Source organism: Papaver somniferum, unplaced genomic scaffold (assembly GCF_003573695.1).
Source record: "Papaver somniferum cultivar HN1 unplaced genomic scaffold, ASM357369v1 unplaced-scaffold_125, whole genome shotgun sequence".
Taxonomy (NCBI): domain Eukaryota; kingdom Viridiplantae; phylum Streptophyta; class Magnoliopsida; order Ranunculales; family Papaveraceae; genus Papaver; species Papaver somniferum.
Genome location: NW_020621603.1, coordinates 5674034 through 5746122, shown reverse-complemented (window position 1 = coordinate 5746122; position 72089 = coordinate 5674034). Strand labels below are relative to the sequence as shown.

Sequence of the window (72089 nt, the reverse complement as noted above, 5' to 3'; positions counted from 1 at the left end):
CTAATCATAATAATCATGTTCTCAAAATATATATTTGATGCTCAAAGTATGATTAAAAGAGTCAAAAGTTATAAAACAGTGGTTCTGAGACTCACAAAACACGTCCAAAAAGAAACGATACCACCAAACTACAGCTAAACTGCGACACTTATCCACTGCGCTAGAACTGTTGAAGAACGACGCTTCTCTGCTGCTGACGCTGCTGAAAATAAGACTGTCCTGGAGAGTATGTTCTTCGTGTTCTTGAAGCTCTTTAATGGCAGCAGCAACAGCAGGTGAACCGTGAACATTGCTGCTACTCCTTCTTCTTCGCTCCCCCTGGCTCTGGCTCGACCCCAAACTCTTGATAAAACCTCTATGACTCCTAAAGATGCTTATTTATACGTAATAGCTCACCAAATCTTCACGGAATATTCTCTTTAATCTTCACTGCATGGTTTCGATATTATTCCCTCATAACTGCTTATCCCTTCAAATATCTTCGTACGCGTCTAATTTTGTTACCAAAAGTTCCCAAGATATACTGGAATCAAATAACAGAATATATCTTCCCTTAATCTTCAAATATTCTCCATACATTCCTCCACAGCATACCCGTGAAAACAACTCCCCTGTTTGGACTTTGATCTTCTCTCCCGGTCATTCCAGCCCAACTTGATCGCTAAAATCACTTGCATTCGGCCTGTTATCCTTTATCCAACGCGAGTGAATCAAAATCGTTTCGAGTTAATCAATTCGAGTGAATCAAAATCGTTTTTGTTTAGATCTCATAGAGGTTATTCACACACTATTCTTTATCCAAGCAATTTTCAAGATATTGAAATAACCAACATGACTTTCGTCACTTGTAAAGATGAACTTGGCCAACGCGAAAGCTTACCAACACATATTTCGAGAAATAGATAAGCGAGATAAACTCGGCTCTAAATAGAAAATGTGTATAATCGAAGTCTATATAGCAATACGACTTTTGTCTTAAGATAGGAGATAGAGTAGATAGAATTTTGAGTGATAGATAAGTTCAAGTCTCCACATACCTTTTAGTCGATGAAGATCCCACTTCAACATGACTCAATGATTAAAAGGTTAACCAGAGCATAAAAGTGAGATGTATAGCAACACATAGTCAAAAGACTCTACTTTCTCATTAAAATAAATGAAGACATCTTAGTCAAACACAATAAAAATGGAAAACTACAGTATACTTGAGTATCTCCCAACAGTCATTCTTGCACCCCTCAAGTTAGATACAAGAATAACAAAATTATGTCTATGATTAGACAGTCAACTGAGATTTAATCTCACTATGGTTATTAAGAGATGAGTTTTAGATTCTATCTGAAGGTTTGAACCTGGAATTTTTTACCTGCCTTCGGTTATTTTTTATTCCATAAGGATTTAACATAACCTTGTCAGGTGATCCATCAGAAATATTTTTCTGAGGATTAAGTCTAGGACCTCTAGAGATTGGTTCCATAGAATTTGAAGAGACATGTCCCCACCATATAGACTTAGATTACCAGACTTATTCTTTTAACTGCTTGGAATGTGTATTTTTACACCATTATGAGGAACACGATTCCTGTGGGGATTTCAAGATGAGTGAGCATTGAAATCCATCTTATGAGAATCCTGTTTTTCTGCAGAGATGGCATCTATTGTCATGGTCATTAGAGAGTTTACTCTGTCTACAATCACAAGAAGTAGATTTTGAAGATCAGAAATATGTTTCTTTCTAGCAAAACAATGATGAACATAGTGATTCTTTTTCTCACAAAAGAAACATGTTCGTGGAGGAGAAAAATTTACATGAGCCTGTTTTGACATCATAGACCTATTAGAAGATTGCAAGTTATGTAAACACTTCTTAGCAGAAACTTCCTTTGGAAAACATCTCTTCATGTACTATAATTCTGTTTGAGAATTGATCATTGGTACAGAAGAATTTTTCGTTGAAACAGAGTTTTCCTTTTTCAAGGATTTGCACTGTTCTCGGGCTAGAGTAAAGGAAGCACTTAGTTTCTATTTTTCAACACGAAGTTTGTTTAGATCATATGAATGTGTCTCGATCAAACGTTTTTCTCTAATTGAGTCTTCTTTAACAATACCCTCAAGAAAACTAATTCTTTCACGTTGTAAAGCATTTTCTTGAAGTAGTTTTTCGATATTGTTGGAGAAGGACTCAATGATGCCATAGAGTTCCCGTTCTCGACATAGAGACATTTCAAATTCATCTAAAAGTTAAGCATGATTTTAAAAATCAATTAGCTCAGCCGGATTATTTTGAGTTCTGGTGACATTCCATTTAGCTTCTGTCACAATGTCAGTTGTCTCATTTTTACCTCTGGATTCAGAAGAATCAACTAAGGAGTTATCCTTTGAGAAAGGCCCAAGACATTTGACATAGTTAAAAGCATTGGAAGACATATTGTTAATGCATAACACAGAGATAAACTTTTGTCTACAAAATCATATTGCTATAAACACAGACTTATGAGGTCTTGAACGTGTTTGCCTACTCTGATACCAATTGAAAAAGCGGGGGTCTAACAACCTCACCCAATATTTAGCTTAGCAATATGTATGGACTAAGTCCAATATAATTTTAATAGAATCAACTAGACAGTCAGAGTCAATCTTAATAAAAAGTATATCAAAGAGTTATACCTCAATTTCTTGATTCAATACTTACTCAAGCAAATAGAAATCTGCGAGTCTAATTGAATACAAGAGAAATTAACTTGAACGGTACCAAAGACAATGTTCAAGTATCAATCAATTTCAATCAACAACCAAAGGTTGGATTTACCAATTGATCGATTCAACGCACAACCTGTGATATTTCAATTATATAACAAAATATAATGCGGAAAAGAAATAACACAAACACCAGAAGTTTTGTTAACGAGGAAACCGCAAATGCAGAAAAACCTTGGGACCTAGTCCAGATTGAACACACATTATATTAAGCTGCTACAGACACTAGCCTACTACAAACTGACTTTGGTCTGGACTGTAGTTGAACGCCAATCAATCTCACACTGATCCAAGGTACAATTGCACTCCTTACGTCTCTGATCCCAGTAGGATACTACGCACTTGATTCCCTGAGCTGATCTCATCTACAACTAAGAGTTGCTACAACCCAAACTCGAAGACTTTAATAAACAAATCTGTATCACACAGAAAAGTCTACAGGAATAGATAAATCTGTCTCCCACAGAAATACCTACGAGTTTTGTTCCGTCTTTTGATAAATCAAGGTGAACAGGAACCAATTGATATACCAGACTTATATTCGCGAAGAACAACCTAGAAATATCAATCACCTCACAATAATCTTAATCGAATAGCGAAATAAGATATTGTGGAATCACAAACGATGAGACGGAGATGTTTGTGACTACTTTTCTATCTTGCATATCGGAGATATTAATCTCGAGCCAATTTTACAATTGTACTCAATACGATAGAAACAACAAGATCTATAACTTATACAACTTGTATCACACAGAAGGTGTGGGGATTAGGTTTCCCAGTTGCTAGAGTTCTCCTTTAATTATACATTCTCCAAATCAGGGTTTGCAATCTAGGTTACCTTGGTAACAAAGAATTCAATATTCACCGTTTGATGAAGACCTGATTATATTCAAGCTAATATCTTTCAACCGTTAGATCGAACTTAGCTTGTTATACACAAATGAAATGCACAACCATTTAGGTTTGTGTAACTGTACCTAAACTTGTACACCTAGTTGGTTCCACAGTAGTTAACCAAATGGTTATCCTTATTAGCACTTTCATATCAACCTTATTCATCTTCAACATAACTAGTTCAAATGACTCAAAAAAACTAGTTAGAGAGTTGTTCAATTGCTTAGATCTCATAGAAGTATATAATACACAATCGAAACAAAAATAATTTTGATTCACTCGAATCGATTCATGAATTTTATACCCACGGTTTGTAAATATGCATTCCTTAGTTTATATAAGTTTAAGTTCACAAATAAACCGTTTTTAGAAAATAACCCACTCAAGTATGCATACCGGTACGCATACTTAGGTACCCGGTTTAAGTTTGTTTACAGTTCAAAAACTCCAGCATAAATTCACGGTTCGTGAACTTCCGGAAGTACGCATACGGGTGCGTGGACTTTACTTCCGGTTATCCTGAGCAGCAAAGTACACATACCTTGGTTCAAGGATTTTGGACTTACACACGTATGAGTTCACATACAATGTTTATATCCATTAAAGGTTATATATTCTAAACTCTCATTTCAATCATTCAAACATTCTTAGAGGATGTTAAATAGAGGTTATTCACACACTATTCTTTATCAAAGCAATTTTTCAAGATATTGAAATAACCAACATGACTTTCGTCACTTGTAAAGATGAATTGGCCAACGCGAAAGCTTACCAACACATATTTCGAGAAATAGATAAGCGAGATAAACTCGGATCTAAATAGAAAATGTGTATAATCGAAGTCTATATAGCAATACGACTTTTGTCTTAAGATAGGAGATAGAGTAGATAGAATTTTGAGTGATAGATAAGTTCAAGTCTCCACATACCTTTTAGTCGATGAAGATCCCACTTCAACATGACTCAATGATTAAAAGGTTAACCAGAGCATAAAAGTGAGATGTATAGCAACACATAGTCAAAAGACTCTACTTTCTCATTAAAAGAAATGAAGACATCTTAGTCAAACACAATATTATTCCCTCATAACTGCTTATCCCTTCAAATCTCTTCGTACGCGTCTAATTTTGTTACCAAAAGTTCCCAAGATATACTGGAATCAAATAACATAAGATATCTTCCCTTAATCCTCAAATATTCTCCATACATTCCTCCACAGCATACCCGTGAAAACAACTCCCCTGTTTGGACTTTGATCTTCTCTCCCGGTCATTCCAGCCCAACTTGATCGCTAAAATCACTTGCATTCGGCCTGTTATCCTTTATCCAACGCGAGTGAATCAAAATCGTTTCGAGTTAATCAATTCGAGTGAATCGATTCGAGTGAATCGATTCGAGTGAATCAAAATCGTTTTTGTTTAGATCTCATAGAGGTTATTCACACACTATTCTTTATCCAAGCAATTTTCAAGATATTGAAATAACCAACATGACTTTCGTCACTTGTAAAGATGAACTTGGCCAACGCGAAAGCTTACCAACACATATTTCGAGAAATAGATAAGCGAGATAAACTCGGCTCGAAATAGAAAATGTGTATAATCGAAGTCTACATAGCAATACGACTTTTATCTCAAGATAGAAGATAGAGTAGATAGACTTTTGAGTGATAGATAAGTTCAAGTCTCCACATATCTTTTAGTCGAAGAAGATCCACCAGTTCCTTGAGTAGTTCTTCGTTTTTGCATGAAGAACGTCGTGGAGCCTAGAGCTCAACTACACTTTCTATCCTAGTCCGAGAATTAGCTATAAGTAGACTAGAAATCAAGACTTATAGTTTTGGAAACTAAACTTGACAAACAAGCTTGAGATAGCAACGCTTGCGAGCTCGACCGACAACTGCTCTAAAAATCGTAAAGGAAATCACATATAAGCTCAATTCGTGGGAGACAGATTGGTTTAAAGTCTTCAATTAAGATGAAGCAACTCTTAGTTGGAATGACGTCAGCTAAGGGAATCAATTTCGCGGAGTCCTACTGGGATTCAAGTGGCGTAAAGAACGTGACTGTAACTAAATTGATGGAGGGTTTAATTCGGTCTCAACTACATTTCGGTCTGAAGTTAATTGGTAGTAGGCTAGTGTCTGTAAAAACTTAATACATTTTGGTGTTCAATCTAGACTAGGTCCCGAGGTTTTTCTGCATTTGCGGTTTCCTTATTAACAAAACTTCTGCTGTCTGTGTTATTTCTTTTCGCATTATATTATTTATCCTTATAATTGAAATATCACAGTTTTTGTGTTAATCTAGAATAAAAACCAAAGCTTGGCTAAGTTAGGCTATATAAAGAGCGGCCGATATTTTTCTAGGAGGGATAAATCTACGACCGTGGTTTTTCGACTAACCATTATAAATACTTTATTAATTAGTGTCCTATTAATTTCTCATGATGAATGATTAATCAATTTTTCATGATAAATGTTCATTTAATGAATCTAATAAATACATATTTTTATTAATAAATAAGTTTATTAAAAACTATATATATATTGATAAGAATTTGGTGCTACCGAGTTTCGAACTCAGGTAATTGGGATCATCACCCAATGACTTGACTATTGTACTACAACGACGCTAGTTAAATATTATATTAATAATTTTTAATGGTGGTAGTGAAAGAAGCAGTGAGTAGTGGAAACAGTGGCAGGTATTTGTGAGTGGTGGAGGTGATAACATGGTGGTGGAAAAAATAGTGGGCGTGGCTGGTTTTTATATACGGTGCTGGATGTTAGTGAATAGTAGTGGACAATAATAGTTTTATATCTTTACAAAATGGGCAACATTTTATTGTGATAGATGTAGTTGCCTGTTTTTAGCACAACTGGTAAGGACAAAACACAAATATTTTTAGGAGAATACTAAATCATATAAGACAATATGATCATGACCGCTGGATCACCCAAATGGGATCCCAGTTATTTATAGTACCCGATCGAATAAATCATGGTTTTTATTATTAATATATATATAATTGATTACATTTCTAGAATGCAAAACAAAGTCCGGACAAGTTAAGTTAGATAAAGAACGATCAAATTTATACTTGCACTTAAATCTATCGTTATAAATAATCACGTTTAATTAAATTAAATAATAAATGTTCAATTGATATTTCATAATAAATGTTTCTTTAATTAATCAAATGAATATATTTTTGTTGATATATAATAAATTTATTTGATACTAACCATATCAGTAAGCATTAATGGTGGTTGTGATGGTGGGCAGTGGCAGGGATAATGGTGGTGGGTATTGGTGAGACTGGTGGAGTGGTGACGATAATGTGGTGGTGTAAGAAGTAGTGGTAGTAGGGTGAGAAAGATAGGTAAATTAAGCACTAATAGTGGTTGTGATGGTGGGTGGTGGTGGTGGTGGTGGTGGTGGTGGATTGGCAGTGGGGATAATGGTGGTAGGTATTGGTGAGACTGGTCTAGTGGTGACGATAATGTGGTGGTGGAAGAAGTAGTGGTAGTAGGGTTAGAAAAAGTGTCCTAAGATAGGTAACTTATTTAGTCACCCTTGGTTACTTTTTCTTTATTTTGTTTTAGTTTGATTTTAGTTTTCAAATAACTTTTTTTTTTCAAAACTAAAACAATTTTTAAAGGCCGGATTTTTCCCAAAAATAAGATGTTGTGGTTTTAAGATTTGCCGGGTAGGGGGCAGGATGAAAGATGAAACCTATAAAAAAAATTGACATAAAATTGACCAAACACAAGGCTACACGCGAATTAATTGTAATCGGTTCAGTTTCTCACATCTCTCTTTATTTCCTTTTTTTTGTCATGGTTTCTGTTTTTGTCATTATTTCTCACATACTTCATCGGATTATGCAAGACTACACGTAAATTAATTATAATCGATTCAGTTTCTCACATCTCTCTTTATTCCCCCTTTTTGTCATGATTTCTGTTTTTGTCATTTCTCCCCAACTTCGTGTAATTATGCATGCTTGAGAAATACTTCATGATAGTAGGTAAAGAAAAAAGAAAAGAAATGGATCAAGAATTAAATATTATTATAAAAAATTTAGGAAAATGAATAAACACAAATCTATGTGAATTGGGAACCCAACAATTTATATCAAAGAGAAAAATTAAATTCTAATGTTAACAAATTTTGCAAGATTAATCTAATTGATTTTAAAGTAATTTTAGGTGTTTTTAGTTTTGTTACAAGTCTGGTGAATGACCTTAGATGATATTTTTTTAAAGTAGTGAACGAAGTAATGTCCCAAAGGGTTGTATGACTTAAATACACAATATTAAAAGATTCGAGGATAATGACATGTTTATTAACCAACACCTCAAAACATTTAGACCTGGATCGATCGGTTCGATTCTTCTCAGACAATTATGACATGTATGAATCGATGGATACATTTAAAACACATATCCTTACCCGTGCCGTTACGGCACGGGTTGAGATCTAGTAAATCATTATGGATACATCCAACCTTGTTTGTTGGATACGATTTGTTTGATTACTCGGGAAATTAATCTTTGGAATCACCCAAGTACTCTCACCCGAAAATCATGTTCACGAACTTGTATCTGTAAACGTTCTGATTTGAGAGTTAGAGATATAACTCTAGATACTCTCTCTCGATTGAGATTCATTAAGTTGAACTCTCAGAATTGAATATTGAGTTTGTCCATAAATATTGCCTAAGAAAAATTTGGTGGTGTATTTTGGTACCCCCGCGTTTTGATGCACGCACTTATCCTGTCGAATATTTTTAGATGCATTAGAGTTATTTCTATGAGATAATCGACATTTGAACAACTCTCTATAGAAACACATCTAGACATATTTGATCACATTATAACTTATGGTTGTGACTCAAGATTAAAGTCTTAAAGTGTTATATGAAAATGATTAAGCTTATAGTTCGTCTCGCTAGTTTCAGCTAACCTTACATGAACAAGTCATTGTACACGGGTTGGTTATGGTCCATCCTAACGAGAGTGTATATTTTTTTGTATTAATTTATAATCAAAGATTCATCTAACGGTGGATATTGATTGCTTGATTCCAAAGCTACGTTAGCTTAAATCTAAAGTAACCTTTGTTTTGAAAGTCTATATAAGGAGAACTTCAAACAACTGGGATCTTTGAATCCCTGACACTTTTCTTGTGCGTCCTAATTGTAAACTAGAGTCGTCCTCTCCTTTAAAGTTTTTTAGGTTTAGCGTCTAAAAAGACTTCACTTACGGATTCGTGAAGCCAGGTCTTACTATCTTTATATTGATAGTTTGTGTATCCTGATCTTGCTACTGATTGTTGAGTCTCACTCATATCATGCAAGATAAATATAAATCGCAAAGTTTCTTCATCTCAGACTTTGTGATTCCATAGGTATATTCATCTATAACGATTCTTAATCAAAATCGGAGTATGAATTACTTATGAGGTGAATAATTATCCAGGATACTCTTTGGTAGATGTAAGTACCGGATTTTGAGGTTTGCTAGACTTTATCTATTGCAAATTTCCTATCTCACCTTGATCTTTGATCAAAATGGAAATCACATATAGGCTTATCTGTGGGAGGCATATTGGTTTAAAGCCTTCAATTGAGTTGAAGCGACTCTTAGGATGTAAAGGACGCCAAGGGAATCAATTGCGTAGAGTCTTGTGAGATTCAAGAGGCGTAAGGAGCGCGACTGTAACTGAGTCGCTGTGACGGTAGATTGAGTCTCAACTACATTTCAGTCCGAAGTTTTGATAGTAGGTTAGAGTCTGTAGCTTGATCACTGTCGTATACGACAAAAATAAATTACTTTCTCACTACTCAAAATATAAAATTTAGCAAGGGCGAGAAAGGATCGTTCCCACAGAGAGGACTAAGGTTGTCAAGATGTTTCGGTTTCCTATATAAAACTACGGGGGGTTGTTTTGTTTTTATGAAACTAAAAATAAAAGAAAAGCAAACAAAGAAATAAACAAGCAATTCAATAAGATGAGAATATTGATTAAGGATTTTGTTTTATTCACTAACATGTTCTTGTCTTAATAACTAGAATTGATATTTAATCTCTCATTATCAAAAGCCCTAAGATATCTAGTCGAAAGAATATTCCGCAATTTCCTGATTTCATCACACATACATGTAAAACGATGCAAGTATGAATTCTAACAGAAGAATAACCTAATGCCTTGCGCTAATCAACTTCAATTCCCATGGAGCATTAAGATTCATGAAATTAGGCTAATCAATGCAATTGAAATACATTGCGCAAACAATTCAAACAAAGGTCATGGTTCTCATATGATTACAAGGATATATCACTATAACCTACAATCATATTTATGCTACTTGTGTTCAAGGATTATCGCTCGATGTTAATCCTAAACTAGCTATAGATATGGATATGAGTTCTACCAATTTGCAACTTGACAAAACAAATACTCAAATCATGTTGCAATACATCAATCATGCAACTATATTTTCAGAGAATCATGAACGATAAATATGAGACGAAACTAATTCATTAAATCCAAAATCATGTTATGTGAAATCAACTTAATCCATAAACCAATAATAAAATTAACTATTCATGTTCAAGGAGTTCATAACAAGAAGAAAAAAAAAAGCTTTCATCTTTCTAAACCTTAGAACAAAAGTATAAGAAAAGATATCTAGGTGAAAGACTTTTCTATTTATATGCTTCTCCCAATCCAAAATGATACTCTTTCCAAATTTAGGTCTTCTCAAAACCCATATTCAAGTGGTCCACCAAGCCCATGTGTGAAAGTAGCCCATGTGAAAATCTCTCCCAGAATTGGTCGCCTGAAAAGTTCTCGGGATCACCGGAATTGGCCGGAAAAGGCACCCCGGCTACCTGAGTTCTGTCGTTGTTGGCAGAATATTCCGTCAGATTCCGTTACAGTTAACCGCTGACCTAACGGTCTTCTGTTAGTCAACCGGGTCAAGGCATATGGTGAGTTAGCTTCTAGTCCGCTTCTGATTCAGGCTGATTCGGCTTACTCATTGAGTCATTCAGCATGATCGGTCATCGGACTCGTCTGGAACAGTTATCGCCGGCACCGAGTCGACTCGCCTGAGCAGAAAAAACGACAGAGTCTCCTCTGTTTTTACGAGGATTCTCAGGCCGATTTCAGGCCATTTTTAGCTCCATTCCCTGCACAGTTTACATTCACACGTACATCATTCATTCATGCTTCGTTTATAACACGTCATCTTGTACTTCCACCACTGCCATCTCCAACTGCATCACTTCAGTTCACAAGCCAATGCCATTATCTTCTTTATCCTGCATTCAAACCAACACAAGGCTTCAACTGGTTCACTTCATTGCAGCTGCATCTTCATCAGATTTGTCATTTACTGTATTGCAACTGCTCAACTAAGGCAACCACAAACAACAGCAACCATGTAGCTCCTTCTGACATTCTCTGCATCACTAATTATTGAGCATACTCATATTCCTGCCATTAAGACTTGCAACTCCATCTTGAGTCATTCTGTCACAACCCATTCAGAGACTCAACCCAAATTCTTTTGTTTCACATCTACTTCCTCATCTCATCTTCAACAACAGTACCAATCTCATCTGTAATCTCAACATCAAATCGAACCACAACTCATTATTTCATCTGAACTTCAAGACATAGCTCAATTTCATCTCTAATTCATTCTTCTCAACAAACCCTAACTCTGATTTCGAGTGCACTACCATCAGCTTCTTCTTTAGTTCTTCATCTTTTTTATCTTCATCAGCAGAAAACCCACATTCGAATTGAGTTTCACCCATCTTCTATTTCATCACCACCTCCCAAATCAACAGCCGCAACCCCAAATTTCCATCTCAATTAGCAGCAACCATCAAACTCACATCGTCTCTGCAAATCTCGATCTCCTTCATTATCAAAATCAGACCCACAATTGTTGTAGCTTCAGTCACCAGCAGCTCAAATCTTTCATCACCAAAAAATTCAGTGAAAACCCATCGACAATCTTCGCTGCATCAACTAATCCTTCGACTCCATTCTTCAATTTCAACCCTAAGTTTCTCTTCTTGTTCTTCATTTGCAGATTCCAATCCCTAATTTCATCCTTTGTGCATCAATCAATGTTTCTCTCCTTTATCTCGAATTTACAGCAGCCTCAGTTCCTTCTCGTTCTAAGATTCGAATGGAAACTACTCTCTCAAATTCTCTCAATTTCTAATCGATTCCAGCATAAACAGCATCCGCTGCTTTGTTTTCATTTCAGGTAAAAGAGGTGGTGAATGAGAGAAAAAAAACATCTCTCGATTTTAGGGATTTAATAATGAGATAGCTATTTCCACCCATTGTGCTTGGATACGACCACCCAATGGCATCCCCTTAACTTCAGCTGTGCTTGTCTTTAGTGCTCCTCTAGGACTGGTCGACCCTTAACCTTGGCTCGGCTCTCAATAGTGTTTGTCTGTGAAATGACAGTTTTAACTTTGTTGCTCAATTTTGAATGATTGCTTCTTCTTTTCTTCGGCATGACTCCAAAGTAGCTATAAGACTCAAAACACGCGTAAAATACATAATTTACAAGAAAAAATAGCAAAGAAAGCATAAACTATAGATAGTAAATATGGTGTATTCTACACCTATCATAGCTGCTTAATGTAGTTTGGTGTTCAAATATGGGCAAGGTCCAAGGGTTTTTCTGCAATTGCGGTTTCCTCGTTAACAAAATTTATGGTGTCTGTGTTATTTCTTTTTTCGCATTATATTGTTTATCTTTATAATTGAAATATCACAAGTTGCACGTAAATCAATCAAATTAGATACGTCCATCATAATTGTTGGATACAACTTGATTGATCTTGGATATTGATCTTTGGAATCGTCCAAGTACTCTCACAGTATAATCAGGTTCACGGTCTTGTCTTCGTTTACATACTGATTGTGAGAGAAAGAGATATAAACTCTTCTAATAATTCCTGATTGAGATTCATTAAGTTGTAACTCTAGGAATTATAATTGAGTTTAGTCCATACAGGTTACCTAAGAAAAAGTTGGTGGTGTATTTTGGTACCCCGCAATTTTACATCCCTAACAGCTACTGTAAGCGTCTGACTTGAGATGGAAACTACAGAAAATATAACTACTAATTGATTCCAAAATAGCTGAATATTACCTTTATGATTAGAAGAATAATTATGAATTTCCATGGATTGCATACCCGCCAATTTCAGTTTATTGCAAAAAGAATGAGTGCACTTTATTTTTGGTTCAGCTATCCAAACCAAAGTTGGACTAAATTGATTGACTAAATTTCTTCACTTCTGTTGGGACCTAGCTCTTCTAAGGCCCCCATATGGTCCAAAAATAATATCTTCAGATTGGAGGTTCTTTAAACCTCCTTTTGTCTACATTCTTCCTGAAATTGTATTTCACTGCCGTTGTATTATCTTTATTCTTTTCTGCAGACTTAATCTTATCCTCTGAATCTTGTCTGGGTGTATTACTAATTGTTTTCTTAACTGTTGGAGAAACTACAACTTTAGTCAAATAAGTATATTTCACAGGTGTACATGGGGAAAAACGATTTGCTGGTTTTTAAGGAATTGAGGAGACGACCGTACAGAGGAGACTCCTCGAACCGAGCGAAATGTTAAACCTCACACAGATGCACCGCTGCAAATGGGGTACTTTAGATTTGAGAGATCAATATGTAGTACTCCGGCCTAAATCAAGACAATGACCGTTCCAGAGTAAATTCGGTCACAAGAGAGGATGGGTTGATCTGTAGGAGGGAAGCGGAGAAATATGTGGAATCGATGGTAATAAAAGATTTTGGGTGTGTGTATTCTGAATATGATAAGCTCTGAGTGATTGAAATTGCTCAATTGAGAGTAGTTGCTCAATTGATGAGTTGATGATCTCGTGTTGTCGATGAGACGTGAGATTGATGATACCGTTGATGATGATTCAATCATGATTCAGAGACTTATTTATATTGCTGGAATTGTAGACACCATGATTCCATGAAGTGTGACAGTTGATGGAATCAAGGAGTGGGAAGTGGAGATCGCGTTTGAAACCAGTTGCTCAACGTGTGGAGACTTGGTCGATTTTTCACCCACTACCTCGTGAATTCCTTCAACTGATTGCACGACTTGCTCACATTCCATCGTGTGTTTGAACACACGTGCCGTAGACCGCCAGACCAAAACCCTAAGTGATATCCCCCCAAGTGACACGATTGACATCTCGTGGTTTGTTAGTCAATTGATGACTTCGTGGTTTGATGGGACGATGAGTCCATGTAGTCGTTGAGTTGAACATGATGTTTTGAAACTCGTGAATTGAACATGTCATGAGACAGAGGTATAGTTCTTACGATGAAGTGAGCAAGTATTGCTCATTCGGTGGATCGTTGAATATTAATTGTTGAACCAATACTCCTTGGTTTGAATAAATATTTATCATCTGAGCAAGTATTGCTCATGTAATGAATTGTTGAATATTTGATCGTCTGAGCATGTGTTGCTCGTCTGATGGATTATTGGCAGCGTACTAAAAATATTAATTAGAATACTGGTCAATGAATCGAGCATAATTAATAAAATTAATGACCATGATGTCGTCATAAAATTATTAAGGTAAGAATCTGGAATGATGATCCTTGGATTCAGAAACCCTAATTTGATCAATTGATGATCAATTCATGGTTCGTCAGAATTTCAACCATGGGACGAAGGAGGGAGCGATTACATGGGACCGTGTATCAACCATGTAGTGTCCATGTGCTCACGTGAGCAAATACGAAGAACTCCTGAAGAGTTGACGATTTGTTGGTGGAAGAATGATTAAATGCTGGCTTAATCATTTATTCAAAAATGCTCGTCTGAGCCTTAGGTGAGAAAACCTAATTAATTATGACGAGGCGAGGGACCGACCATGGAGTCATGAAACCGGCCCTGGGTTATCTTGTGAACGCCTGACGATCACTTCATGAAAATCCAAAGTGTTTGGGAGAGTTTTGGACCTAATACGAGCAATTGTGCAAATTAGGTCAAAACTTGTGAAAATTGATGGGACCGGCTTCCGTGAGCCAAAGAGACAATCTTGGTCGGTCAAGATAGCGTGCTCGTGTCCCCAAGGCGTCCGCGTCTCAGTCCTGAGAATTTTGATATTTGCTGGCGTGCAATTGAGCATTCATTCAAGAAAATATGCCAAAATTATTGTTTCGACGAAACTGAGGAAAACACCATAAGATGATGAAAAATAATTATAAAATAAGAAATGAGGAGGCGTGGGACCGCCGTGGTCAAGGCATGGTCGGCCGGTCATGACCACGGTCCCGTGGTGCATTTTTCTTAATTTTATAATATTTTGATGATTTTATGAAAAATTCATGAATTTTGAGAAATTTGATGAATTTTGGGAGTTTCCATGAATTGAAGGAGTTTTCATGAGTTCAAGGAAACAAAAAATATTAAAATAATAAAACAAGGGCGTGTGGGACCGTGGAAGGCATGGCCGGCCGGCTAGGTCCCGATCCCACGAGTTTCCCTAATTTTATAATGATTTTATGAAAAATTCATGAATTTTGAGAAATTTGATGAATTTTGGGAGTTTCCATGAATTGAAGGAGTTTTCATGAGTTCAAGGAAGCAAAAAATATTAAAATAAAAAAACAAGGGTGTGTGGGACTGTGGAAGGCATGGTCGGCCGGCTAGGGCCCGGTCCCACGAGTTTTCATATATTTTTTTAATATTTTTAAGTATTTTGATGATTTGAGGGAATTTTTCCGAATTTGAGAGAAATACCATGAAATCAAGGAATTTGATGAATTCAAGGAAAACTAATAATAATACAATAATAAAACAAAGGGGAGTGTCGGACCAGCTAGGGCATTGCCGGCCGGCCAAGGCCTGGTCCCACAAGTTTTCATAATTTATTTTATTTTATTATTATTTGATGATTTGTGCAAAAATACCATGAAATCAAGGAGTTTTTTCATGAAATTAGAGAAATAATAATAATAATAATAAAAAAATAATAAGAAACCGTGGGTGTGGGGCCGGTATGGACCAAGGCATGGCCGGTTGGCCAATGGTCACGCCCCACACTCCTTTCCTTAATTTTATATTATTTTTTATGGATTTATGGAAGTACCATGAAACGAGGAGTTTCCTCAAGACGAAAGAGATTTGATAAAATGAGAGAATTTTCATCAAATCATGAAAAATAATATAAATGCATTAAAAATATAAAACTGGCGTGGGATTGACCAAGACACGGTCGGTCGGTCGTGTGTCCGTGCTCCCAGCACCCTGGTCAATATTTTTAATTATTTATTATTTTCTTCTCTATTTTGCATAGGTTCATCGTTTCGTTGTATTTTTGAAATATTCGTTCGTGCGGTGACTGTTAGTGTATCATCGTTGAATACACCTTCACCATTTGAATCGGGGCTTACTTAGAGGTAGCTCAGACGCCCGGTTGTTGATTATTTATTACTAATTGTGGAATCCAGTGGAGAATAATTCACAAAACTGAGTAATAAAATGTTTATTATTAATTCATAGGATCAGCTGAGGATTCGACTACGAATTCAGAATAATAAAGTGAGCATTACCATTCCATGGGATCGTAGGTTCGACCAAAGAATCGGAGTAATTAAGATTTATCTATTACCATTTATGAGACCAGTTGTGGATTCGATCATGAAATCAGAGTAATGAGATAATATAGTTATTGCTATTCTATGAGATCAAGCTGCGGATTCGATCATAGAATCAGAACAATTGTTATTGTCATGCCATGGGACCAGTCGTGGATTCGACCATGGAATAGGAGCGATTTTAATTAGGAATAATTAACTTTGTGGCTCTATACTAGCAGAGCAAGTTGTCTAGGAGCATTAATCATCCCGATATGAGCTTGTCGGTAAGTCATATCCTTTATATAGTCAGGGTAAAATCGTTGTTTGTTCCTGAAGACGTTATCGCTCTATACTAGCAGAGCAAGCTTTCTAGGATCCTTCCATCATGTGATGCTATATAGAAATAATCACTGAAAGTATTCAGTATTCCTGAGATATGCCGTTGTACGGTCGTGAGACTACATACCACATGTACTCTGAGAGAAAGTACTCTCCGTTGAGAATTTGATGAGAGAGCCGTGTCTCAACACTCACGTCTGATTGCTGAATCAGAGCTTCGTATAGTTATGAGTTTACAATTTTAGACTTTGTCGAAAATCCACCATCTACATTAAGTACCCTGCTTACTGAGGAAAGCTGTGTTCCTCAGTCAACATTAAATGGTGATTTTCCAGCCATAAATAATAATACCAGTGATTGAACTTAGTCATAAGTTGAGACGTTACCGGATTTAAAGAGCATGAGCAAACTACGACTTGATAAAGGCTTCAATGTTATGATTGGAGCATCGTTTGATGAGCATAAATTGGTGTTGAACCGCTGGTTTGGACCACGAGTCTGTGGTCAGTTAAGATTCGCCGGTCGGGCCCAAAAAGGAAATCCTTAGAAAATTAGGTTTTGAAAATAAAATTGAAATAAAAGGGATTAATCCTTTTTTTTTATTTTTTCCCACGTCTAGTTCTCCACCGCCTCAGCACCTTCATGCCAGCAGCAGGAGAAGACCGTCGGGATCAGCGCCGCCGCCGTCCGTCTCCCGACCGGCGCTCCTAGGTACGTTTTTTTTTTCGTTTGCTGATGTTTATGATCTTCATGAGTTGTTCATGCTTTGATCGTGATGAAGTTATATACATGTGTGTATATTAGTGTGAGTATTATGAAAAACCCTCGTTTTTGAAAACGTATGTTCGTTCGATCGTTAGTTTTGAAAACTAACTATAATCCCTGATTTAGGAGAGATTTCTTTTTTTTTAATATGAACCTAGGTCCAGTGATAAAACTTAGTGTATGAGCTTTCATGTGTGTCACGGTTTTATCATAAAAGAAGTGAATTTTCATGAAATCGGAATAATCCTTCGTTTTAAAGACAAATAACGATGACACGAAGGAAAATATGTATGATGAACTTGTGTCCAGTGATAAAATTTTGCTTATGAGCTTTCATGTAAATACAAAACTTTATTATATGTATGATATGTGAGCTTTCACAATACTTTTTGAAATAAACCTTCGTTTCAAAGACAAATAACGACGATACGAAGGAAAAATAATTTTTTTTTTTATATATATGTAGCCGTGACATATATTGTGTAAAATATGATGGTATATTTTACACAATATATGTCACGACTACATATATATATATAAAAAAATAATTATTTTTCCATTTTATATATATTTTACACAAAATGGTATATATTTTATTTGCATGAATTTGTTTTCATTAGATAAAATTCTTGGAGAATTTATATATGCAAGTTGCACTAATTGTTGTTTTTTTTCGAAAAATCAGAAACGTGGGTTTTGAGGAACCTTCGAAGATAGACAATATATTTATGGTGAAATATTTTATTGTTGTAAACTTCATAGGTCATTTGTGTGAATGTTCACATTATGGAAATTGTGTCCGTGATTTTATGAAAAATCAGTTTCGGAAATTAAAAAAGTTTCGTCCGTTTTTTGCAGTTTTCGAAGAGACGAACGATTTTGGGGTGTTAACTCTAGTATTACTATCACTATTGTTAATGGAAGTATAAAAGGTAAGAGTTAAGAGTTACCATTTTTGCTGATGTTGGTTTGTTTACATAGTAGTAATCTTTGATCTTCCGGTTCAAGAAAATGTCGACCAACAGTAACAGCAATTATGATTACTGGTATTCCTCTTCTTCCTATGGCCCTTCTGATGAGGATTCCGACGCTCCTGTAGCGAAATCGAAGGCTAGGGTTACCCAGGAAGGGCCGAAGACTAATGTTCCTTTGGGTAAGCGAAGAGTCTCTTTTGCTGAACTCGAAAAGAAAAGAGCTGAAGACAAAATGGAGGATGCCCGTCAACGTGAAAAAGATCGCATCCGGCGTAAGAGACAGAGGTTTGAGGAGAAGCGTCGATTCTTGGATGGGGTGCCTTCTGATTCTGATGCTGATGCTTCGGAAGGAGAGATCACATGGGAACCATCCGAGCGTTACATTAAGCATGATCGATATGAAAGAGAACATCGGAGGACGATGAAGAAAATTGAAGCTGAAGCTGCGGCAGAAGATAATTCGGATTCAGATGATGATGTTATCTTACGTCCACCGGACTTCACCAATGATCCTGACAGTGACTCTGAAGAAGATGATTCCGAGAAGGAAGTGACGATGAAGCTGACAATTCGGATGAGTCCGACGAGTAGTTTTACTTCCATCTTCTTTAGATGGTAGAGCATTCCCTTTTTAGTCTTCATAGTGGATATTTCTTTTGACTGTTTAAAGACTTTACTTCAATTAGACTTTTCTTCTGAATGATGAACATTTTGTTAACGTCGATTTCTTCTAATCCATGACATGGACCAATGTCCATATATCCAAATTCATCATGACTTGTCGATTTTCATGAGAAGTAACATAACACGGCTGAGAATTCATGACGTGTACAAGGCGCGTGGCCTATCCTTTGACCCGTGATGTTCAGTCCCCAGTGTGTTATTTTCCTCCGCGTCTTGGTATCGATCTTTGAAGCCTAGGGTTTCAGTGAAACTCGTAACTGAGTTGACTGTATGACTATCGCCTATATATATATCTTCAAGACTCCAAATCTATGATCCACGCAAATATTTCTTCCATTCCTGAGTCAGTTTCATCGTGCAGAGAAGTTTTGATCCTACCCTCTTGCCGTCATGTCGAGCAATAGCATTTCTTCTCAAGATGATCTTCAGTCGAAGCGTGAAATAGCAACGTCTATCTCAGTAAGTTGTACACTTCTTCTTCTTCTCCTTTCTTGTCTCTGTTCAATCGAGATTGTTGATCACAAGAGAATGATTTGTCGTAGGACTGTAAGAAGAATGCTACTCCTCATAATGCAAGGCCTAAGCGGACTGTTAGAGCTCCTGCCCGGTATGGATCGGCTCGTGCTGAAGCTGGATCGTCTGTAAGTAAACCTATGACTCTTGAGATTGTACTGAGTCCCGGGATTAACACTCCTTCGTTTCATCGTAGGCGGATGTCCGTGTCGTCGTCGATGCTAGACGAAGAAAGAGTGGAAAGTCCGTGACCGTGGTTGAGGTTGAGGAAAGCAGTAACCAGGCATGTGAAGATTCTGTAGGATCCGTGGAGACGGAGACGGTGTCCATGCTCGTGAATACCCAACCGCTGGACTTTTATTCGAAGCCCCATTGATTAATACCTTCCCAGACAATGAAATGGTCGGCGGATTCGTGTTCCCAAATGTCATGTCTCTGTACACCAAGATCTGGAAGAAGTATGGTCACATTGCACCACAGAAGTGTGGAAAGGTTTTCTTCCAACCCTTTTAACCACGGTAGCGGGGCTATTGCCGATCATCGAGGAAATGAATCAGATGCACTTGCGAGACGTCAAAAACCATGAACTGCACCAATGGGATGAAATGATCTCGAATTGTGAGATATTGCGATTCAATGTAAGCTGGCTCCGTCGTCGTCTTGAGATAATCAAGGTTCATAAGGCGGCAGAGGCTGCTGATGCAATTTCCATGAATGCAGCTTTACTGGATGAGGAGAGGATACTGGCTCTGGAGTCAGCAAGGGTTGAGAAAGCGGTCGAAGACTTGAAGGCAAAGACCAAGATTTTTCAGAAGAAGCTTGACGAGGCTTCTTACAGGGATTATCCGTTGCTGGATGGTTTGCTCTGAGTGAGCATTTGTGGTTGTTGTTTTTTGAGTAAATCTGAGTTTCTAGTTAGGTGAAACAGTTGATCATGGTATGAACGAATTTTGCTCATTTATGAAATGTTTAATGAACAAAGGAGCATTCGCATGCTCTTTGGAGGAATGAAATTACATTTTTGAAAATGCTTGAAATGATGAAGAGGTAGTTTGTTTCATGGATCAGGCATAATAAGCTTTGAGCCATTTCCATTGATGATGTTTCCTTCCTTTCCTCCATTGATTGCTAAAATTTTGTAGTATCCGCTAGACACTGCTTTGATAACAACATATGGCCCTTCCCATTTAGGAGAGAACTTAGGAGCGGACATGTCTTGTTGAATGTGCTTTGCCGTCTTTAATACCAAATCTCCTACTTGAAATGTTCGAGGTCTTACCATTTTGTTGTAGGCTCTGGAGATCCTCTGTTTGTAAGCTTCCACATATTTTTCCACCTTGGTTCTCCTTGATTCCAGCATATCTAGCTCAGCGATTCTTGATCTGGAGATTTCGGCCTCATCCCATTGTACACCACTGGATGCTGCAATCCTGGCTGAGGGAACTTTGATTTCTGCTGGAAGTACCATAGACAAGGAATATGGCGAAGTACCGATCGAGCTCCTTGGTGCAGTTCTGTAAGCCCATAGAGCCATGGGTAATTGCTCATGCCATGATCGAGGATTGTCATGAATCGTCCGACTGATAATCCTGACCAAAGTCTTGTTGGTACTTTCTGCTTGACCATTTCCTTGTGGATAGTAAGGCGTGGAGAAGATTTGTTTGATCCCATATTTATTGAGCAGCTTCTCAACATCTTGATTGGCAAAAGGAGTTCCGTTATCTGTGATGATATGCTTAGGAACTCCGAATCTGCATATTATGTGCTCTTTGATGAAGGCGGCAATCGTAACTCCAGTGGTGCTTCGAAGAGGAATAGCTTCGACCCACTTGGTGAAGTACTCTGTCGCAGTGATGATGTATTCATGTTGTTTTGAAGATGCTGGATTGATCTTCCCAATGATATCTAGTCCCCAGCTGTAGAAAGGCCAGACTATTCACAGAATTCAACGGGAGACAAGGAGTGTGGATGAGATTACCATGGGTTTGGCATTGGTGACACCTCTGAACGTGTGCGGCTGCATCATCTTCCATGGTTGGCCAATAATATTTCTCATGAATTTGAAGAAATAGTTTCCTCTTTCCTTGATGTTCTCCATCATGTACTTCCTTCAGGATTGTAGGGATTTCATGTTCGGCTAAGCACCTCAGTAAATTTCCACCAAAGCTTTTGCGGTATAAGATCCCATCGAGATAGACGAATCTCTTAGCTTTCTGAATGAGTTTGACTGCTTTTCTTTTCCAGTGGTAGTTCGTTGTCCCGGAGGTATTTGATGTAAGGCTCCCTCCAGTCCCCAGTGTGGTGGACCGTCAAAACCTCCAAGTGATGAGGAGGTGTTTGGCAATCAGGACAAGATCCTTGTAAAGCTCTTGACTGAGTCTCCATGGATGGCCAGTAGTACCCCATTCTTTGAAGCTTTCTGTAAAGTGTTACCACTAACGTTTGCCCACAGACTTCCTCATGTATGCGCTTGAGTTCTTCCGCTTCGTCGCTCCCAAGACATCGTGATAGAGATCCATCAGGGTTTCGATAGTATAGCCCTCCATGAAGCAAGAAGTAGTTTTCAATTCCTTGAGGCTGACTTGGCCTTCTGAAATAGAGCTGCTCAATTCATGAATGATGGGTGCTCGCCAATCGTTCGCTGGAATGTCTTCGATCTGAGTGAGCCAAGTTGAGATACGTACGCCTCTGTACAGTGATCGTTTTCTGTGCTCCTTCGAATTGCAGCTTGGAGGCGAGAGTTGCTAGGCAATCAGCATGCCTATTGTTAGTCCGTCCAGTATGGACGATCGTTGCGTCAGCAAAATAGGTCAACAGTCGCTGAGCTTCGGTTCTGAATGGAGCAAGTGTGATTTCTTTGAGAGAATACGTTCCATTCATCTGGTTGACCAATAATTTTGAATCTCCCCTTATCTCGAGGTGTGTTGCTCCTGCTTGCTTGGCCAAGGATAATCCTAATAGGAAGGCTTCATATTCCGCTGAGTTGTTGGTGCAGTGGAAATCCAACTTGAACGAATGTGAGAAAACTTCACCAGATGGAGACACCACACTATGCCCGCTCCTCCGGTGTCACTACTAGGGGTGGCAGATCCATCAAAGTATAGAAGCCATGTTTCTTCCTTGATGACCAAGATGTCTGGGAATTCGCCGGGCACTTCTTCATGTAGTGTTGTTGTGTCTTCCCCTGGAAAAGCGGCGAGCAAGTCTGCGACCGCTTGACCTTTGATGGCTTTAGGTGGCGTGCAAGCTATGTCAAATTCTGACATCTGGAGTAGCCACTTCGCTGGTCTCCTATCAAGGCTGGCTTTGATAGCAAGAACTTTATGGGATCAGCTTTGGAGATGAGTACGACCCTGTTAGATAGTAAGTAATGTCTGAACTTCTGGATTGCATGTACCAATGCCAGGCATGCCCTTTCGGCCTTTGGATATCGGAGTTGAGCATCTCTCATTGTGCGGCTGAAGTAGTAAATCGGTCGTTCGACGCCTTCGTCGTCTTCCTGAGCGAGGAGTGCGCCGATGGCGACGTCACTGGAGGCTGTGTAAAGAATCAGAGTCGTCCCTGCACTGGAGACCTCATGACGGCCGGTGACAATATTTGTTGTATTTTATGGAAAGCTTCTTGTTGAACAGCTGTCCAGGTGAAGCTTGCTCCTTTCTTCAGCAGAGGTGTGAACGAAGCAATGAGTTGAGCTAATCCAGGAATGAAGCGTCGAATATAATTTACCTTGCCCATAAAGCTCTGTAGTTCCTTCACGGTACGTGGAGGAGGCATGGTGGTAATAGCTTTTGCCTTGTCGGGGTCGACTTGATCCCTTCAGCCGTGACCAGGAATCCTAAGAATTTCCGGAAGAAACTGAATGCGCACTTTAAGGATTCATTTTTTAATTGTATTCTCTGCACCTTTCGAACACCTCCTTAGCACTTCGAGATGAGATGCTCGAGTCTTCGATTTTACCACCACATCATCAACATAGTATTCTACTTGTTACTTGTTGTGCATTATGTCGTGGATATGGCAGTCATGGCTCGCTAATGGTGGCACCAGCATTCTTTAATCCAAAGGGCATCACTGTGTAGTGAAAATTCCCAATGGGAGTCGGAACGCAGTCTTGTTGGCGTCATGTTCATACATCTTGATCTGGTTGTACCACTATATCATCCATGAATGAGAACATACCGGGACCGCGGTTGCATCGACGAGCATGTCAATGTTGGGTAGAGGAAAATCATCCTTCGGACAACTTTATTCAAGTTCCTGAAGTCGACACAACATCTGATTTGACCATTTTTCTTCTTAAATGTACCATATTTGCTAGCCACGTTGGATGAAGAATAGGTTTGATGAACCCTGCTGCCAACAGTTTGGATTTCGACCTTGATTTGCTCCTCGACTTCGTGTTTAAATTGTCTGGGCGGTTGTTTGACAACTTTGGAACCAGGGACGATGTGCAGGTGATGGGTGACGATTTGTCATCCAGACCAGGCATTTCTTCGTACGTTCAGGCGAAGACATCTGATATTTTTAATATTTCACCAGCTGGTCCGCTCTCTGGTGATAGCGCTGAACTGATCAGGATTGCCTTAGATCGTCTTCAGCCCCAATGTTGATTGTTTCAAGATCGTCAGTGGTAGAGTCAGTGTCGTCCTGTAGTTTTCGTGGGTCATCTTGGACTTCTTCAAGTGATTGCTCACTCTGACACGATTCTTCATGGTGGGGAGGCTTTTCATCGTTCTCCCCGATTAATTGCTAATCTTTCCGTCGACGATAAATGACTCTCCCTTCTACGTCTCGATCGGTCGTGAAGTTTGTCCATGGAGTTGAGACTTGATCATTATGGCGTTTAGTCGGTGTAGTAGGTGACTTGATCACTTTAGCAGCTGAGGATGACGGATCGTTATCAGCCTTCTCGATAGTCTTCCAGCTTGGAAGCGGAGTATTGTGAATCCTGCTTGGAGGTTCCGGGATGCCTTTTTGAGATTCAAGGAACTCAGTATCATAGACGAGAGCATAAGGAGATGGTGAAGACGGAATGCGAACGATCTTGTTGTCGAGCAGGGCCTTCATGCATTGATGGTATGTGAGGGAACCACCTTATTATCATGGAGCCATGAGCGTCCCAGTATTATATGGTATTCAGGTTCTTTCTCGATCACATGAAACTTCTCTTTCGACCGAATCGGCCCCATCCTCAAATCTATGTATGCATATCCATATGTATGGCTTTGATTTCCTTCAAATCCTGTCATTAAGATGGGATAGCGAACGATTTTACCTTGTGGGAACCTGGCCATCCTAAGAGTCTTCATGGTAACAATGTTGGTAGAAGCACCGGTGTCAACAAGAGCTCTTCTAAATTCGGTGCCTTTGATGAAACCGGTGACATACAATGCTCGATTGTGTCCTTCATCCGTCATGCGATCTTCTTCTCCAAAAGATATGTTGTCGATCGAATGCTCAGGCACTAGGGAGACTTCTTCAAATGATGGTGTTGGTGGCGTTATTTGCATGCTGGATGATATCTGGTTGAGTGCTTAAAATGTGTATGTGCGTTGATCCCTGGAGAAGTGCAGGAGTTCACATAAATTTTCGATCAAATGTGTGACCTATTGTTCCACCGGCTTCTCGTATGTGGTGAAGCTGTTGATTCGAGGGTCAGATGACGTTTCAGTCCCCGGTGTTGAGACTTCTGGAGCGGAGGTACCGCCTAACTCGGATGTTAATTTGATGAGAAAGTCGAGGATGTGGTTTATCGTCTCTTTGATCAGGTCCATGTTCCCGGTATGGACCTCTAGGATTTGAGCCAACTCTGCAAAAGTCGGGATCCTTCTGCCTTCCCTGCCGCCAGGTGTAACATGAGGAACGTTGCCGTTTGAAATATTCTGATCTGAATTAGTTGAATTAGTCCTAAGACCAACCATCTTGTGAGATTGTGAGATTGTAACCGAGAGAATGACCTCCCACTGTGGTCGCAAATCTGTAGATGGGGAAAAACGATTTGCTGGTTTTTAAGGAATTGAGGAGACGACCGTACGGAGGAGACTCCTCGAACCGAGCGAAATGTTAAACCTCACACATATGCACCGCTGCAAAGGGGGTGCTTTAGATTCGAGAGATCAATCTATAGTACCCGGCCTAAATCAAGACAATGACCATTCCAGAGTAAATTCGGTCACAAGAGAGGATGGGTTGATCTGTAGGAGAGAAGCTAAGAAATGTGTGGAATCGATGGTAATCAAAGATTGTGGGTGTGTGTATTCTGAATATGATAAGCTCTGAGTGATTGAAATTGCTCAATTGAGAGTAGTTGCTCAATTGATGAGTTGATGATCTCGTGTTGTCGATGAGACGTGAGATTGATGATACCGTTGATGATGATTCAATCATGATTCAGAGACTTATTTATATTGCTGGAATTGTAGACACCATGATTCCATGAAGTGTGACAGTTGATGGAATCAAGGAGTGGGGAAGTGGAGATCGCGTTTGAAACCCGTTGCTCAACGTGTGGAGACTTGGTCGATTTTCCACCCACTACCTCGTGAATTCCTTTAACTGATTGCACGACTTGCTCACATTCCATCGTGTGTTTGAACAAACGTGCCGTAGACCGCCAGACCAAAACCATAAGTGATATCCCCCCAAGTGACATGATTGACGTCTCGTGGTTTGTTAGTCAATTGATGACTTCGTGGTTTGATGGGACGATGATTCCATGTTGTCGTTGAGTTGAACATGATGTTCTGAAACTCGTGAATTGAACATGTCATGAGACAGAGGTATAGTTCTTACGATGAAGTGAGCAAGTATTGCTCATTCGGTGGATCGTTGAATATTGATTGTAGAACCAATACTCCTTGGTTTGAACAAATATTTATCATCTGAGCAAGTATTGCTCATGTGATGAATTGTTGAATATTTGATCGTCTGAGCATGTGTTGCTCGTCTGATGGATTATTGGCAGCGTACCAAAAATATTAATTAGAATACTGGTCGTTGATATGAGCATAATTAATAAAATTAATGACCATGAGGTCGTCATAAAATTATTAAGGTTAGAATCTGGAATGATGATCCTTGGATTCAGAAACCCTAATTTGATCAATTGATGATCAATTCATGGTTCGTCAGAATTTCAACCATGGGACGAAGGAGGGAGCGATTATATGGGACCGCGGATCAACCATGTAGTGTCCATATGCTCACGTTAGCAAATACGAAGAACTTCTGAAGAGTTGACGATTTGTTGGTGGAAGAATGATTAAATGCTGGCTTAATCATTTATTCAAAAATGCTCGTCTGAGCCTTAGGTGAGAAAACCTAATTAATTATGACGAGGCGAGGGACCGACCATGGAGTCATGAAGCCGGCCCTGGGTTGTCCCGTGACCGCCTGACGATCACTTCATGAAAATCCAAAGTGTTTGGGAGAGTTTTGGACCTAATACGAGCAATTGTGCAAATTAGGTCAAAACTTGTGAAAATTGATGGGACCGGCTTCCGTGAGCCAAAGAGTCAATCTTGGTCGGTCAAGATAGCGTGCTCATGTCCCCAAGGCGTCCGCGTCTCAGTCCTGAGAATTTTGATATTGTCTGGCGTGCAATTGAGCATCCATTCAAGAAAATATGCTAAAATTAGGGTTTCGACGAAACTGAGGAAAACACCATGAGATGATGAAAAATAATTATAAAATGAGGAATGAGGAGGCGTGGGACCGCCGTGGTCAAGGCATGGTCGGCCGGTCATGACCACGGTCCCGTGGTGCATTTTCCTTAATTTTATAATATTTTTGATGATTTTATGAAAAATTCATGAATTTTGAGAAATTTGATGAATTTTGGGAGTTTCCATGAATTGAAGGAGTTTTCATGAGTTCAAGGAAGCAAAAAATATTAAAATAATAAAACAAGGGCGTGTGGGACCGTGGAAGGCATGGTCGGCCGGCTAGGGCCCGGTCCCACGAGTTTCCCTAATTTTATAATGATTTTATGAAAAATTCATGAATTTTGAGAAATTTGATGAATCTTGGGAGTTTCCATGAATTGAAGGAGTTTTCATGAGTTTAAGGAAGCAAAAAATATTAAAATAATAAAACAAGGGCGTGTGGGACCGTGGAAGGCATGGCCGGCCGGCTAGGGCCCGGTCCCACGAGTTTCCCTATTTTTTAAGTATTTTGATGATTTGGGGGAAGTTTTCCTAATTTGAGAGAAATACCATGAAATCAAGGAATTTGATGAATTCAAGGAAAACTAATAATAATAAAATAATAAAACAAAGGGGCGTGTGAGACCGGCTAGGGCATGGACGGCCGGCCAAGGCCCGGTCCCACAAGTTTTCATAATTTATTTTATTTTATTATTATTTGATGATTTGTGCAAAAATACCATGAAATCAAGGAGTTTTTTCATGAAATTAGAGAAATAAGAATAATAATAAAATAATAATAAGGAATCGTGGGTGTGGGGCCGGTTGGGACCAAGGCATGGCCGGTTGGCCAATGGTCACGCCCCACACTCCTTTCCTTAATTTTATATTATTTTTTATGGATTTATGGAAGTACCATGAAACGAGGAGTTTCCTCAAGACGAAGAAGATTTGATAAAATGAGAGAATTTTCATCAAATCATGGAAAATAATAAAAATGCATTAAAAATATAAAACTGGCGTGGGATTGACCACGACACGGTCGGTCGGTCGTGTGTCCGTGCTCCCAGCACCCTGGTCAATATTTTTAATTATTTATTATTTTCTTCTCTATTTTGCATAGGTTCATCGTTTCGTTGTATTTTTGAAATATTCGTTCGTGCGGTGACTGTTAGTGTATCATCGTTGAATACACCTTCACCATTTGAATCGGGGCTTACTTAGAGGTAGCTCAGACGCCCGGTTGTTGATTATTTATTACTAATTGTGGAATCCAGTGGAGAATAATTCACAAAACTGAGTAATAAAATGTTTATTATTAATTCATAGGATCAGCTGAGGATTCGACTACGAATTCAGAATAATAAAGTGAGCATTACCATTCCATGGGATCGTAGATTCGACCATAGAATCGGAGTAATTAAGATTTATCTATTACCATTTATGAGACCAGTTGTGGATTCGATCATGAAATCGGAGTAATGAGATAATATAGTTATTTCTATTCTATGAGATCAAGTTGTGGATTCGATCATAGAATCAGAACAATTGTTATTGTCATTCCATGGGACCAGTCGTGGATTCGACCATGGAATAGGAGCGATTGTAATTAGGAATAATTAACTTTGTGGCTCTATACTAGCAGAGCAAGCTGTCTAGGAGCATTAATCATCCCGATATGAGCTTGTCGGTAAGTCATATCCTTTATATAGTCAGGGTAAACTCGTTGTTTGTTCCTGAAGACGTTATCGCTCTATACTAGCAGAGCAAGCTGTCTAGGATCCGTCCATCATGTGATGCTATATAGAAATAATCACTGAAAGTATTCAGTATTCCTGAGATATGCCGTTGTCCGGTCGTGAGACTACATATCCACATATACTCTGAGAGAAAGTACTCTCCGTTGAGAATTCGATGAGAGAGCCGTGTCTCAACACTCACGTCTGATTGCTGAATCAGAGCTTCGTATAATTATGAGTTTACAATTTTAGCCTTTGTCGAAAATCCACCATCTACAACAGGTTCATTTGTTACCTTTCTTGTGCCACCATCTACAAACTTGACACAATATTTTTCAAGTTCAGTTGAATCAGCAATTTAAATCATTTTTTTTGGTTCTAGATCAGCCATTATCTCTCCTTCCACACTAGAGTCATCATGGTCATTATATTCATTATGTTCTAGCTCATTGTCTTCTATTTGTCCCAAAGCATTAAATCGACTACCCCCTGGATGTACTGAATCAGATCCATTGACTTTATGCTGTGAGATTGGTGTAATAATACTAGAGACAGCTGAATCAACTTCAGGATTTTGAGAATTATGGCCTTGGTGATAGATGAAGTTACAAAGGATCTTCAACGGAAGATCCTTTAGTGCATGATCTTTGACGAATGATGCGGTGTTAATTAACGAGAGTATGATAGAATTTAATAAGAAGTTGGAGTTGTGGAGACAAACTTTAAAATCAAAAGGCTTCAGATTTAATAAGACAAAAATCGAATATGGGATGTGGGTATAGCAGTGCTAGATTCTGACGATGGGGAGGTCAGAATGGCAGTACAAGTAGTATCCTGGAAGAGCACTTTTCGATATTAGGGGTCGAATGTTGTAGAGTGACTTTGAGATTGATGAGAATGTGAACTATAGTATTCGAGTGGGGTAGGTAAAATGGCTAGAAAAAATCAGCAAAAGCTTAAAGGAAAAGTTGTTTAGGATGGCAATCAGGCCTACTATATGTTATATGCTATGTTGTATGGTTGGAAATGTTGGGCTACCAAAAGATATGTTCATAAGATACGGGGAAAAAACGGTTTAGTCCAAAAACGCGTCAAAAAATACGGATTAGTCCGTCCCAAGTTAACTAGATACAGTTTAGTCCAAAAATTATTTAAAATATAAAAAATACACAAATAACCTTCCTAATTTACAATTTAATCCAAATATTTATAGTTTAGTCCAAGATGACTCACGATAATGTCAACATTTTTAAATAATAATTAAAAAATAATTTATTTTTCGAACCGTTTGTCCAAAATTTGCGAACTTTATATATTCAGAAAGCTCTTTCCGAAATATACAAAAAGAGTACCCATATGACTATAATTTTCATTTTTTTAAAAATCTCAGTTTACACTGGTGTAGAAACATTTTTTTCACCCTGCACGCGTTTTTAAAATCTCAGTTTACACATTTACAAAAATCCAGAAAATCCAAAGACGGTGCACCAGTTTGTAGTTTGCACACTACATACAACTTGAATCGTCCATCTAGAGATAATAGCTGATGGCAGTAGTATAGTGACAGGCCTAAACAGGTAAGAGGCTTTGTAACTTACTCTGACTGGTTGCCAACACTTTCAAGTGTACACCACGGAAAACGTGTCATATCATCAATTTGGTTTCTAAACCTTGCACTAATGTCAGCAACACTCTTGTTATTACTGTTGAGAATTCACCCTGCACACGAATGCAGGCACATGATTTACGTGGTTATGGACATATATATTTTGGGGAATAACAGCTGTATCCAGGTAGGTCAAGAAGGTTCAGATACCTTCACATCCAGCATATCCACCTTATCTGCATACAGAATCAATGATTTTGATAGTTCACCAGACTGTCGAAAAAACATTTTTTGATTAACATTAAAATTACTGAATAGGTAATTTCTGTCACATGTGTACAACAATATACACTTATATTATAGGTGTATCAATATGTACACATGTGATTTCTGTCATAACCAACAGTCAGTGTCTCATAGCGTCACTGATTCGACATCCAAGAAATGAAAAAAATATTACTCAGTAAAATTTGATTAAGAGTCCACACTGGAATAGAAACCACACTGGACAGGAATAGAAACTACAACTGAAAGCGGAAAGTAAACCCACCAGAAAAGAAAATCTACAACTAGCTGGTACAGTAGAATGTGCATGCATAAAAAGAAAGCCCCGAATATGAAACTAGTAGACTGACTACTAGGACCAGAAGGTATCACATATGACAAAATCCCAAAACCTACATTACTAGCAGCAGTTTCAGATCTAGTATGTATACCAATGATAAAAAAAAACGGCTTTCCAAACACCAGTAGTGGTTCAAGAAAGAAATCCAACATTTGAAGGATTGAATTTTACTAACCTGCGTCCACTATTTCTCTTTTCACCCATGTTTTTTTGACTCTGTATAAGTACAACAATGAAAACTGCAATTCAACGAACACCAGCTACTACAAATTTCTAAGCAGGTCTTCACCGTCCAATTAAACTGTAACAAAGACAACAAGTGAAATGCAAAAACTATCAAAAGTACAATAGTAGATAGAATGACGATCAAAGAAGAGATTGCAGTCGCCAACACTAGCAGACTGTTATACATTATCGTTTTGATCTCATGGCTGCAAACCAGCAAGCCAAACCAACCTATTGTATTTTCTAAGATCATTTTCACATTTTTCACTTACCCCACTTAATCTTTACAATATCTTATGGATTGTTTAAAAAGCTCAATCTTTGTTCAAAAAAATTCTTTTCCCAGCGGCTGCAAACTCTAGATAGGGAAGATGCAGCGACCTCGAAGTAAGATTTTTTATCATAATCATAGCATGTGTACAACGATGTACACGTTAACAATCAACATGTGTACAACGATGTATACATTAACAATCAGCAAGTGTACAACTATGTACACCTCGTATAACAAGCACACAAAAAAAAACAATGCACTTTTATGTGCACCCATATAACTGGTGTACAAGAAAACACCTCGTTTAATTCTTACTTTTAGGATTAAGCATAATCGTTAGACAAACTACATTAACGTGAAAGAACAACAAGCAATCAGATGATTAAAACGGATAAGAAAGAAACAATGATCAGGGGATGTCATGCCATGGACATCTATACCTGTCTCTAATCTTTTTACTTCGAATCTTATCCACAATCTCATTTTCTCGTGCAACTTATGTTGTAAACTATCATGTCCAAATGTCCAACAAAAACAAAACAAAATTATATTTTACACAAAATACCAAATCAGACCAAGTTCGTAAAGAAAAAACAGCATGGGTCAACATATCTAAGGATCAAACCCGCACATCGTGAACGTACTGAGTTTCAAGGACCACAAATTACAACTAAAGGTTCAACCCGAGACAACTTAAGGAAAGTCTTTTCATGCAACAACTTGAAAAATAAAGAAGAAACAACAAATAATTGTTGTTTTGAATCAGAATGATTAGATGCAAGAAAAACAAGGTTTCAACGACTAATAGAGACTCATCCACTTATATAGAATTAAATGCATGCAACGAGCTAGTGAAACAGAATATATTGATAATAAGCGAAAGAATGAGTCTCACCTGGTCAAAAATAGCCCAGTTTATCACAAGAGAGAGCACATCTTCTTTCGTTAGGTGTGTCATCAAAAATTTCGTCCCCTAATGACTTCTTTCCATCAAGTGTCTCCGAAACATCCAAAATTTCCTGATGATTGCTGCAATCACTAATCTTCTCCTTCATCGTTATTCTCTACATCCAAATCCTGATACTGCTGACTCTGTGGCTCACCAACTTGCGCATTTGTTTCCTATTCCATTTCAGATAGCTTTTCACCAAGAACAACACTGGAGACATGTGTAGCACCTGCAGAGGTACAAAATCAAAGAGCAAGAGTATGTGCACATTAGGTGTACAACTATGTACACATTAGCAATCACAGTGTACAACTATGTACACAGTAACAATCAACATGTGTATATAAATGTACACATATTATACGCACATGTATCCAAAACATATATACCCAAACGAGGGATGAATGTGTGAATTTAAGTATAAGATAAAATTCAACAAAAAAAATCTAAGATAAAATTCATTAAAATAGATATGAATTTAGTACCTACTGAAATTAAGAATCTATGTTATTACAATTGGTAACATGGGCTATAATGCTAGTGGCGCACTTTAGGTCTCTTGAGAACGAATTGTAATGCCAACACTAGAATACAGAAATGTTACCACTCATTCCTAAATTACAATTCATACCATAAGGTCAATGCTTATACCCATGATCCATCCATTGTGTCCGTTCAGCACCATCCAACGCACAGCCAGCAATACTGCCATCAATCAACAGTTGCTTCAGGGCACAATCGTCCAGCAACTGACTACAACAAATATTTACAAGAAATGCCCCTAAAAAAGAAAACTACATCTTTTATATGGGAAGAAAAGAAAGAAATCGAAGATACCGAATAATAACATGATAAAAGTAGCAATGAACTTACCAGGTTTTACATGCTGCAGGCGTTCAGCATTTATAATCTGAACAGTTTCATTAGTCAAAGCACAATGTAGGGAGATAAGAGCACTTGATGGAAGCAAGTCGTTTAGCATATCCATTCTTCTTGCAGCAGGAGGGAAACTAACAAGTATCGTTCTTTTTCCCTACACAAAACATATACAATAGTGCAGCTCGTTAAAGGAAAAGTGATAGGCTCTTAACTAGATGTAAACAAAACCGAACACAAGAAACTGATGGGAGTAAACCAAATTCGGTAAGGAGACTGCAACATATAATTGGTGTACGAGCTTATTATACATCTAGTAAAGTAAATAAAGCACAAAAAATGGTGCACTTTTATGTGCATCCATATAATCGGTGTACAAGGAAATACACCGATTAATTCTAACTTTTAGGATTAAGCATAATCGCTAGATTGGGAAGTAAAAACCATAAAATCCCATGTCCACTCAAACCGTTGGTCATGGACTACTTAATCTATACAGTCATGGTAATAAGTGGATTTTAATTACAATAATTAGGAATTTAATAGCACTTTATTTTCAATTAGTGACATGTATAAGACAAAAAAAGTCACTTTTTTACAAGTGTTAGTTAGTTACTGGAAGCAAAATCGAAGTCAGCTCATATATAAAATCACCAGTTTAGTTTTAAGATCAATAGGTAACAAACTTAAAAACACCTGACAATGTGAACGGATGGAAGGATTTTGAATCTTAAAAGGGGGACATTAAGCCAAAGTTGGTAGATGATGTAAAAACACTTCCTACGTGGGATTCACAAAAAGATGCCCAATCCCCATTCTAGGATATGTTTAAACATAGAGCGGCTATCATGACCAAACATACATAAGTGTGATGTGTCCCCAATTGATAATCGTTTTAAGTTAATGAGAGCCCAAACTGGTGGGTAGAACTTCCCAGTCCAACAGGTCTCACATGGCTGATAAAACTAGGCTACAAACATATGATATCAGACCTATCGAAGCATTGATAAACCAAAATCAAAAGCTTTGTATATGTAAACCAGAACCACTAAGTGAAGACAATTGAAACACAGAACAGAAAATCAATTAGAAAGATAACAATAAGCAGAGGGAAGTATTTTTATTTTTTAAGAAAAAAAAACCTTCTATCATATTCAGACTTGATTTTTTCCCTTTTAAAAATCAAACCTTCTATCTTGGCGAGTAATATCAAGAGAAAGCTCCTTTAGATTGGGGCAGTTAGAAACATAAAATAATGTACATAAACTTTTTTATTGAAGTAATCAATTATTCAAGAAAGATAGAGAACATATATGGTGGATTTGAAATGCCACAGGAAAGAAAAACAAAGCTTACAGGGGCAGAGGGAATTTACCATCTTAGAAAGACAATAAAGATCTGAAATCCAGAGTATAGATAGACTTGAAGATAACAGCGTAAGAGAACCCAAGTTGGAACATCCTTCAATCTTAAGGCTCGTAAGGAACCTCATATCAGCAAGAAAACGACTCAATTCATCCATAATATACAGTCAAAATGAAAACTTTAAAAATAATATAATTTTTTGTTTGAGAATTCAAGGATTTCATACTAATGCGGTTGGCTCAAAGGGGAACTAGTTTCTCGTCGGACAGTACATAATAGATACAATGGAAACCAACTAAAGGAAATTAGTGGTATGGACTATGCATCACAAACAAACAGATCTAGGTCAAATTATACTAACCAATCAAACTCCCAACCAAAAAATATTACGATCTTAAACTATTTAAATAACATGGATAAAAACACAAGAGATCCTAAGATCCAGTTTAACAATAAAGAAAATCCAAGTTTCCAAATGAAAAGGGAAATTGATTATATACAGTTGATATTTACCCAGTAATTCTATTAATTGCCTTATGCATCGTACGAATCTTCATCGATTGTAAATTAGGACATGAAAATGCTATGCAAGCAAACATCGTTGAATCAACATCACTGCATCATAAAAAAAAACCTCCATTAAAGAGAAATTGTATACAAGAACCATACATGATTGCTCTTCAATTTATTTACCTAAACACAAAAATGAAAGTTGAACTTCAATCAGTGATTCCACTTTAGTTAAGAAATACTAAAATTGAAGGAAAATAAGGTTTACTCGTACCTGAGGGAAAGGAATTTTGGTATTGGAAAGATCAGAAGCGTTTTCGAGATCATCAATGAAATTGAAAAATGAATCCTAGCAGAGAGACTCGTCGAGAGGCTTAGGGTTTGCTGCTGAGAACAAACCTTATTCAAAACGTTTAATCCAACAAACTCTTCCAAAATCTATCTCGATCTCCCTCTATCGGTCTCGCTCTCTCTCTCTCTGAATCTCTCCTCAAATCTGAGATCTGTAATCAATTCAAAACGTTTATAACTCTAAGGGTAATTTTGATAGTGGAAAAATTCGGGAAATTATGAATCGGTGAGAGTTTGGATTAACTCGTTTAAAATCTGGACTAAACTGTCTGGGACGGAGGATTTTTGGACTAGAGAGTACTGGGTTCGAAGGGACAGGACTAGAGCGTCCAAAGCCCAGGAAAGGGAATTAAATGTCAATTTCTACTAAGATAAGAGTAGTACAGATGCATATGCGGTGGTGGAGTTGTGGCCACAGGGAACATGGCCGAGTTAGAAACGGCGTTATACGATAGACTCGGAGTAGCGCCAATTGATAAAAAAAAGAATTCTATCATTGGGGCTTAAAAAGTCTTGGTTTTTTGGGGGCTTTCTAGGGTCACTGAATAGTAATTGGGACACCTCCCATCATATATTTATATAAAGACTAATATGACCCCTCACTGATTTTAGATAATAAACTTGATTAATAGCACTAATCATGATTAGCTAATTAATCAACACTAATTCATTTCTTTAAGTTAAGTGTTAAAGATGAAAATCAAAACCCAAAAGTCAGAGGGATGAGGAGGAGGAGGAAAATTTTGGGGAAAAAAATGAAAATCAGTGATTCAAGCAAAACTTTTGATGTAAGTGAACCCTCATCTTCAAAATACAATAACATATTATTACCCATCAACAACGATCAATTCTTTGTTGATTTTTTAGAAAATCAAGAAATTATTTCACAAACTCAAAATAACTCTTATGAACCTTACTATGATTTCGAAGGACCAATCCAAGAAGAAGAAGAAATCGAAGAAACAATTGCTCATGATTACCAGGTATACCTCTATTCTAACTCCTTTTTCAGTTTTTAAGCTCAAAGTGGCAAGAAGTTTCGATTTTTTCCCTCCGAAAATCCTAGGTTTCCAGCCGCCATGTCCAATCACGGCCGGGAAACCATGAACTCCCAGCCGTTAGTCATTATAACGGTTCACTATCGATGAACTCCCAGCCGTTATTAGCATGTTACGGATGGGACGATAAATACTCCTGGCCGTAAATAAAAAATTACGGTCAGGTTTTTTCTACGTGCATGGGAAGCATTTAATACTGTCGGCGGCGGTTAAGTTTCCTGTCCGAAAATATTAAATGCTATTTAATGTTGTCGGCGCTGGTTGGGTTACCCATCCGTAACTTGTTTTACGGGTCGCTTTTTAGGCCGTAAGCTGACTCATCCAGTTACAGGGAAATTTACGTATTGGCATTCCTGGACGTAGACAGTTTACGGTTAGGAATAATACTTTTCGACCCAGCCGTTGTTGTTATGACAGCTGGAATATCACTTGTCTACCCAGTCGTATACTATTTGACTGCTGGAATATCACTTGTAGACCCAGCCGTATACTCCTTGTCGGCTGGAATATCACTCGTAGACCCAGCCGTTTCTGTGTGTTTAAATTTCTATTGTGAATAATTATGTGACATATGTTATTCTATTATAGATTATACTGTACATTCTGGTGCAAGACAAAGAGGTGGTTATGGAAGATCAAGAGGTGGTTATTGAAGAGCAAGACGAGGTTATGCAAGATCAACCCCAACCTGTGCAAGTTTCCGAGGACACAAGTGCTCACTATGCAAACAACTATGAGTGGAAAGATAAGGAAGATGCTGAAAAAGCGGGGGTCTAACAACACCACCCAATAGTTCACTTAGCAATATGTATGGACTAACTCTGAAACACTTTCTAGAGAATCAACTAGAAAGTCAGACTAAATCTAGGTAAAAGTATCTCGAGGAGTTATTATCTCTCTCTTGTTTTGATTTACTCAAGCTAATAGAAACCAGCGAGTCCTAATCAAACACAAGGAATAACTTGGACGGTACCAAAGACCAATGTCCAAGGATCAATCAATGATAATCAACAACCAAAGGTTGGATTAATCTAATTGATGATTTAAACGCACAACCTGTATTATTTCAATTATAAAGATAAACAATATAATGCGGAAACTGAAATAACACAGACACCAGAAATTTTGTTAACGAGGAAACCGCAAATACAGAAAAACCCCAGGACCTAGTCCAGATTGCATATACACTGTATTAAGCCGTTACAGACACTAACCTACTGCAACCTAACTTCGGACTGGACTATAGTTGAACCCCAATCAGTATCCCACTGATCCAGGGTACAGTTGTACTCCCTACGCCTATGATCCCAGCAGGATACTGCGCACTTGATTCCCTTAGCTGATCTCACCCACAACTAAGAGTTGCTACGACCCAAAATCACAGGCTTTAACAATAAACAAATCTATCTCACACAGACAAGTCTATCAAAGGATCAATCTGTCTCCCACAGAAAAACCCTAAAGTTTTTGTTCCGTCTCTTGATAATAATCAAGGCGAACATGAACCAATTGATAATCCGGTCTTATATTCCCGAAGAACAGACTAGATTAATCAATCACCTCACAACAATCTTAATTGTATGGTAGCGAAACAAGATGTCGTGGAATCACAAACAATGAGACGAAGGTGTTTGTGATTACTTTTATATCTTGCCTATTGGAGAAATCAAACAATCTCAAGCCAATCAATATGATTGTACTGTTATGATAGAAGATGCAAGATCAGATCACACAACTACGATAAAAGTAGTATCGGTATGGCTTCACAATCCCAATGAAATCTTTAAGTCGTTAACCTGGTTTTAAAAGAAGAAAACCAAAGGTTAAAGGAGAACCGACTCTAGCACGCAAACTAGTATCACACGTAAGGTGTGGGGATTATTTTTGTAGAGTTGCTAAATGTCCCCTTCTATAGCCTTTCAAATCAGGGTTTTGCCTTAGTTACAAAGCAATCAATATCCACCGTTAGATGAAAACCTGATTTAGATTCAAGATAATATTTCTCAATCGTTAGATCGAAAACTTAGCTTGTTATACACAAATGACTGTACGCTTCTAGGTTTGTTAACCGCACCCAAACGTGTACATTGTTGGTTCAACAATAGTCTAACCATAAAGTTAACCATATGAGTGTTTCATACCAACCATGTTCTTCTTCACCATAACTAGTTCAAATGACTCAAATGAACTAGTTAAGAGAGTTGTTCAATTGCAAGGAAATCTTATGTAACTACACAAGACACAATTGAAGCAAAGATGATTTGATTCACAAGAATCGGTTCATGAACTTTAATAGCCACAGTTTGCAAATTCATTCCTTAGTCTTTTAAGATTAAGTTCAGAAATCATTTTTAGATATATAACCTTCTCAAGTTCGCAGACGAGGTTCGCGGACTTAAGACACCAGACCGAGTTTACAAACTCCAGCAGAAATTCTCGGGATGAGAACTTCGCCAGTTCGCGGACTGGGTTCGCGGACTTGGCTCACGCAAGTAGTTTGTCAACTCCAGCAAAAATTCTCGGGTTTGAGAACTTCGGCAGTTCACGGACTGAGTTCACGGACTTGGCACTTGCCATACGTCTTGTTCTCTTGATCAACAATGTCGAGAACTTCGGTTCAAGGAATCCATTGGTTATGTAATCTAAACTCTCATTCCAATCATTGAAACATTCTTAGAGGACGTTATATAGTTGTTACATCATTTCCCGTCAAAGCAATTTTCAAAGTGATTGAAACATATCATGACTTTCGTCACTAGGTAAAGATAAACTTGGTTGAAGCGAAAAACTTACCAACACATATTTTGAGATATAAATAGGCGAGGTATACTCGGCTCGAAATATCAAATGTGTATAATCCAATATATATATATATATATATATATATATATATATATAGCATACGACTTTTGTCTCAATGAATAGGAGATAGAATAGATAGACTTTTGAGTGATAGATAAGTTCAATTCTCCACATACCTTTTTTGTCGAGAAGTTCCACCGGTTCCTTGAGTAGATCTTCTACTTGTATGATGAATCGCCATGAAGTCCTTGAGCTCAACTACACTTACTATCCTAGTCCGAGACTTAGCTATAAGAAACTAGAAATCAAGACTTATAGTTTTGATCACTAACATTGACAAACATGCTTGAGATAGCAACACATGCGAGTTTGACCGAGCAGTGCTCTAACAATCTCCCCCTTTGTCAATTTTAGTGACAAAACTATCAATACATATGGATTACAAAAAACATAATGAAACTTTAGTAGCTCTTATTCCACATGTCTAATCTTCAATATTCCTCGAAATCTTCGTCACTTCCAAGTACTCCAATGATCCCAAAGGTTGTAAGTTTAGCATCACCGTTGTTGAAGATTCGTAACTATAACAATGAGAAAGCATCGGTCTCGATCATTGTTATACAGTGTCATAGTATTATTACACAGTGTCAAAGTTCAATTGTATCACAACTTCAACAATAATACTATGATGATATGTATCACTCCCCCTTAGTCAATACTCCATCTCAAATGAAAACCACCCCCCTTACACAATGATCCGAAAACCATATGTATTTGTAGTGTGAACTACATATTAATTCTACCCCTTTTTGTCAATAAAATTGGCAAAGGTACAAGAACGGGATCATAATGAAATTTCCGTAAGAGACATTTCATGACTGAGAGAAAGAAACACACATCATCTTATTTAGATGCAATCATATAGCCGAAGCTAACAACATTCATCAAGGAGTTTAAAGATACAAGATACCCCCTCTAAAATTCCACAGCCGCAGACCCCTCAAGATATGACCATTAAGCACAAGTTCAAAAGAACTCTCCCCCATTTGATGTCATTCCCGAAAGAACAACAACGAGCGACCTTAATTTCAAGAGAAAAGAAGGATTTTTATTGGACACCAAAACCATGAGAATGATTTTTATATCCAAAACTCAATCAAATTAATCATAAGTAAACCCATGATCAATTTAATCGGAATACATAATCAAATTAACCACAAAAGTGACCAATTTAATTGATTGTGCTCAACATAAGTAAACTTACGGAGCAACGACTAAGATAACCATACAAGAGAGTGATTGGCTTAATCGTTTATATACTCAACACAAGAGAACTTGTGGATTAATAACTAAATAACCAACAACATGATTAATTTAGTTCTAAATGCTCAACATAAAGTATCTCACGGAACAACCAACAAGGCTAATCAAAAATAATCAACTTTGTCGTATCGTGCTCAACATAAGACACATTACGGAGCCTCGTGGTAATACAAAAAAAGATGGATCAATGAAGATCAATACCGTGGAATACACAAGGATTCATTCTTTTGCACAAGCATATACAATAGCAATAATCCTTGGATACAAAAGATTTTAACCTATCTTCCGTCAAAGATTGACAATATAGGCTTAACTTTTGTATATGTCAAAAGTCTATTCATTCCTAAACCAATAAAAGAATACCGATCATGAACGACTTTACTTTTGACAAAATATGGGACAACATAGTTCACGGACGTAAATACAAATATCCCATAACAAGTTGCAATATAACAAATCATAAAGATTAAATACTGCAAAAAACATCATCCTCCAAATAGTTTTAGAATTTAAACCAAAAACCTAAAAACAAGAAGATAAAAATAATATCTATGTGTAGTCACAATCATCGCTATTCAAAGCACTAGTTATTCTTCCAACTAAGCCAAAAAGAAGACATACTACGCAACAATATCTTTGAGAAATTCTTTATCATTCCCGAACTCCTTGTCATCAACCGCCATTGGTACATAAGGTTCGTGGAGAAAGGAGTTAATATCAACAAACCGTCTTGGCTGGTGATGTCGAACCAGGGCTTTCTAAATTTCTAAAGATCTTAAAACGCAAGCCTTTATTTCACGAATCTCCTTTCTTACTTCCTTCAACTCATCAAGAACATCGGAAAATTTCTGAGAGTTAGAAGGAACAGCCCTTGGCTTTCTTGTATTCCTCCTTTTTCTTTTTAAGGACGGAATTACTGGAGATTTTTCTTTTTCTTTGATTGATGGATTAACAATCATGTTGACATTCTTTCCATCCAAAGACATGATGCTTATTAGAACAACTATAACCAACTGATTTTTGTGATTGGAATTCACAATCTCAACAAGCAGTCTTGAGATATAAAGAATATCAAAGAGGAAAAAGGAATGTAGGGTTCGAAACCTTTAAACAGGTTCGTGCACGTCCAACTCTAAACCCTATGAAGAGTAGAATTGTCGAAAATAACCCATCCTTTTATTTGATAGATAGAAAAGAATAAACCAAAAAAAAACTTTTCCTAAAGCCGATGCGTTCACAACCTTGTCTCTTTTGATCAGGCACATGAGACAAGATTTACCAATCAACACAATTAATTTGTGTTGTGGTGAACAAAAATTTATCCACCATTTTCCTCTTGAGAGGAATCCTCTGTCCTATGTCTATCAAAACGATTTGACCGTACTTTCTTCTCAAATGGTCTTGTTTTGTCTTTGGAAACAGACTTCTTAAATGAAGATAAAATCCTACATACCTCAGCAATCTTCTGAGCAAGTTTAAGCTTCCTTGCTAACTGATTTGCTCTTCGTTGAAGTTTGTTGGCGTGCCTCAATTGATGTTTGTACTTGTAACATCTTGATAGTTCATGATCCTTCTGAGAACAAAACGAGCACGTCAATCTTGGATAATAATCAGGCATCTGTGGTGCAACTTCAGCTAAACACAAGGTGGATCCTGAAACATTACAGACAGAGTTTCCAAAGGATGGGTCAGTTAAATCTTCCAACTTGATTTGGTTCTCTTCTTTACCGAAACCATCAAGGTTGATGTATGTATTTCTACAGTTATCAAAATCGATGTTTTCACATAGAAGACCGACACTTGATTTCATGTCTTCATCAGAATCATATATCTTAGACATCTCATCAACTTTTATAGCAAGACCTTTGTTCCCAGTGTACTTTCTATGATTTGGGCACTCATTTTCAAAATGACCAAAACCTTTACACTTAAAGCACTGTGGCATATCCTCGTCATCAACCTCGTCATCAACCTCTATATTTTTAGGAGGAATGAGATTGTGAGGTTTATCTGACAACTTAGGTTTGTCTCTTGAAAACCGTTTACTTCTCTTCAATAGAAGATCCCTAAACTATCTTGTGATCAAGGAGACTGATTTGTCAATATCTTCATCCGAAAAATCACCCTCAGACTGATCATCCTCAGAGACATAGGAACTTTTACTCTTATCAAGTAATTTAGTGTTCCTTTGTGCTTTAAAGGCAACTTCCTTCCCGATTTTGGATGTATGATCATGATCAAAGATCTTTAGCTTTCCAACCAATGTATTTATGGAAATATTATCAAGGTTATTTCCCTCAACGATGGCATGCTTCTTAGACTCGTATCTAGACGGCAGCGATCTGAGAATTTTCATCACAATGTCCTTTTCAGGAATAGTCTTACCTGGTGTGGTTAGAAAAGAGACACAAAAACTCTTGCAAGTATACAAGGCCAAGTTTTAGTATAAGAGATAAGAAAGGGATCAGTCCACAGGGAGTGGGAGCATACAAGAAATTTTCCTAAGCTAGCAATGGAGACAAGGCACTATGGCAGTGAGCAAGGCAAAGTAATATGGCAATTGCAAAGAACCAAAACAGTTAACAAAGCAAAGATGACAAAACAGCATGGAACCAAGGCTGTGAGCCAAGGGCAGGGGTGAGTTTGTGCACTGATTTCAATGCACAACAGGCTTCAAAATACAAGAAATAAACAGCAAGATAGCTAAGAAATTTAGCTGAGCAGGGAGCAAAATAAGACTGAAATTGTAAGTGACTGAAATAAGGTATTATGGTCTAAACTAAGGCTTAGAGTCCACCTTTGTGACCTATCCAGATAATGTAATTCTAGGTTGAATTCCTAATGGAACTAAGTGACAGCTAAGGTCAACTTATGATCCTAAGCATACAAATGGAATGGAAAGAGAATTAGCTTGCTATGAGCACTAATTTCTCCCATTGCTCAATCAAAACAATGCACTAAGGCTCTAACCTAGCATTCCACTATCAGACAGTGCACTGAGGTTTCATCTAAACCTCAGCTGCAACAATTTAGCTCATGCTCAACATATAAACAACATTAACATTCATCAGACAAGATAATTCAAACACACTAGACATGGTGAACAAATACAATTGAAATTACTGAATTTGAAATTAAACAAGAGGTAACAGTAGAGAGCACTGGCTAGTCCAGGCCTCTAAGGTGGTGCTCTGGCTAATCTAGGCATGCCCACAACAGCACAAAACACCTTCTATTTATACCCAAATTAATCAATTAGGGTTCCTACACAATAATCCCCAAATCAGGGCAGTTAGGGTTTCGAAATCTTACAAAAAGCAAAATTGACATACCTAACTCTCTGAAATCACTCAATCTTCTTCGACCCATGCCTTTATTCCTTCTCCTGTGTCTACCCATGCTCTAATTACAACTCTATTTCAACCTATTCTACCAATTTCACATCTAGGGTTCATGAGATTGGTGAGGTGTGAAATTGGTGGAATAGAAGTCTATAGAGTTGGTGAAAGTGGTAGTGATGATGGGTTTTAGGGTTGGTGTTTGTGGCAGTTGAGAAAGGTGGAGGTGTGGTGGTTCTGCAGAGGTGAGGGAGAAGATGAGATCGATGGTTTTGGGAAGAAGGGAGTGTTTGGTTTGCTGCTCGACTTGGGATGTAGGTGTTTGGTACTATGGTGTGTGTCGGGGACAGGAAATGTTGATGCACAGCGAGGATGAGACGTGGGATGTGGGGATGGTGGATCGATCTAACGACGAGATGAAGTGGATCCTGCAGCGGCCGTTGGATTATACAATACAACAAAATTAACGACACCAGATGGAGTTAGGTGTTGTAGTGTTAGACAGGAGCTTCAGACTTTGATGACTGGCGATGTTGCGACCGTAAGATGCTGAGATGATCAAATCTGACGGCTATAAAGGGAAACGGGCATGGATATATGAAATGGATTTGGGTGAGGGTTTTGGGCCTTGGGTATGCCAAGCCCATATCTTCTTTAAGAACAATTCTTCCTCTTCAAGCCCACTTCTAGCCTTTTGATCTTGTGCACAACATTCTTCGCGGCTTCCTTGTGTAATTCCTCCCGGCTTTTCACCGCTTTTCTGCTCTTTTCCGCTCCGCTATTCATCCAAACTTTATTTATTACCTAAAAATGCAAAATTAATTAATAAAAATATTTATTCTTGAAAACAAAGAAAATACAGAATATGGGATAAAATGTAGAATTAATGCACAAAAGATGAGTTAAATGCCAAGAAAAATATATAGAAATATGCACTTTTTAGCACTCATCAAATACCCCCAAACCTGAATTTTACTTGTCCTCAAGTAAAACAAAACTAAGGAAATCCTACCTATACCACTGTCGCTGGTCTCTCGAATGCATTTAGCGTATGCACTAAGCCTTTTAAACCACTAAGTGTCCCTAGTGGACGAGTTGAAGTCTCGTGAAGATTTGCTTAGAACGTACCTACAAAGTTCTAGGTCAAAATATGAGCTCAGATTCCATGAAACGTGACATGTGCAAGACAGTTTAAGCTCACAGCAAAGGAATATGTCAATCTAGCTGTCAAAGGCACAATCCTAGCACTGATAACAACTAAAGACATGTGATAAGAGTGTAAAGTGTATCTACACATGTGTAAAGAAAGATCGGATGTTATGACTACTAATCACCAAGAGATAGTTTCTCAGGCTAAGAACCGAGGTCGAAATCTAGCTAGCTGTCCGGACTTTACGAGAATTGTGAATGAGTAGGAGGTATTTCACAATCACTCGCGTTGTACATCAATGGCATGCACCCTTCCTTGCTTAATAAAACAAAAAAAAATGACTCTTTACATGACTCTTATTTACATTGACTACTCTCTTTTATTTTTGGACAAGAGAGAAATATTACAAAACATGGAAACTGATATTTACTTGATTTTTTTTTTTTTTTTTTTTTTTTTTTTTTTTTTTTTTTTTGTAGAAGAACTTAAATTTTGATCTTTACAACATATTGACATTTTTGATATATGTACAAAAAGAAAGAAAGAAAAAAAATAATTACATGACTCTTAGCAAGAGGTAGCCCTTTTTGATGCACCCAGTTAAATTCGATGGTTGTCTTTCTTAATGTAACCTCCACCTTCTATCCCAACCAACCAAAGAACAAGCTAGTCAAGTTTCGTTAAGTATTCTAAAGTGATTGGCAATCGTGACTTCCTATCAAACACCTTGAAGATCGAGGCCATACATGTATTGGTAGATCGTGCGCGTGCAAGTTTCTTATCACTATGTGAAATGTGCTAGAATAAAGTGCCCAATCGTTCTAGACTAAGAACCCTACGTATAACATATATGCACATAAATCAACTTTTCAAGGTAAATGAGCTCCATTTTTATGATTTTTTAATTTTTTAATTTTTTATTTTGATTTTTCAATTTTTTTTTTATTTTATTTTTTTTTTTTCAAAAAGATGGAGTTTTGTTTTCAATTATGGCATATTATCGTGGTATCTACTCTATACCCCCAAACCTAAACTAAACATTGTCCTCAATGTTTCAAAATATGAACAAAATTATAATACAACATATGAAGAGGATCATGTTGAGTAGAGAAAAAGGAAAGAGAATACCCGATTTCGGCGAAAGCAATATTAGAACTCCGTTATTCAAGGCAAGAATCCAACATATGTCAGCCGAGATCATATTGGATTAGAAAAATATATACGAAAGGAACAAAAGGGTTTTAAGAAATTTTATCTACTGGATTATATACAAAAATTTCACCATACACTAACAATCTAAAGAGTTGAGGATCAACCCAAAAGACGAAGTGTTGAAACGTCGATAGTTTCAAACAACTAAAATTGGACTGAAAAGAGAGTGAAAAACCGGATGGATCACCCCAAACCTATATTTTTCAACAGGTTTATTTTTAAGCACAAAATCTTTCAATTTTAGGGGTGCAGAATTCATAAGGTCTAACTCAAAATGGACTGTGTTTGGGATGGTCAGAGAAATTAATTCCAACTGTGTTTCTTTAAAGATGTTATATTTAGATGCAAAATGGTCCAAAAGGACTTGGGAGGCACACAGTTCCAATCCTAGATTAGGGACTCTCAGAATAGTTGGTTTAAAAATTTTGTGACAAACCAAATCTAGCTTGGGTGGAAAAATCTCAATATGTGATTTAGGCGAGAAAGTAGGTGCATCTAAGTTATTTTCATTTGTACGATCAATAGTACTAGCACATACTTTCCCTAAATCAGAAACAGGTAAATCATGCACACATTCATGGAACAAAACATCAAGACCTAAATCGGGATCATGATTGTCCAAAGTACTCACATCAACATCATAAGGGACAGCATCTTGTGATTTAGGCATGGAATCAGACACAACTAATTCATTTTCAATTATAGGAACATTAGTGTCTACAGAAGATTCAATTTTTCCTATATCATGCTCATCTTCAATGAACAATTGTACAAGCCCCAAATCAATCTCAAAATCATATGAGTTGCAATGATTATTAGAATTAGAAGAAACAACATTCATGAAGGTCGAGGGCGAGAAGCCATATGTTATTGAACCAAAAGGTTCCATAATGTTTTCATGTTCTTCTAACATAACATCATCATCATAATCATCATCATGGTAACATGCATATTGGTCCCTATTAACAATTGTGGTATCCTTAGTCGACTCATGTTCCTCTAGGTTAGGATCATATTCAACATCATTTACATGAATGGGACTAGACACTTCATTAGGAACAACACACATTTCATCATGAATTTTTTCATTTTGTTTAATAAGCAACATCCGATCTAAACATGCCTGCATTCGTAATTCCAATCTAGCATTATTTTGATCAATGAGTCTGAGATTTTCCATGATAGATTCGTACTTCATAGGGGAACAAAATTCTTCATGTTCGAATTGTGGTGATGGGTGCATGTGTGCATGGTCATTTGGGTTTATAAAAGATTGATCGCAACCCTCAAAGGATTGATTATGGTCCCAATGACTACCAGCCTCACAATTTGTGGGCATTTCATAATTTGGATTTTCATGGGACTCTCTAAATTGTCTAGAATCATGCAACATATAACAGTTCTCAACAGGATGGTCTAAACCACCACATAAGGTACATATATAGATTTCAGGTTGTGTTGGTTGATACATGTGTGAATAGTTATCAGGGTATATGTATTGAGGCTCATGACTATGAAAATGTCCATAACAATCCCTATAACTATTGACATCATGGTCTATGAAGGGCTCATAATGTGGCACATGCCCATAAGCAAGTTCTCTAAGAGTTTTATTTCCATCCCCAGGAGCAGACCAAAATCCAGACATGTTATGTTTATCAAGCAATTACACAATTAAAAAGAGAATAAGGCCCACAATTTTCAGTTATGGGTTTCAAAATTTTGGTTTTAGACTTTAAGGATAAAGCCTATTTGGGAATTTGGTTTAAATGGGAGCAATTTTTGTTTTTTTTTTTTTTTTTTTTTTTTTTAAAAAAAATTTGGGAGCAAGTTTGGTTTTAAAGGGTTTTGAGAAAACTTTTTTTTTTTCAAAAATTTGAACTATTAGAAATTATCACAACCCACAAAAGAAAATAAAAATAACAATACAAATAATTACATGCCCATAAAAAAAAGGAAAAAGAAATAAAAAAAAATTATTACAAGCCCAAAATAACAAATAAATAAAAAGGAAAAAGAAATAAAGTAAAAATTATTACAAGACCAAAATAGAAACAAAATTATTACAAGCCCACAATTAAAATTTGGAAGCCCACAATTCGGGTTCTCTTAAATGGGTTACCTTTTAAGCACAGCCCAGCTGCTCTGATATTGTTGCATAAACCCAGTTGGGCTTTGGATCATCCTAAGCTTTTGTCTTTGTTCAGGCCCAGTTGGGCTTGGCTCAACTTGTTAAGCTCGGCAGCAACTTCAGCAGGCCCAGTTGGGCTTGATGGCTCAATTTAGCACCAGGCAGCAGGGGTTGCAGCAGACTTGGCCTGGCACCAGCAGGAGCACCAGCAGGAGCACAAGTTCTAGCAACAATAGTGCAGCACCAGCTCCACAGCAGCAGTTCAGGCTAGCAGCACAGCTCAACAACAGCAACAGGCAGTTTGCAGGCTTGTTTATCAGCAACACCACAAAAGAAAATCAGCAAAGGAAATCAGCAGATGGCAGCACCACTCCCCGGCAGCGGCGCCAAAAACTTGGTGTGGTTAGAAAAGACACACAAAAACTCTTGCAAGTATACAAGGCCAAGTTTTAGTATAAAAGATAAGAAAGGGATCAGTCCACAGGGAGTGGAAGCATACAAGAAATTTTCCTAAGCTAGCAATGGAGACAAGGCACTATGGCAGTGAGCAAGGAAAAGTAATATGGCAATTGCAAAGAACCAAAACAGTTAACAAAGCAAAGATGACAAAACAGCATGGAACCAAGGCTGTGAGCCAAGGGCAGGGGTGAGTTTGTGCACTGATTTCAATGCACAACAGGCTTCAAAATACAAGAAATAAACAGCAAGATAGCTAAGAAATTTAGCTGAGCAGGGAGCAAAATAAGACTGAAATTGTAAGTGAATGAAATAAGGTATTGTGGTCTAAACTAAGGCTTAGAGTCCACCTTTGTGACCTATCCAGATAATGTAATTCTAGGTTGAATTCCTAATGGAACTAAGTGACAGCTAAGGTCAACTTATGATCCTAAGCATACAAATGGAATGGAAAGAGAATTAGCTTGCTATGAGCACTAATTTCTCCCATTGCTCAATCAAAACAATGCACTAAGGCTCTAACCTAGCATTCCACTATCAGACAGTGCACTGAGGTTTCATCTAAACCTCAGCTGCAACAATTTAGCTCATGCTCAACATATAAACAACATTAACATTCATCATACAAGATAATTCAAACACACTAGACATGGTGAACAAATACAATTGAAATTACTGAATTTGAAATTAAACAAGAGGTAACAGTAGAGAGCACTGGCTAGTCCAGGCCTCTAAGGTGGTGCTCTGGCTAATCTAGGCATGCCCACAACAGCACAAAACACCTTCTATTTATACCCAAATTAATCAATTAGGGTTCCTACACAAAAATCCCCAAATCAGGGCAGTTAGGGTTTCGAAATCTTACAAAAAGCAAAATTGACATACCTAACTCTCTGAAATCACTCAATCTTCTTCGACCCATGCCTTTATTCCTTCTCCTGTGTCTACCCATGCTCTAATTATAACTCTATTTCAACCTATTCTACCAATTTCACATCTAGGGTTCATGAGATTGGTGAGGCGTGAAATTGGTGGAATAGAAGTTTATAGAGTTGGTGAAAGTGGTAGTGATGATGGGTTTTAGGGTTGGTGTTTGTGGCAGTTGAGAAAGGTGGAGGTGTGGTGGTTCTGCAGAGGTGAGGGAGAAGATGAGATCGATGGTTTTGGGAAGAAGGGAGTGTTTGGTTTGCTGCTCGACTTGGGATGTAGGTGTTTGGTACTATGGTGTGTGTCGGGGACAGAAAATGTTGATGCACAGCGAGGATGAGACGTGGGATGTGGGGATGGTGGATCGATCTAACGACGAGATGAAGTGGATCCTGCAGCGGCCGTTGGATTATACAATACAACAAAATTAACGACACCAGATGGAGTTAGGTGTTGTAGTGTTAGACAGGAGCTTCAGACTTTGATGACTGGCGATGCTGCGACCGTAAGATGCTGAGATGATCAAATCTGACGGCTATAAAGGGAAACGGGCATGGATATATGAAATGGATTTGGGTGAGGGTTTTGGGCCTTGGGTATGCCAAGCCCATATCTTCTTTAAGAACAATTCTTCCTCTTCAAGCCCACTTCTAGCCTTTTGATCTTGTGCACAACATTCTTCGCGGCTTCCTTGTGTAATTCCTCCCGGCTTTTCACCGCTTTTCTGCTCTTTTCCGCTCCGCTATTCATCCAAACTTTATTTATTACCTAAAAATGCAAAATTAATTAATAAAAATATTTATTCTTGAAAACAAAGAAAATACAGAATATGGGATAAAATGTAGAATTAATGCACAAAAGATGAGTTAAATGCCAAGAAAAATATATAGAAATATGCACTTTTTAGCACTCATCATTACCCAATGCAAAAGATACATTAACAATTTCAGACACTCTATGATTAAACTCATCAAATGTATCTTCATCTTCCATACAAAGGTTCTCCCAATCGGAATTAAGGTTTGAAGCCTAGCTTCCTTTTCGCTGGAGTTTCCCTCGAATACGGTTTCTAAGATATCCCAAGCATCTTTAGACCGAGTGCAATTAGACACATGGTGCTAAAGATTTGGGGTAATGGCTGATGGCATTCAAACCGTCGTAATTTTGCTTTGCAGCATTTATCTCAGCAGGGGTGTATTCACCAATAGGTTTGGGAACGTTTACATCTCCAACTGCCACAACGGGAGCATCATAGCCATTAACAACATATACCCATGATTGAAAATCACGTGCTTGAAGAAAAGCTCGCATATCGATTTTCCACCATAAGTAATTGGATCCATCGAAGGCTGGTGGTACGTTAATAGAGATAGCACCTCTGTCCATAGAGTCAGATTGCTACAAACACAGACTTGTAAGGTCTTGAACGTGTTTGCCTGCTCTGATACCAATTGAAAAAGCGGGGGTCTAACAACACCACCCAATATTTTGCTTAGCAATATGTATGGACTAACTCCGAAACACTTTCTAGAGAATCAACTAGACAGTCAGACTAAATCTAGGTAAAAGTATCTCGAGGAGTTATTATCTCTCTCTTGTTTTGATTTACTCAAGCTAATAGAAACCAGCGAGTCCTAATCAAACACAAGGAATAACTTGGACGGTACCAAAGACCAATGTCCAAGGATCAATTAATGATAATCAACAACCAAAGGTTGGATTAATCTAATTGATGATCTAAACGCACAACCTGTATTATTTCAATTATAAAGATAAACAATATAATGCGAAAACTGAAATAACACAGACACCAGAAATTTTTTTAACGAGGAAACCGCAAATACAAAAAAACTCCAGGACCTAGTCCAGATTGAATATACAATGTATTAAGCCGCTACAGACACTAACCTACTGCAACCTAACTTCGGACTGGACTATAGTTGAACCCCAATCAGTATCCCACTGATCCAAGGTACAGTTGTACTCCCTACGCCTATGATCCCAGCAGGATACTGCGCACTTGATTCCCTTAGCTGATCTCACCCACAACTAAGAGTTGCTACGACCCAAAATCACAGGCTTTAACAATAAACAAATCTGTCTCACACAGACAAGTCTATCAAAGGATCAATCTGTCTCCCACAGAAAAACCCTAAAGTTTTTGTTCCGTCTCTTGATAATAATCAAGGCGAACAGGAATCAATTGATAATCTGGTCTTATATTCCTGAAGAACAGACTAGATTAATCAATCACCTCACAAAAATCTTAATCGTATGGTAGCGAAACAAGACGTCGTGGAATCACAAACAATGAGACGAAGGTGTTTGTGATTACTTTTATATCTTGCCTATTGGATAAATCAAACAATCTCAAGCCAATCAATATGATTGTACTGTTACGATATAAGATGCAAGATTAGATCACACAACTACGATAAAAGTAGTATCAGTCTGGCTTCACAATCCCAAAGAAGTCTTTAAGTCGTTAACCTGGTTTTAGAAGAAGAAAACCAAAGGTTAAAGGAGAACCGACTATAGCACGCAAACTAGTATCACACGTAAGGTGTTGGGATTAGTTTTGCAAAGTTGCTAGATTTCCCCTTATATAGCCTTTCAAATCAGGGTTTTGCCTTAGTTACAAAGCAATCAATATCCACCGTTAGATGAAAACCTGATTTAGATTCAAGCTAATATTTCTCAACCGTTAGATCGAAAACTTAGCTTGTTATACACAAATGACTGTACGCTTCTAGGTTTGTTAACCGCACCCAAAAATGTACATTGTTGGTTCAACAATAGTCTAACCATAAAGGTTAACCATATGAGTTTGTTTCATACCAACCATGTTCTTCTTCACCATAACTATTACAAATGACTCAAATGAACTAATTAAGAGAGTTATTCAATTGCAAGGAAATCTTATATAACTACACAAGACATAATTGAGGCAAAGATGATTTGATTCACAAGAATCGGTTCATGAACTTTAATAGCCACGTTTTGCAAATGCATTCCTTAGTCTTTTAAGATTAAGTTCAGAAATCATCTTTAGATATATAACCTTCTCAAGTTCGCGGACTAGGTTCGCGGACTTAAGACACCGGACATAGTTTACAAACTCCATCAGAAATTCTCGGGATGAGAACTTCGCCGGTTCGCGGACTGGGTTCGTGTACTTGGCTCACGTAAGTAGTTTGTCAACTCCAACAGAAAATCTCGGGTTTGAGAACTTTGGCAGTTCACGGGCTGAGTTCGCGGACTTGGCACTTGCCATACTTCCAGTTCTCTTGATCAACAAAGTTCAAGAACTTCGATTCAAGGAATCCATTGGTTATGTAATCTAAACTCTCATTCCAATCATTGAAACATTCTTAGATGACGTTATACAGTTGTTACACCATTTCTCGTCAAAGCAATTTTCAAAGTGATTTAAACATATCATGACTTTCGTACTAGGTAAAGATGAACTTGGTCGAAGCAAAAAGCTTACCAACACATATTTCGAGATATAAATAGGTGAGGCATACTCGACTCGAAATACCAAATGTGTATAATCTAGTCTATATATATAGCATACGACTTTTGTCTCAAAGAGTAGGAGATAAAATAGATAGACTTTTTAGTGATAAATAAGTTCAAGTCTCCACATACCTTTTTGTCGAGAAGTTCCACCGGTTCCTTGAGTAGATCTTCTACTTGTATGATGAATCGCCATGAAGTCCTTGAGCTCAACTACACTTACTATCCTAGTTCGAAACTTAGCTATAAGAGACTAGAAATCAAGACTTATAGTTTTGATCACTAACATTGACAAACATGCTTGAGATAGCAACGCATGCGAGTTTGACCGAGCAGTGCTCTAACAGAAGCAAAGAAGTGGGCTCGATCACAAGGGATGAAAAGGATGTGCATCATAGTCCAGAATAAACAAGTTACATTCAACAGCTTTCAAATGGTTTGCGAGTGTAGTGGAAAGTATGAGAGCCACTGGAAAAAGGGTAGTGAGTATAAACCAAAAACCGCGAGGAAAAAGGGAGTATATAATACGAAGAAGTCCGGGTGCCCTTTTAATCTTAAATTTAAATTTAATGACGACAAGAAAATGTGGTATATGGAAAAAGTCATCTCGGGTTATCATAATCATCCTATTCCGGAGAGTTTGATCAACCATCCTTATTCGGCAAGGCTCGACCCTTTAGAAAAGGATTTAGTACGCGTGTTGAGTAAAAGACGCACAAGACCTATTGATATTCTTAGTGGTGTGAAGGTGTTAACCCCCAAAACTCATCCTCATTGTCAATTATCTATAACGAAAGAGAAAAATTTAGAAAAGAGTCATGGGAAGAGAGAGTGCTTATGCAACAATTATTGTTTTTGTTTGAGGAGGCAAAGTACTGTACCGCCTATGAAACGAATGAAGAAAATGAAGTGGAATATCTTTTCGTCATGAATCCGGAATGTGTACAATTGGCAAGATGCTTTCATCAAATTCTCTTTATGGATTGCACGTATACAACTAACAAATACAACATGCCGATATTGAACTTTGTTGGGCAAACATCTACCAAGTCGACATTTACCGTTGCGTTTTGTTTCTTGAAAAACGAGACGAAGGAAAGTTATTTGTGGGCATTGCAAAAGGTGAAGTTATTGTATCAAGAAGGTTATACTCCACATGTGTTGATTACGGATAAGGAGCAAGCATTGATGTGGGCCATACCACGTGTTTTTCCCTACGCGCGTCATCATCTTTGCACGTTTCATATATGGAACAATGTGCAAACTAATTGCAAGAGGGTTATATGGCCAGCAAAGAAGACCGAGATGGAGAGGATTAAAAATCTACCGTTGGAGATAGAACAAGAAGAGAAAGAAAAGTTTGAGATCAATGACAAGATAGCCGAGGTGCTTTGGGCGGATTTTCAAGGTGATTGGGAACAACTAATATGGTCGCTCACGGAACCATTATATTTCATAAGTGAGCGTTTTGTAATGGAAAAATGGTCAACCTACCCGGATGTTATAACATATTTGAAGAACGAGTTATTGGATCCCCACAAAGAAAAGTTTATTAGTGCATGGGTAAACCGTTATAGACATTATGACAATCAAGCCACAAGCACGGTGGAGTCGGCTCACTATCGGTTCAAGAGTAAGTTAAATGGTTGTGATGGTGGATTCGTTGTTGTTTTTGAATCTATGGTTGAGTATTTCAAGCGTGATCTCGATAGAATTAAAGGGGATTTTGAAAAGAGACGATCTAGACTCGTTCCGACTACCGGGATAGCCCTTGGCTCCGGGGAATAAGTTTATATGTTTCTCAATGGGCAATACTAAAAATGATAACGGAAGTGGAGGCTTGGGAGGAACACAATTTTCCATCAGGAATGAGATGTAATTGTCCCATTAAGTCCGCTTTGGGGCTCTCATGTAGGCATGCAGTAGCAAATTATCCCACAAGGATGATTCTGATTGAAGATATAGATCTATTTTGGAAACAAGTAACATTTAAAGATCCATCACCAAATCAAGATCTTGGGGAAGTGTTTTGCGGCACGGAGGTACACAGGGAACTTTTTGAGAAGTATGCTTCTTTACTACCGGCGCAAAGACAATTTTGGTCATATGAATTGCGGAGATTCAACCGTCCATTCACTAAAGAAGATATTTTAGAACCTAAGAAGGGGCGGGGAAATGGTAGGCCTTCGAAAAAAACAACAAAGAAACAGGAAAGAGCAGAAGCTAAGAGAAAGGTTCAAGAAGGTCCATAATTGACTCCTTCAATGCGAAGAGATCCTTCGGCTTATGAGAAGTTGAATGAATTATACAAACTTAAACGAAAGGAAATGGAAAAAGGCGTACCAAGAGGAGATAGTGAAATGAAGGGAAAACGCCGCAAGAAGAATGTGGTTGTTGCATCCCAAGAAAGTTCAAAAAAGAAAAGTTGATAGTGGAGTCAAAATTAATAACCCGATTGTTCCATCCCAGCAAGGTTCAACAAAAAAAGAAGATAGTAGTTTCCAAAGAAAAGTTGGTGGTGCGGTTGGTATTAAGCAATTAGTGAGAAGACGAGGTAATGATGTCAAAGGAAAAGCACTGATTATCGAACCATCGCTAATCACCGCACAAAGAGTTGTTAGTAACCTTGATGGTGAGAAAGAGACAGTCTTCTTGGATGTTGGTCCGATGAAATCACCCCCTATAGATGAATAAGGTAATTATATCCGACCTACTTACACGATATACAAAAATTACATAACTACGCCAAGTCCACCGACGATGTTGAGGGCGACGGAAATTGTGGTTACCATGTGTTCGTAGATCAACTTGGACCTTTTGAGCAGGCAAAAGAATGGGGTGACGCTTGAATTACGTGGTTTCCCCGATTTCTACAAGCCAATGATGAGATTCGAAAGAAATGACACGGAGGCGATGCTAAACGAGGAGTTCAAAGTATTTGAACAACGTTTAATGGGCAACAAGTGTTTGACAAGTGAATATTGGATGAGAATGCCAATATATGACTATACTCGCCAACGCATTCCATTGCGTATTCATTCCATCTCCTATGCAGATAGTGTTACATACGCACCAACAAGACGTGTTTTTACCGAAGAAGAATCTCCGAAGATAGTCATCATGGGGTTCGTGAACATGAACCATTATATCGGCCTCCAGTTGAAAGATGGATGCCCATTACCTCCATTAAGGAAGGTAGACGAATGTGACGGAGAAATACCAATGAGTTAGTGTCATAGGTTCGAAGAAAGATATCAATTGTGGGATGCATTACAGTTATCGAGGGATGGCCCGTTGTGTGTACTAATGAGTTCCGATGAGGATGAGGATGAGTATGAGTAAATGTGGTGTGAAGGTATATGATAACAATGTTTTTTGTAGGGTGGTGACTAAAATGATAATATGATAACAATATGGTGAACCTATGTATTTTGAATCATTCATTATATACGAAAAATCTAGTTTTACTCTTATTATGTGTTTGTAATGATAATATGATAAAGTTATGTGGTTATTTAGAGGTATTTACAGCTAGGTCATATGCTGTCAAGACCTAGCCGTAATGACCCAAGTGAGCTATTCGCAGAATCCCGGCTGGGAAACCTAACCGAAAACCAAGTAACGGCTAGGAATCCAACCCGTATTTCTAGGTAATGTAAAATTTAAGGCTCGTAATCCTGGCCGTAACTCTTCCTGTAATACAAGTTTCATATTTTACTAAGTTACAACTGAGACAACAAACCGTAAAACCGATTTCGACTAGGTTTCCTGCCCGTAATTCTGGGTACTGACAGTTTTACGGCTAGTAATACTGGCCGAAACTATTCATGTAATATCAGTTTCAGATTTTACTTAGTTACGGCTGAGACACCAAACCGTAAAGCTGATTTCGGCTGGGATTCCTTCCCGTAATTCTGGGTACGGCTTGTAATCCTGGACGTTAACACAACTTGCGGATGATAATCCTAGTCGTTAATACAACTTACGGCTGATAATCCTAGCCATTAACACAACTTATGGCTGGTAATCCTGGCCGTAATTTTTCCTGGAATGTTAGTATCTTAAACAAAAATCTGATAAATTATCAACACACTATTATCCAGTCATTCAAGGTTGATGAAAAGTAACTCTGAAAAGTAAATCACCCAAATTCATAACCTTAAACATGCTAAAAATCTGCATAAACATAAGCTGGAATGACTTAAACAAGTACATAACCTGCAATCATCCACTACGACCAACAATCGAAGGAACATCCTCAGAAGATGATGAAGAACTGTCGGGAGTTTGGGAAAGACTAATCCAATCATCCTCGTCGTTAGTATAGAGATCATCCTTCGCTGGATTATGTAACTCCAGAAGCCTGAGAATCAGTGTTCTTTGTTCCTCGCAATCCAAATATAAAACCTCCTCAATGTTACGTTTCAGTCCCCTGGCAATCCACTTAGCTCTCTTGACCTACTTTCACATCATTCAATTAATAGTGGTACATAATTTGAGAAACGTATTACGTATACCAAAAAAAGAATCATATACTTAGCCTACGTACCATCATCGTAGCAATATCACACATTGATAGTTCCTGGGGTTCTTTCTCCTTTTCAGGGTTCCTAAAAATGATGAAAAACATATCAGAAGATAGGATTATGGATTGGAAATAACAGATAACTCATCCGTTATAAAATTTATCCGCTGGGAAAAGTGAGACCCCATAACCGTAAAAATAGTCTCGGCTTAGAAATATGCGGACGACCGAACCGTAAACAAAGTATCGGCTAGAAAATACAAATAAGTATTAGGGAAATTTATTTACGGTTAGGAAACTCCCAACCGAAACACTCATAACTCAATTTTACTCTGTAAACACAGGACGACTTACGACTGGGAAAGTCCCATCCGTAATGTATTTCACGGTTAGGTTCTCAAATTTTCCTAACCGCAAGAGACATTAACGGCTGGGAGTTCTTGATGTCCCAACCGTTAGGTAAACACTACGGCCAGGACGATATGATATCCCGGCCGTAAACGCTTCAGTAAACCATTTTTGGAAACCCTAAATCGATGATCGAACCTTTTTTTCAATCTTATGGTAAAATAACTGCTGGGTTTTTCGATTCTTACCTAGTAGGAGTCATTTGTGGAGGATTCGCAGGTGTTTGAACAGATTGGTTCATAGGAGGATTTGAAGGTGTTTGAAGAGATTGGTTCACCATATCACCATGAAAAGAAACATCAATAACTTGCCCTGATTCAGAATCTGGGTTCAATCGCCCGGATCTTGTCACTCTTGATCTTGCTACCATCTTGAGAATAAATGGGGAAGATAGGGAGATATTATTAGGTTTTTGAGAGTTTTTTTGAGAAGAAGAAGAATAGAGAAAATGAATGGATTTTGATGTTTGTTGATTTAGGATGAAGATTAGGATTAGGTTTTGATTTTAAATTATTTATTTACAAAGGGTAAATCTGACTTTTCAATCACTTAAGTCTCCCCTTATCTATAATTTGCCTAACCAAAGCAATCAAGCCCCCTAAATAGTCAACTCTTTAAGCCCCAACAATAGGGTTCTAAAAAAACAGATTAAAATATCACCTAAGAAGGTTTGATCATCTCCAAAGGAGACCCCTGAGGCACCAATGCCTGTTGGAATCATAAGGCATGTTTCGGACACAAAGAAAGAGACTAAAGGTCAGCCCAGATTGACATGGGATTACGCAGTGAAAATATACGTAAAGGAATGGAAAATATCAGAACTTGAGTCCGTGGAAGTCAGCGTGGATGGGCCAATGCAAATTCTGCACCAAATAGTTTTTCGCCCATATACTAGGAAATTAAACTAAATGTTTTGGTTAGAACATGAACATTTTTTCTTCTAAATCTATTTTTTTGTAGTGAAAATGTAGAGAAGGCAAAGAGGCAGAGAATTTTTATTGATTAGCATCAGTCCGATTACATAGAACAATATCATATATATATATACATGTAGGAAGTAAACCCTAGACACTATGTTCGGCCGCACATCCATGGGATACAATCCCTACAACACTCCCTCTTGTGCGGTCCATTAGAACTCCGTTTGTAGTGCTCCACGTATACTACTTCGAATGTGGGTCTTCAAATGTCTTCCTCTTTCAAATGTCTTCCTCTCCTTGATGACTTGTGCCGAAATCAATTGCCTTATTAAAGCTTTGACAAGAAAAAACCCAGTGGGGTAAAACCTTGGTACAACTCTTCACATGTGGTACTTCACATGTTGTCTTGTACATTACATGTAGTTCATCACATGCAATACGATCTTCAAAGACCGACGAGTCTAAGTTAATTGCCTCCTTAAAACTTCATCCTGAAAACCCAGAGGGACAAAACCTAAACTAAAGAAAAGAGTATAATATTAAGCAAACTTAGAACACAGTTGGACTCCAATATGTTGCCTCACTAAAACCTTGACAAGGAAAACCCAGTGGGATAAAACCTTGACGGAGGGAAAAGAGTACAACGTGACGGATGCAAGTAAAGGTGATCTGTTACAGATGATCACTTTGCTCCGTTGAAGTTGACTAGTTTCTTCACAACTATTAAGGCAGAAAATCCTCGTGGGAAAGACAATAGCCTTATCTGGGAAATTACATTCCCTGTGTTTGTTGTTGTCTCATTAAAAACCTTGCCGAGTAACAAAACCCTGTGGGAAAAAGTAATCTCGGTGAAAGAAAAGAGTTCAACACACCATTAGATGCTCCCCCTAATGTTAGACAATTTTCATTAGTCTAATGCAATCAAAAGGAGTTTATCACACATTACTTTGATGACTTGAATGTTTATAAGACTTGTTGTTGATTCTGGAAGCTACGTTGCTTAACAGACTATCGTGTTTCATTTCTTTGATTCATATATTTTCAGTAATATCAACGTGATCGTTATGTATTCATCATTCAACATACTTGATGCTTTTACGTGTTATCTCGCTAAAAACCTTGTTGAGTAACAAAACCCTTTGGGAAAAACTATTCTCGATTGAAGGGAAAAAGAGTACAACACAACTTCAATTTCGAAGTAAAATATGTCGACATCATATCCTTGGATCCTCCCCTTGATGTCGGCATCTCCCCCTGATTACTTTCAGAGTTGTTCCACACAGTTCCTTTAGTCATGTACTTTCCGAAACTGAATATCGGTAATAACCTAAAAAATAATCTACCATATCTCCCTCTGATTACTTTCGTTGGAGAAGAGATTATTGTTCCTTCGTAATCAACAACTTTTGGATTGCACTTTCATTAGCATTCCTTTTAATGTCTTTGTAGGGATAATACAAATTTATGTTAATGGTTACTTTAATTACATGATTACATTCACTATACCATTCCAATGACGCTGGGTTGGCGCTGAGCTATATCTAGCTAACAAGTTTCCTGAGGATGCAAAATTTTATCGAGTACATTATTATACTAAGTACAAAAATACGTCTATTGTACTTAGATATGGGAATTTCATCTCCCAACATATCTTCGTCATCTTCCTTTAGACGAAATGGTCACTTACTTACGTTTGAACCTCGAGTAATCATGGGAGTGCTATCAGGATGCATGTCTTTGTTAAATTGCTTGACAATGGACATATGCAAACTTGTGGAATAATATACCACAAGATCGGTCTTCTAGTTCAGAACATAGATAAGATCGAGATTTCCCAGGATTTTCATCTCAAATTCAGATTTTAAATAGCTTGTAAGATCTCTTATTCCATTAAGAGTACTTATCATGTCCATACCGTCGACATAAATAACTATAATTCTGAATCAGGAACTTATTTAATACACATGGCACGAAACCTTACTTGTTTATCCCTTCCCAATCAAATAGTCACTTAGACGGGTATACCACATCCGCCTGATTGTTTAAATCAATAAGTGAGTGTTCCAGTGTAACAGCAAACACACTCCGTAGTTTAGAGTTATTCGACTTGGGAAGCAAAAGGTCATCATGCACTTTTGCAAATATCTTCTATCTCTCGATTTTTTCAGAGATACATAATAACCACATAAATATGCCGCATTTCAAGTCCTTTTGAAATTACCAAGATAATTTTCTAGAGGAACGATATTACGTTCATTACAAGAGGACAATTCCAGGGCTTTATGAGAAACCTCGCGCCACAAGGGAAGTCTTTATAGTCTAAGACTGCTTTCTTCTCATTATGCTTTGTGACAATTAATAATGTATGTCCAATAGGCTTTACACTTGGTTGGTTAGCACTACCACACCAAATACCTGTATATTTGTCAAAGAACCAAGTTATACCTGGATTGTATAGGCCAAATACGCTCTTCGTTGAAATTAAGCAACAAGTAGCTTGTTTCAATCTCATCTTGCTTTATTTCCTTAAGCAAATGTATATGAAATTAATAATCAATATGCTCGCATGATCTTTCCAGTGACTCCTGTGCATTCTCATAATCCACTTGGGATGTCATTGTTCTCTGGAATCATTAAACTTTGGAGCGTCCTCCAGTTTGATTCATGGACATATTCAGAGACAATCTTATGAGATGATTTCTGATGATATAAGTAATTTGTTCCTTACTCACCTACTTCCTTTTAGATGAGCATTGATCGAACCTGGAGGTCTCTCCATCTTCCTTTATGGAGCCACGACCTCAACTACACTTCCACCAAGTGTGGTTGCAGCACCTTAGTCTATGGTATACCCCATATTAAGGATTTCTAACCTTGCATGAATGTTTGCAGCTGGTATGTGTGATCTTGTCACTTTAGCGACATCGTTTTACATTATAAAAATCGATTATTCTTTGTCACGTCACATGTACATTTGTGGAGTACAAGAATCAATATGAGACACAGTGGGAACACACCACGACAATTTCTGTCGTTCCCCTCTAAAATACTTTTTCTTATCTCCCCTAACGACAGGAAGACTGTCTCACTAAAGTGATAACCCGCAAATCTGGCGGTAAGAGACCTCCTGCCAAAAGGTTTAAAATGTGTATAATTGTTGGGAACTCATTTCCAGCATAAATACTTAACAGTTTTGAAGACCCATCATAGTACGATGTGGAGTCGTAATGGCACATATATAGTGCAACCAAAAATGCGTAAGAACACGAATGTCGGGCTTAAATCCAGTTACCAACTGGTACGCAGAAAAGGTTGACTCATATTGGGTTCTAAAAACGAATTTAGTAAGATGCGTGTAATATTGCATATCCCCAAAGCAATAAAAGATAGGTTAGTACGCATAACCCATTCCTTAGGCACCATCTGTAACCTTTGATGGTAGCCTATGCGAGACCATTGGGTATAAGATGCTCTATATTTATTCTATTAAAGATGCAATATTCATCAAGTCCTTTTGATGTAAATTCTCTAGCATTAATAAGGGTGGTGAGCGTTTGCACTTTGTATTGTGTAATATTTGCTAGGAGTTTTTAAACGCAAATTTCTTGGAAACTATAACTAGTCCAAAATGTCAAAACATTCACCAGAGACATAAGTCACTTTAATGGTCCGCATTCTGCATGAATATTTTTCTAAATTTCACCTTGTTATCTTTATAATATGGATTGTTTGCCATTAGCATCTTAGGATGGTCTCGATCCTGTTTTACTGAAGACTTTGTAAAATGAGTGATATGCTCTCTTACTTAATAGGATGATGGGAAGGGGGGTTGTGCATCTAGTACTTTAGAGAACACTTATTGAGAGATATACCGTTACTTCGCATTCTATCAATCTTTTTCCCATTGTCTTGTACACTCAAACACAATGATGTACGTATGATTCCTTTCAAAGTGAAACATCATGTCACAATCAAAGTGCCTTTATGGTTATGTCAAAGCCTAAATGAGTCAATTCCCAACATTTCATCGTCGGAGTCAATATGGATTAAATTATCCAAATACTATAGTGATTTACATTTCACTAGGTTGACTCATTAGTTTCTCCAAAAATATTAGAAACTATAAAAGATGCAATCAATTACATTCTCATCATAGTGAGGTTCCACATGATATCCATTTGCATGGGTTACTTTGGAATTTAACAAGGTGTGATTATCTCTCGGTACATGTAGAGATTTTGTGACGTATTTGTTCTCTCTTGGAAAAAAAATTTTGAGCAATGCTGCGCTCGATGATCCAATCCTTGTAGTCACATCATAAGGAAATAGTTCATAAACTAGTTTAAATTCTTTAATCTAGTGGAAGAAAAACAACTATGAGCTAGACACTTGAGTCTTGAGAGTTTTAATAAGTGGTGTTGCCTTGTTACGTAATAAAAGTGGGATTCAACTCAAGTATTTTAGAGTGAATATATATTAGGTGTCACCAAATATATCTCAAGTGCTTTAGAGAATTTATGTCTCGTGTTTTCATTCCATAAGTGCAGACATTGTATCTCGTTCAACTCAATAAGATAGTCGAATGGCCAGGCAAAGTTCTTGTTGCCATTAACGTTGATGTGAAAATTGGTTGCTACTATGATACACACATTACATTGCATATACGAATACCTATGACCAGGTGCATTTCCAACTCTTTCATTTATGATGGAAGCTAGAATTACATTTTAGCTTCATCCCATTATATATATGTCCCTTTTCTCATGTTTTATATGAGTCATTACGTCTAACCCTTATTACTTCGGGGTTCTTTTTATTTTCAATTTTGCTACATTTAGATTAATTTGAGGAATTTCTTTATCTTAATAGGCCAAGAGAATCTCACTACACATGTCAACCACTTACTTTAGGTTGAATATATAACTAATGATAATTCTCTTGTTGTCATACTTCAACATGTAATGGTTCGTTAGTATCATGGATGAAATAAATGGAAATTTTCTGACTCATATAATCTTTTGTGAGTTCTTCCACAAAAATTGGAATACATGTGATGTTATTTGAACGTATCTTTTGAAACTACCGACTCTTTAATAGTCGAGCAAGCGGATTATATCCCACAAAACATTCAAATTTGGACAGAAAATATCAAATACACGATAATGGTGCTCAAGTAATTTTAAACCCCAAATAAATATATTTGAATCGAGTAGGTACAACCAATTGAAATATTAACATCATTCAACCATAGCCAATATCATTTCAAGAGAACAAATAGCATTAAGACCAAGATTTTTAACAATTGAGATCAATAAAAATAATTTAAATTGACCGTTTATATGCCTAGGACTTATCTTAAGACAAAAATAAACAAAACTAGGCATGTTTTAAAGAAGAAAAAAAATAATCCTAGCAAGTATTGAATGTTAACGCCCATAATGGTTACATACCTCCAACTTTAACCTCGCGTTTTTAGGGGCCACTCAAAAGGATTTAGGGGCCAACAATAAAACAAAAAAGGTCACCCAAAAGGAAAATGTAGCCAGCCCTTATCTCGCGTAATTCGTAATGGAAAAATTACCCTTATATATTCAGAGGATATGATAATATTTTTATCCTCCGATTTCAATCGGAAGCCAAAATATTACCCAGATTTCCGATTGTAGTCGGTGCAGTATTAGAATGATTTTTGTTTCATTTTTTCCATGGCATGGTTTGTTTTGAACTTGTAATATTCGGAGGATAATTTTTTTTGTAAAGTCCCGAATGTACGATGGCCCAAAAATCAGAATTTGGGAAAAACGGATACTTTTCAAATTTTGAACTTGCAATAATCGGAAGTAAACTTAGTTACCCAAACTTCCGAATATGGGTTGTCTAACCTTCTATATTGGCCCTTGGAACCACCTAGAGCCATGGCATGGTTTGTTTTGAACTTGTAATATTCGGAGGATAATTTTTTTTGTAAAGTCCCGAATGTACGATGGCCCAAAAATCAGAATTTGGGAAAAACTGATACTTTTCAAATTTTGAACTTGCAATAATCGGAAGTAAACTTAGTTACCCAAACTTCCGAATATGGGTTGTCTAACCTTCTATATTGGCCCTTGGAACCACCTAGAGCCATGACATGGTTTGTTTTGAACTTGTAATATTCGGAGGATAATTTTTTTCGTAAAGTCCCGAATGTACGATGGCCCAAAAATCAGAATTTGGGAAAAACTGATACTTTTCAAATTTTGAACTTGCAATAATCGGAAGTAAACTTAGTTACCCAAACTTCCGAATATGGGTTGTCTAACCTTCTATATTGTCCCTTGGAACCACCTAGAGCCATGTCATGGTTTGTTTTGAACTTGTAATATTCGGAGGATAATTGTTTTTTGTAAAGTCCCGAATGTACGATGACCCAAAAATCAGAATTTGGGAAAAACTGATACTTTTCAAATTTTGAACTTGAAATAATCGGAAGTAAACTTAGTTACCCAAACTTCCGAATATGGGTTGTCTAACCTTCTATATTGGCCCTTGGAACCACCTAGAGCCATGGCATGGTTTGTTTTGAACTTGTAATATTCAGAGGATAATTTTTTTTGTAAAGTCCCGAATGTACGATGGCCCAAAAATCAGAATTTGGGAAAAACTGATACTTTTCAAATTTTGAACTTGCAATAATCGGAAGTAAACTTAGTTATCCAAACTTCCGAATATGGGTTGTCTAACCTTCTATATTGGCCCTTGGAACCACCTAGAGCCATGGTATGGTTTGTTTTGAACTTGTAATATTCGGAGGATAATTTTTTTTTGTAAAGTCCCGAATGTACGATGACCCAAAAATCAGAATTTGGGAAAAACTGATACTTTTAAAATTTTGAACTTGAAATAATCGGAAGTAAACTTAGTTACCCAAACTTCCGAATGTACAACACAAATCATTGTCATTTATCTGCTCTTCTTTACTTTACGACCGTGACTACCTCAAAGTATGGAAATATAACCCTAATGTACACATTCGGACTTAAAAAGACACATACTGTTCCCGAATAGAAAACAATCGAAAGCTAACTAAACATATTTACAACCGAATATGCATCAATTGGAGTTCAGAAGCTCTAAATTTTTCATCCTACACAATCGGAAGAAAAAGTACAAAACTATAACCCGAATAAACAAATTCGGAAGTAAGAAGACACATATTTTTCCCGAATAAAAAACAATCGGAATATAACTAAACATGTTTACAACCGAATATTCATCAACTGGAGTTCAGAAACTCTAAAATTTTATCCTACACAATCGGAGGTATAAAACATTATATTGTCTTCCGAATAAATACTGGCCCCAAAATGGGATTTTTCCTATATCAGAAATTTTGAGATTTTTTCAATATATATATATATATTCGGTAGTGAGTGTACTTTCGAATACTGTGTGTCTACTTAAATATATTCGGGAGCCAAAAAATTTATTAAACTACCGATTATTACCAGTTTGTATCCAGGAAGATATGGCCAACAATATTCGGCCGATAACCATCAAATATTTCTCCCGAATACTGTAGATGTTCTTGAGAAATGAAGAACACGACTACATTCGGAAGTAAATAATCATGAATATCGCCCGAATCTGGATAAATAACCGAAAATCCTAGAAAATTTTTTTCTCGATTCGTCGAATTAAAGCGAAATAAACCCCAAAAATGATAGATTCTTACCTAATTGGGGCCATTTGAAGTTGACGAAGTGTTTGACTATCGGAATCGCAACCACCGACTACATCGACGGGTACTTCTTCTTCGCGTTCTTCTTCATTTGCAGCAACAATTTCTTTATTTCTTGCTAAAATCTCAATCTTTGGATCGATACCCCGAGCAACGTTTTTGGTTCTAGGTCTGTGGGTTTCATTTCCCTTATCCATTGTTTTATAAACGAATCGACGATGTTTTGATTTTACGATTCGCGGCGATGTTTCGGTTGAACACAAGAACGAGGGAAAGTTTTTTTTTCTTCCACAATCGGAAGATAATATGAAACTGGAAGAAGAAGAGTTGAAATGAGTAGATTTTTTTTTATTTGGTTTTTATACAGTTTTACCAGAAGGACCTTTATGTAACTTCAATATCATATAGGGTACCTCTTAACTAGAGTCTTTGGCTGGGTATAAATTGATGGCCCCTGAATTCTTTCGGGTGGTCCCTAAAAACGCGAGGAACTTTAACCCCGTTGGACATGGGCAGGACGGGAACAAACATGATCACGCACAGACAGCACACGAACATGCATGATCGCCGCATTCCAAATTAATTAAATGATCATATACTAGAGACTGGAGCTTACCCGGGATATATATGTGCGGTTTGCCAAGGTCTGCCAAGAGTAACGTCCACGTAGTCCGCCACTTTTTTTTCTTAAAAGTTCAAGCAACAATCGCGCAAATTGTCACACCTGGACGCTAACACTAATGCAGTTGAGAACCAGAATGGGATAGGATAGCTTTAACCGGGACAGGTGGCTGCTGGAACAGGACAGGGGCTGGACCGGTTTGACTGGACCGGCCTGGTTGGGCCTAATTGAACCGGGCCGAGATGGGCTGTACCGGGCAGAAGGCAGAAATTTGTTTTCAACGGAGATTTAATTTCTCCTGGGAAGACGAACAGAACTGATTTGATTTTTCAAGGACCTCCCACCTTCATGATCAATCACATCATAAATAATATACAATTAATTATATTATAAAATATAATCATCAATCAAATCAAATTAAATCAAAAGTAGATTGGATATGCCAATATCAAAATCAGGGAGTAAAAAAAAATAGATCCAACTTAGTTGTTTTGCAATTTCATCATGATTGTGGTTGCATAAACGGTTGATGATGCAAAACTGTGCCCCAACATTTTTTTTTCACGAACGAGAGATTTACTAAGACCAAAATCTAGATTCCCAATTACAGGTGACCGATTGATGCCGAAAAAAAAGAAAAAATTTCTTTAGTGCAGGGAAGAATTCGTGCATGATAACGATTTGTGGTGAAAATGTAGAGAAGGCAAAGAGGCAGAGAGTTTCTATTGATTAGCATCAGTCCGATTACATAGAATAATATCATATATATATATATATATATACGTGTAGGAAGTAAACCGTAGACACTATATTGGGCCGCACATCCATGGACTACAAGCCCTACAACAATTTTCTCATTTTTATTTTATAAAATTTAAGTTTCTGTTCTCCAATCACCTTCTTCAATAGATTTTGTTCAATTTATCGTTTATTTGTCTACCTATCTAGTGCTTTATAGATATATTTCAATTATACACTAATTACACGATTTGTACGGGAAAAAAATTGCCGCTTCCTTCGGTCGCATTTGGCAATCGGTAATATTTCAGGCCTTCCCAAATAACATTTCTGGGTCTGTCCCTAGAAGTCGGACATCCACGTAATAGAACAATGACATAAAAAGAATGATTTAAGGCTTAGGTTTTATTTCTGGCATACCCCAACTTGTTGGGAACCGAAAGCTTGGTTGTTATTGTTGGTACAAATGAGATTCTTGTAAATGAATAACAAAAGAACCCTATTATTGGGGCTTAAAAAGGGTGAGTTTTTGAGGGCCTTTTGAGGTCATGAAATAATAACCTATATGACCCCTTATCTATATTTTTCTCTAATGTCTAATCTACCATTAATTTGATTAGTGTTAATTAAATTGATTTAGCTAATTAATCAGTCTTAGTGAATCGATTAGCCTAATAAAAACATTAATCTTATACAAATCAAAACTTGATATTTTTGAGTTTTGAAGAAGGAAAAATGGTGATTTTGGTGAAATTTTTTTGACAAATTTTGAAGACAAATGACGAAACCCTTTATCACAAAACTCAAGATAACCTTATAAAGTTATAATCAACTCCCAACATCAATTTTATCAGTCCATATTCGTCGGAAATCTGAAAAAAAAATATGGAATTTTCTGCCATAACGGCTGAGTAAACTTGTCGACCCGGCCGAAAACAAACACCACAGTTGGGATATTATTAATACCCGGACGTAAAGCATGAGAACGGTTGGGAAGTAAAAAACTCCCAGTCGTAATTACAATAATCGGACAGGAATATACGAACTTCTGGCCATTATTCTTCCCTGAATTACCTGAGTCTGCAAAACGGATGATTTTACCAAACATTCCCGGCTGTAATTAAATTTGAAAGTTGAGAAATTGTTTGATTCAACATGAATTCTTAATACGATTGAAAATTACTAACAAATTCACTAATTAGACCATAATAAAACTCATTAAATGCTTGATATCCCCATTACAAAGATGGTTTTAATAATATCCCTTTCGATGTATTAAGAGTCTTTGATGATGGCGAATTGAGCCTCCAAGTTGAAATCATAACCTTTCCATTTTCTTCATTCTTTCTTAGCTTGAGCTGCGACTTCTCTATCAGTCTCACCTTTAAGTCGAAGTTGGTTGCATATACGACGTAAAGCCATATATTCTTCCACTTTTTTTGCGTATGTCTGAAAATCGAAGATATAATTCGACCCCATCACGGTTGTTAGTGTTACCTGTTTCACCACAAAAATTCTCGAAAATATTACTCCAATACGATAGACTTGGTAAACCACGTTTCTTTCGTTCTTCTCCCTTCTTCGGATATCATAGTACAAAATTTTTGCAAAGAGATAAGTCTTCTTCCAAAGTAAAGTTGGGTTTATCCTTTGAGTACATTGTATTGAGTTTGTAGGAGTTTTGGTGGAGATTATTGATGTAGAAGGTGTGATTTTGATTTGGAATGGGTGGTTATAGAGAGGTAGTGAAGTTATTTCAAGTTTAAATAATTGGTCGAACAACTAGAACCTTCTATAGATCAGTCTTCCAACGGATATATTTTTCAAAATTCAAAAAACTATCCGATTTGAAGTGGTACAAGTGAAACTATAGATACTTACGGCTGGGAAATTCAAGGCACATCCAGCCGTAATTCTATGTGACCTGCAGAGTTGGTGGTCTGCCAGAGTTACGGTTGGGATTCCTGGCCGTATACCTAATCTTTTACTATTAATCAGAAAAACAGCTGGGATTCCTGTCCGGGAACATAATTACGGCTAGGATATGTAGCCGTCGTGTAGGAGTCTTTTTTTTGGGGTTTAACAGAGAAATATACGACCATGAATGTCCAAACCGTAAACAGCGGCGGATGGGTTTCTCAACCGTTTAGGTTGTAACGGCTAGGAAGTATATAGGTCGACGTAAATAAATTCACGGATATAAAACCTAACCGTGAAACAAGCACGGCTTGGAAACCTGGACGTAAACATGACTCAATGTAGTTTAGGGAAGTCAGACCAAAAACGGGTAGGTATTTCCCAACCGTTGAAGTAAAACGGACGGATTTCCTAACCGTGGATAGTTTTACGGCTGGGAGTTCCTAACCGTTCTAGATTTTACGGCTATCAAATTTTTTTTTTTAATATTTATGGGTATTTTCGGCTAGGTTTTGTGAAGCAACGACCTAGCCGAAAATGTCTGAAAAAAACAATGATGTTGTTTTTTTCCTCATTTTTCTTAGATTAAACACAAACACATTGAAAGACTAACATTAATTCATAAATGCAAAGTTATAAAAATCCATCCATCTCAATCCTTAACCAAAGTAAAATTTCAAAGGCTTAGATAACAAAATATTCATGAAGTAAAATACTAAAAAGCGATTAGATTGTCATTCACTTAATTCCTCCTCAGAAGACTCTTGTAAAAACTCATCCAAATCGTCATGTTCAACAACTGGTTCTAGAACTCTAGCCTTTTTACCTTCTTTTCCCTTACCAGCTTGAGTGGTAGTCTTTTTACCTCCACCACGTCCACCTCGAGCAGCATTCGTTCCACCACGTCCTTATTTTTTTCCACCTCGAGCACTTGATCCACCTCGAGCACTTGTTCCAGCACGACCTCCTTTTTTTCCGCCTTTTCCTTGCTTTGATGGAGCTTGCTCGCGGGAGGGAGTATTCGAGTCGTCGCTAGAAGAAGGAGACCTATCCCTCTTACTTCTCCTTGATCGGTCATCTTCTTGAGGATATAAACCTCCTTTCTCAGGGAGTATTATGCCTTGGACTCGATTCCGAAGTAATCTTAGTTCAGGGACGGTTAACTGCTCTCTCGAATCAATCATATGGGTGATGTCCTTAGACACCCAATTGACTCGTTCAACCTATTTTTCATGTCAAATACACTTATTCATCGCTAATCAACAAAAAAAAAATATTTATAAACATCATTAGTAGTATACGCACCATCATCTTCTCCCATTCATCTTGTTCATTTATCTCTTCCGCTGATTTTGAACTCTCTTTCGCCGCTTTCTTCAAATATCGCTGCGCCTCGGGATCTATATATTCCACATAAGGATGAGCCAACTCTTAATACCATTCCATGTAATTGGCATCCGCTTCAGATGTCCCATGAGCACGTTCAAGCCCTCTACTCATTTGGTTTGCCGGTTGTGAACGAGCATTCCAATCCTCGACCGACAGAGCTGTTGTTT

At 37.5% G+C, this 72089-nt stretch overlaps 1 protein-coding gene across 9 annotated transcripts; it reads right to left on the bottom strand.

The window, feature by feature from the left end:
• Positions 1-30273: 30273 nt before the first annotated feature.
• Positions 30274-35947, bottom strand: LOC113331450. Of its 9 annotated transcripts, none has more exons than XM_026578155.1 (9): positions 35691-35947; positions 35420-35521; positions 34917-35028; positions 33539-33698; positions 33297-33370; positions 32612-32894; positions 31393-31518; positions 30803-30865; positions 30274-30705 (listed from the first exon to the last, which is right to left on the bottom strand). In XM_026578155.1, exons 1-6 carry the CDS (start codon positions 35741-35743, stop codon positions 32781-32783), a joined length of 615 nt encoding a protein of 204 aa, XP_026433940.1. In that variant the 5' UTR covers positions 35744-35947; the 3' UTR covers positions 30274-30705; positions 30803-30865; positions 31393-31518; positions 32612-32780. The 9 variants fall into 9 exon arrangements, 4 of the variants coding, with proteins under 4 accessions (XP_026433940.1, XP_026433942.1, XP_026433941.1 ...); XM_026578157.1 differs by having other exon boundaries at positions 30274-30689; XM_026578156.1 differs by having other exon boundaries at positions 30803-30828.
• Positions 35948-72089: the final 36142 nt, after the last annotated feature.

Bases quoted from the DNA above. Each gene is read 5' to 3' on its own strand.
- LOC113331450 (XM_026578155.1), bottom strand. From the start codon at position 35,743: ATGATCTCGAAAACGCTTCTGATCTTTCCAATACCAAAATTCCTTTCC. The intron at 33,699-34,916 runs GTAAATTCCCTC...TGTTTTGTGTAG, and splicing joins TTTATTGTCTTTCTAAGATG to GGAAAAAGAACGATACTTGT. The intron at 33,371-33,538 runs GTAAGTTCATTG...GATTGATGGCAG, and splicing joins CCTGCAGCATGTAAAACCTG to TATTGCTGGCTGTGCGTTGG.